Genomic DNA, 72,089 nt, shown 5'->3' on the forward strand with positions numbered 1-72,089 from the left:
TTTCCCTTCCCTCCCTAAACCAAGAAGGCAGGCAATCTCATATGTGTTAAGCATGTTAAAGTATATCCTAGATACAATGTATGTGTGCAGATCCTTACAGTTCTCTTGTTGCACGAGAAAAATCGGATTCAGAAGGTAAAAATAACCTGGGAAGAAAAACAAAAGTGCAAGCAATCCACATTCATTTCTCAGTGTTCTTTCTCTGGGTGTAGCTGATTCTGTTCATTATTGATCAATTGGAACTGAATCAGATCTACTCATTGTCGAAGATAGCCATTTCCATCAGAATGGATCCTCATATAATATTATTGTTGAAGTGTATAATGATCTCCTTGTTCTGCTCATTTCACTCAGCATCAGTTCATGTAAGGTTCTCCAAATTTCTCTGCATTCATCCTGCTGGTCATTTCTTACAGAACAACAATATTCCATAACATTCATATACCATGATCTACTCAGTCATTCTCCAATTGATGGGCATCCATTCAATTTCCAGTTTCTAGCCACTACAAAAAGGGCTGCCACAAACATTTTGGCACATACATGTCCCTTTTCCTTCTTTAATATCTCTTTGAGATATAAGTCCAGTAGTAACACTGCTGGATCAAAGGGTATGCACAATAAGATAATTTTTTTTAATTTATATTTTATTTTATAATTATAACATTTTTTTGACAGTACATATGCATGGGTAATTTTTTACAACATTATCCCTTGCACTTACTTCTATTCAGATTTTTTCCCTTCCTCCCCCAACCCCCTCCCCCAGATGGCAAGCAGTCTTATATATGTTAAATATATTACAGTATATTCTAGATACAATATATGTGTGTAGAACCGAATTTTTTGTTGCACAGGAAGAATTGTATTCAGAAGGTAAAAATACCAGTTTACATTCATTTCCCAGTGTTCCTTTTCTGGATGTAGCTGGTTCTGTCCATCATTAATGAATTGGAATTGGATTAGCTCTTCTCTATGTTGAAGAAATCCACTTCCATCAGCATACATCCTCGTACAGTATCATTGTTGAAGTGTATAATGATCTTCTGGTTCTGCTCGTTTCACTCAGCATCAGTTGATGTAAGTCTCTCCAAGCCTCTCTGTATTTCTCCTGTTGGTCATTTCTTATAGAACAATAATATTCCATAACATTCATATACCATAGTTTACCCAACCATTCTCCAATTGATGGACATCCATTCATCTTCCAGCTTCTAGCCACTATGAAAAGGGCTGCCACAAACAAGATAATTTTTTGAGCATAGTTCCAGATTGTTCTCCAGAATGGTTGGATCCATTCATAACTTCACCAACAATGCATTAATGTCCCAGTTTTCCCACATCCCCTCCAATATTCATCATTATTTTTTCCTGTCATCTTAGCCAATCTGAAGGTGTATAGTGATATCTCAGTTGTCTTAATTTGCATTTCTCTGATCAATAGTGATTTGGAACACTCTTTCATATGAGTGGAAATAGTTTCAATTTCATCATCTGAAAATTGTCTGTTCATTTCCTTTGACCATTTGTCAATTGGAGAATGACTTGATTTCTCATAAATTAGAGTCAATTCTCTATATATTTTGAAAATGAGGCCTTTATCAGAATCTTTAACTGTAAAAATGTTTTCCCAGTTTATTGCTTCCCTTCTTGTTTGCATTAGTTTTGTTTGTTCAAGAGCTTTTTAACTTGATATAATTAAAATTTTCTATTTTGTGATTGATAATGATCTCTAGTACTTCCACAGGTTTTAGAGGTAAACTATCCTATGATCCTCTAATTTATTTATAATCTTGTTGTTTATGCCTATATCATGAACCCATTTTTTCCAGTATTTTATTTTTTAATAGTTTTTTAATAGTTTTTTTCAGTATTTTATTTTTTAATAGTTTTTATTTATCAGATATATGCATAGATAATTTTACATTGTCAATTGCCAAACTTTTGTTCTAATTTTTCCTCCTCCTTCTCCCCCACCCAGATGGCAGGTTGACCAATACATGTTAAATATGTTAAAGTATAAATTAAATACAATATATGTATACATGTCCAAACAGTTGTTTTGCTGTACAAAAAGAATCAGACTTTGAAATAGTGTACAATTAGCCTGTGAAGGAAATCAAAAATGCAGGCGGACAAAAATAGGGGTGTTGGGAATTCTATGTAGTGGTTCATAGTCATCTCCCAGAGTTCTTTCCCGGGTGTAGCTGGTTCAGTTCATTACTGCTCAATTGGAACTGATTTGGTTCATCTCATTGTTGAAGATGGCCATATCCATCAGAATTGATCATCATATAGTATTGTTGTTGAAGTATATAATGATCTCTTGGTCCTGATCAGTTCACTCAGCATCAGTTCATGTAAGTCTCTCCAGGTCTTTCTGACATCATCCTGTTGGTCATTTCTTACAGAACAATAATATTACATAATATTACCACAATTTATTTAGCCATTTTCCAATTGACAGGCATCCACTTAAGTTTCCAATTTCTGGCCCCTACAAAGAGGGCTGCCACAAACATTCTTGCACATACAAATCCCTTTCCCTTCTTTAAGATCTCTTTGGGATATAAGCCCAGTAGTAACACTGCTGGATCAAAAGGTATGCACAGTTTGATAACTTTTTGAGTATTGTTCATGAATCCATTTTGATCTTATCTTGGTGTATGGTGTTAAGTGTGGGTCCATGCCTAGTTTCTTCCATACTAATTTCCAGTTTCCCCAGTAGTTTTTGTCAAATAGTGAATTCTTATCCCCAAACTTGGGATCTTTGGGTTTGTCAAACACTAGATTACTATAGTTATTGACTATCTTTGTTAGGATTACTAAGTGAGAACTGAGGTTGTCTGGACAGTGACAAGGTGAGAATTCAGGTTTTCTGGACAATTACAAGGTGAGAACTCAGGTTGACTTGATAGAGGGGGCAAGCTCATTGGCTGGGGTGGTTCTTCCCAGAAGCCCTTGCATTATCCCACGCCCATTCTCTGGGAGAATAAAAGAGAGGACTCTCAGAGAAAGAAGAAGACTCTCTGAATTGCATCAGGCTTGACGGGGCTCTCTGCAGGAAGGGAAGTCACTTCTTTGGACAAGAGTTAACAGCAACTGCCTGGAGACAACGGTTCGTTACAGGAAGAAGAATCTGTCGGAGAGATTTGAGTAGAAGACACAGCAGATCTCTTCCCAGAGAGAGATCCAGCAGCTTCTGGAGACGACAGCTCACTACACTTGGCGCCCAACGTGGGGCATGATGGCAGCCGAGGTTACATCCAGAGAATTTTAAGACACGATCAATCAGCCAAAAGGCAATCAGATGGAAGAAAGGGATTGAAATTAGGAAAAATAGAGTTGTGTGCAGTAGAGACTACCGAGATACTCCCTGGAGAAGTGAAATCTGTTCCTGTTGAGCCTATGGATCCTTTGCCTCCAGGCACAGTAGGCTTGACCATTTCACCTTCTGAGAGTGCCTACAAAACAGTGTCCATCCATACACTGATGTGGGAGACTGGAGAACGTGTATCTAATATCCCAGTCACTAACACAGGCAGACAACGTGTGATTTATCAACCAGGAGAAGTAGTAGCATCAGGCTTATTGTTACGGACCCCTAATAAGCAACCTAGTGATAGTCGCCTAGATTTTGACTCCAATGAACAAAATCCAGGAATATATTGGACAGCAGCTGTGACAGCTGACCGACCTATGCTTACTATTTATATAAACGGAATACCATTTGAAGGATTGGTAGACACGGGTGCAGATCGTACAGTTATTAGAGGTGCCAATTGGCCCGTTCACTGGCCAAAGATTAAAGCAGACACCTATATGTCTGGGGTGGGAGGATCAATAGCAGCAGAAGTTAGTGCTAGACCTTTGAGATGGGTATTTGAAGGAGAAACAGGAGCTTTTACTCCTTTTGTGGTTGAAAAAATCCCCATCAATCTGTGGGGAAGAGACATTTTACAGCAGATAGGATTACAAATAAGCACTTCGGCTTTTTAGGCAGGGCTGCTGTTGAAGGCCTACCTGCACTTTCACCAGTTCCTATTCAGTGGAAGACTGATTCACCAGTGTGGGTAGAACAGTGGCCCTTAAGAAGTGATAAAATTCAGGCCTTATTAGACATAGTGCAAGAACAACTTGACCAAGGACACTTGCGGCCTTCTCTAAGTCCTTGGAATTCCCCAGTATTTGTGGTGAAAAAGAAATCTGGAAAATGGAGGATGATAACTGATCTAAGAAGAGTAAATGAACAGATGGAAACTATGGGAACTCTTCAGCCTGGACTTCCATCTCCTACTCAGTTGCCAAGAGAATGGCCTCTATGGGTTATAGACATTAAGGATTGTTTCTATTCTATTCCTCTAGATAAGGAGGATATGAAAAGATTTGCTTTTTCAGTGCCTAGTGTTAATTTGGCTGAGCCTTATAAAAGATATGAATGGACAGTTTTGCCACAGGGAATGAAAAACAGCCCTACTATGTGCCAAATGTATGTTGCAGCTGCTCTTGCTCCAGTAAGAAAAGCCTTTCCAAAAGTAATATTGTTACATTATATGGATGATATTTTGGGATGTGCACCTGAGGAACAAATGTTAGAGGCATGTCTACAAAGGACCATGGAAACATTAAAGTACTACAAACTGCATATAGCTACAGAAAAAATTCAAAGACATGCTCCTTTTCAATATTTAGGATATGAAGTATATCCTAAGACACTCACAGTACAAAAGCTTTCTTTAAGAACAGAGAAGTTGAACACCTTAAATGACTTTCAAAAATTAATAGGAGATATCCAATGGATGCGTCCAGTGTTAGGCTTAACTACCAATCAACTACAACCACTATATGACATTTTAAGGGGAGACAGTGCTTTAAATTCACCACGCCAGCTTACAAAAGAAGCACAAAAGGCTTTGAGAGAAGTTGAACTGGCTTTATCCAATGTGGTTGAAAGAGTCACTCAAAAACCTTTGGAAATATCAGTTTTTGCTACAAAAGAGGCACCCACAGCAGTCCTTCACCAAGGAGATAGAGTGATTGAGTGGGTGAACCTCCCAGCACAACCAGAACAAAGCCTTACACCTTACCCAGTGCTTGTGGCTAGGATTTTATTAAAGGCTATTAAGAGAGTAACACAATTATCTGGGATAAGTCCTGAAAAAATATACACATTCTATACTAACGCACAGATTAATGTATGCTGTGAGACCATCCCAGAATGGCAAATTTTATTAGCCACCGCTCCAAATTTTGCACATGGATCTCCATTAAAGATTACCCGGCTACTACATAATTGGCGATGGATTTTTGAAGAAAAGGTTTCTAAGGTTCCTCTTAAAGGACCAACAATCTTTACAGATGCCTCCAAAGAAAATATTTGTGCCATATACTCTCATGATTTAACCATAAAGAGAGTAATCAGGACTCCTTTTCAATCCACTCAACAGAATGAATTATTTGCTATCATGCTAGCTCTCACTTATTACCCAGGAGACGTAAATATAATTACTGATTCAGCCTATTCAGTAGGTGTAGTACAAAGAATTGCCACAGCCCAAATAAAATTTGCAGCCTCCAATATTTATCAGCTCTTTAAGGAACTTCAAGAGCAAGTGAGAAAACATCCAGGCAAGATTTATATCTTGCATGTCCACTCACATAGTGGACTCCCAGGTCCTATTTTTGATGGAAATTCAATGGCAGATAGCCTTCTAACCATGTTAGCCAGTAGTCCTTTATTTCAGGAAGCGCAAGAATCTCATTCTAAATATCATCAGGCTGCTCGAGCTTTACGTTTACAATTTGGAATCACAAGAGAGGAAGCTAGGAGCATAGTAAAAAGCTGTACAGCTTGTCTTCCTTTCCATGCTCCTACACTCCCTCCAGGGAAGAATCCTCGTGGTTTGAGACCCAATGAAATCTGGCAAATGGATGTGACCCATTATAAATCTTTTGGTCGTCTATCTTTTATTCATGTCGTGGTAGACACCTTTTCAGGATTCACATTTGCAATGCCAGCAGCAAAAGAGACAGCCCGAGTGGTCACTGAATTCCTTATACAGGCTTTTGCAATTATGGGTGTGCCACAAGCAATAAAAACAGACAATGGACCTGCATATACGTCCAAACATTTTACACACTTTTGTGCACAGTATAAGATTTTACATACCACGGGCATACCCTTTAATCCTCAAGGGCAGGCAATAGTAGAGAGAAGAAACAGAGATATTAAGACACTCCTCCAAAAACAAAAGAAAGGGGGAGCCACAGGTAGCCCTAGGGAACTTCTAAATTTAGTTCTCTATACCATTAATTTTCTAATTTTTGACAAAGATGCACTGGCTCCAGCAGACAGGTTTTATAACCCACCAGAAGGGCAGTGTCCAGTGAGAGCATCTCCACTGTCCTTAGATAATCGCCAGGTGATGTGGAGAGATCCAGAAAGTGGTGAATGGAAGGGACCAGATAGGTTAACTGCCTGGGGGAGAGGGTTTGCTTGTATTTCTTCAGCAGGAGAAGGAATCAGATGGGTGCCAACGAGTCATATTCGCCTTGTCCATCAGAGAGAGACAGAAAAAGAGAAAGACCTCAAAATAAAGGAGAAGATCTAAGAAACATCTGACACTGAAAGAGCATGGATAATAAGAAGACTGTTAAAGAACTTTAAAACCAGCAGGAATCATTGGACTTCCTCACACAAGATGAGACTAATGGACAATGGACTTATGGACATTTATAAATTTTCAATTTATGATTATGTTATATACTTCTAGCATGTGTTATGTTACTATGTTACTATATGCTTATGTAATTTATGTAATTATCTGTAATACTTCCCATATTGATGGATTTATGTTTCAAGGTCATTTATGTAATTATCTGTAATACTTCCCATATTGATGGATTTATGTTTCAAGGTCATGACTGTCCTATGTTCTAAATCAAAAGAAAGGGGGAGATGTTAGGATTACTAAGTGAGAACTGAGGTTGTCTGGACAGTGACAAGGTGAGAATTCAGGTTTTCTGGACAATTACAAGGTGAGAACTCAGGTTGACTTGATAGAGGGGGCAAGCTCATTGGCTGGGGTGGTTCTTCCCAGAAGCCCTTGCATTATCCCACGCCCATTCTCTGGGAGAATAAAAGAGAGGACTCTCAGAGAAAGAAGAAGACTCTCTGAATTGCATCAGGCTTGACGGGGCTCTCTGCAGGAAGGGAAGTCACTTCTTTGGACAAGAGTTAACAGCAACTGCCTGGAGACAACGGTTCGTTACAGGAAGAAGAATCTGTCGGAGAGATTTGAGTAGAAGACACAGCAGATCTCTTCCCAGAGAGAGATCCAGCAGCTTCTGGAGACGACAGCTCACTACATATCTTGTCCTGTGAACCTAACTTGTTCTACTGATCAACTAGTCTACTTCTTAACCAATACCAAATGGTTTTGGTGACAGCTGCTTTGCTGCCATCATTTGATCTTTTTTTTTTTGTTAGTTCCCTTGAAATTCTTGACCTTTTGTTCTTCCATAAAAATTTTGCTGTTATTTTTTCTAGGTCATTAAAATAGTTTCTTGGGAGTCTGATTGGTATAGCACTAAATAAATAGATTAGTTTAGGTAGCATTGTCATCTTTATTATATTTACTTGACCTATTCAAGAGCACTTAATATTTTTCCAGTTGTTTAGATCTGATTTTATTTGCGTGGAAAGTGTTTTGTAATTTTGCTCATATAGTTCCTGACTTTCCTTTGGCAGATAGATTGCCAAATATTTTATGCTATTGACAGTTATTTTAAATGAAATTTCTCTTTGTATCTCTTGATGTTGGATTTTGTTGGTGATGTATAAAAATACTGAGGATTTATGTGGATTTATTTTGTATCTTGCTACTTTGCTAAAGTTGTGGATTATTTCTAATAGCTTTTTAGTAGAATCTTTTGAGTTCTCTAAGTATACCATCATATCATCTGCAAAGAGTGATTACTTGGTTTCCTCATTACCTACTCTATAATTCCTTTAATCTCTTTTTCTTTTCTTATTGCCAAAGCTAGCATTTCTAATACAATATTGAATAGTAATGCTGATAGTTGGCAACCTTGTTTCACTCCTGATCTTATTGGGAATGGTTCCAGTTTATTCCCATTGCATTGATGCTTACTGCCGGTTTTAAATAGATGCTCCTGATTATTTTAAGAAAAAGTCCATTTATTCCTATATTCTCAAGTGTTTTTAATAGGAATGGATGTGGGATTTTATCAAATGCTTTTTCTGCATCTATTGAGATGATCATATGGTTTTTGTTAATTTGGTTATTTATATAGTCAATTATGCTAATAGTTTTCCTAATATTGAACCAGTCCTGCATTCCTGGTATAAATCCCACTTGGTCATGGTATATTATCCTGGGGATGATTTTCTGTAATCTTTTTGCTAATATTTTATTTAAGATTTTTGCAGCAATATTCATTAGGGAGATTGGTCTATAATTTTCTTTCTCTGTTTGTAACCTACCTGGTTTAGGTATCAGTACCATGTCTGTGTCATAAAAGGAACTTGATAGGACTCCTTCAATCCCTATTTTTTCAAATAGTTTATATAGCATTGGAGTTAATTGTTCTTTAAATGTTTGGTAGAATTCATGTGTAAATTCATCTAGTCTTGGGGATTTTTTCTTAGGGAGTTGATTAATAGCTTGTTCTATTTCTTTTTCTAAGATTGGATTGTTTAACCAATTTACTTCTTCCTCTGTTAATCTGGGCAAGCTATATTTTTGGAGGTATTCCTCCATTTCATTTAAGTTATAGAATTTGTTGGCATAAAGTTGGGCAAAGTAATTCCTAATTATTGCTCTAATTTCCTCTTCAATTGTGGCAAGTTAGGAGTTTACAATCTAATGGAGAAAGGTAACACATAAAAGAAGTTGAATGGCATAGAGGAAAAAATGTCTTATAAAGGCATAATAAGTTCCAAGGGCAGGAAATGAGGGAAAGAGTGTATTGAATCTTTAAATGGAAACCCTGCAGACCATGGCTCTGCCCTTTAGTCAAAAGATCCAATACAGAGAAGCAGAGTACTGATGAAATATGAGTATCATCCATGTTCAATCTCTCAAGATAAGAGCTTCCCTCAGAATTTCCTGGGGGTGGAAGGCATGATGGAGACATTCAAAACAGAATAAAGATACTATGACTATATTTCACTAAGAAAAAAGGTAGGATCAGCAACTGACAGTGGGATTTAAAAGGAGCCACTGTTTAGAATGGTGTAGGTTAATAAGAATGTAAGATTGGGGGTGACAGCAACTTGGTTATCTTGACAAATTTTTTAGGAGTATCAAGGATAGAATCTGGAGGCAGCAGAACATAATACCTGGCCCAATATAAAGACAAAGAAGACGACCCAGAAAATCTGACTCCTCAGTATCAAGATCAGGATAGCAGGAAGGGGACTTAGATATGCCCTTGAGTCAATGCTCAAGGACCTTCAGGCCTACTCCAACTCTGAAGTAGATGAAGCCTTATTCAATTTTCACAACTGTCCTGAGAGATCTCATTTCATCTTGTTCAATTATGACTTAAAACAATCTTAAATCCTGTAAAGTTATTTTGTTGTCTGTCTCTTTGTGACTCCATTTTTATGTAGTTTCCTTGGAAAAGATACTGGAGTGATTTGCTATTTCCTTCTCCAGGATCCCCATTTGACATTTGAGGAAATTGTGTGTCCAGTCACACAGCTAGTTACTGTCTGATATATTTCTAGAAGTAAATCTTTACATCACTCCCAATTTCTAGCTCCAATCTCACTGAGAATAAAAGGAGAATTTTAAACAACCCACAACTTTATTTATACTTTTGTTGGGGTGTCAGTCAGCTAATTCCAATTTCAACTCGAGAAAAAAAAGGAAAGAAAAGAAAAAAAGGATTAAGGTAGAAAAGAGGAAAGGTCTTTTTATTTATATTGCATTTATATCAAAATATTCTAATCTTACATAGTTCCCTTTGTCCATCAGTAATTAGATGTAACGATGAATTATATATGGAATAGATCTCTGAGAGGCAACAGAGGAGAGAAATTTTAGTGATGTAAAAAGGAAAAAAAAAAACCTAATCTCCCAAAAACATCAATAAAATCAGTTGAAAAAACAATTGTAGTGTTCCAAAAGTCTCAGTGCAGTTTTAAGCTTTAATAACTTTCTTAAATCCTCATTAAAATACAGCTCTGTAGAAGAGATTGCTTTGAATTATGCTTTCTCTATGCTGTTTATTTTCAATTTATCCTGTTTATAGTTTATGTAGCGTAGTTTGCCCAATATCTCCCCCATTTGATCATAAGATACTCAAAGACAGGATTTTTCTTTTGCCTCTTTAGTATTTCTGATGAGAATTAGGTAAGGGGTAACCACTTTTGGTTCGGTGCAAGGATACATAGTTAAATGCAGTCTATTGATGGCGCAGAGTCCCCTGTAAAGGAATTTACAGGCCTGAAAACCTAGATTGATTAAAAAAGGTTTATTGTAGGGGTTTGGAAGTAAGGGTAAAGGTAGAAAGTCACCAGGGCCAGAGCTGGTCGCTGGGAGGACAGGAACCCTTGGCATGGCTGGCATAAGAATGCCACGTTTGGGCTCCTGCAAAAGAATTGGGCTCCAGTGTTCCCCCTTTTTATAATGGAGGCTCTTAGTGATCTTAAAGGTGGGTGGAGTTCCAGGCTCCTGGCTGCTTTCAGCCAGGATTAGCATTGAATAGAATTCAATGGGTTTTTAGATAAGAAGCTGTTTGTGGGGGTTAGGGAAACCTGAGCAGATAGTGGGGGATGGGAAAGCCCAAGTTAGCTCAGATCCAGTGGGGGCTAGGAAAGCTCACATTGGAATTCAAAGGGTGCTTTTTGATCAGGATTTGTGAATCAAAGATCCTAGTTTCTTCAGCCATGGGGGGGGGGGGAGGGCTGGGAATCATAAAGGAATCTTAAAGGGACCTCAACCCTCATCATTTCCAACTCTAATAACTTTGCCCTGCCATAGTGATTGATAAATAAATGTTTATTGGTTGATTGGTGTTGTCATGCCCATTAATTAAACTAAGTTTTCCCTTTCTCTATTATTCCTAGTTCTTAGCAGTGGGTCTTCATGTAGAGCCCCAAGATCTTTATAATAAAAATGCACAAAATCCTAAGAGTACAAAGAATTTTGGGGACATGTTGGGCCCCAAATATTTATCATGTTTTCTTTGCTGCTCCAGTCTTTACATTTTGAGTCAAATTTTATTTTTTGAGTTAAAAATAACTATTTTCAACATTCTTAAACATTTTGAGTTCTAAATTCCTTGTCTTCTTTCAGCCCCTCCCACACCCACTGAGAAGGCTAGCGATATATCAACTATATTTGTGAATTCATTTCAGTCAAAACTTAAAACCGCCAAAAAGTAGACTTAATACAATAGATATACCAATTTCATTTGTTTTGGAGACAGCTATTTTTTGAGTAGTGATTATATTATTAGTTCATTTATCATTGTGACTTGTAGTCTTTGACCAAAGTCTAATAGTGTTGATGGGGGTTGAGGTTCCTTTAAGTTTCCTTTCTAATTGCCCAACCCATGGCTGACCTTGATTCATAAATCCTGGTCAAAGGCACCCTTTGAATATCCAGGCCCAGCCACACCATCAGCTCAGCTTCCCCCAGCCCTCACCTGATCTGAGCTAACTGAAAAGCCCTCCAAGAACTTAAGGGTACCGGCCATCATCTTCTAGGTATAAAAGAAATGAGCCGGAACGCCCTCTTGGCAGGCACCCTCCCAGCCAACACATGGTATATTTCCAGCCATGTAAGGGTTCCTGCCCACCCAGCGGCCACCTCTGGCCCTGGCATCTTTCTAACTTAACTTTACTTCCAAATTCCTACAATAAACCTTTTATCAATCTAGGTTTTTGGGCCTGTAAATTCATTTTACAGGGGACGCTGTGCCTCATGGGATTATCTATGCACCGAGAAATGGGATTCCCCTTTTCCTTTCCCTCATTAGTTGGTGGCCCTCATGGGGACCCAGAAAATTGTTACCCCGAAAACAAACCTTAACCTTTTCATGTCTCTCAGAACCAATTTTTGTCCTTAGCAGTTCCGAGCAGCTTCTGGGAAGAAAATTCGTGTTCCTACCCTCGTCTCACTATCTCTAAAACATAGGGTACCCAGACCAGGTTTGGGGTGCGAGTCAAAAGTTTCCCGTGGAGACTACCTTTTCCAAGGCATTTCTAATCCCTTTATCTCGCCAGAAAAGCCTTCCCTCAGGCTGCAACTCCTACACATGGGAGAGTGTCTCTTCACCCCTCTCCCCCACCATGTGGCCATCCCTCCCGGGTCCCAGGCCGGCAGTCTCCTTGATCTCTTCTGGGGGAGAAATCTGTGTCTGAGCCCTCTTGAATTCCACTGAAGTGGTCAGGCTGTAGCCACGAGGAGACGGTTAATGGATCGGGGTGAACTTGGAGATGTGTATCTATCCAACTATGTGAGCCTTCACCTTTGCCATCTGAGAAGCACTGGGTAAGATAACATCTCTCCCTTGCCCCATCCTCTCTCTTTCCCAACCTCTCCCATGTGGCTTAACCTGATATCTAAATGCTCCCATCCTGTCCCCTTCTCAGGGTACAGTGGGGAGATTTGGGGACTCTTTTCAAGATCTCTAGAAAAGTCTCCTATTCACTTTTAAAAAGGTACTCTGCAGCAATTCTGAACCCCCTCCCATAGCTTTTACCTGGTTCTTAAAGAATCCAAGACTTCCAGCACTCTCAGAGAACTAGCTTGTCCCATACTTTTTAAAACAGGACTCGATTTCTCTGATTTAGTCATCCTGCATTAGACCATGCTCTCTAGCCTGGATATAGGATTTTAAAACTGCCCATTTTCTTTCTAAGCCATAGGGAATACTTAACTGCTCTCTAAAGCCTAGACAGAGAATTTAAACTGTTCAAGCCTTTTTCTGTCTCAGGAGCTCCTAGCCCACTCTCTATTTCTCTCAATTGGTATACTATGCCACCTCCCAACAATTAAAAGATGCCCTTTCCAAGTTCTGGTCCTGGCCAGTCTAGAACTTCAGAAAGGACATCTTTGTAATTTGGGCTGGGGAACAAAATTCTGAATTCAGTCAAATTAATTGTTGAGAGTGAAAATAGTTTCTTTTGATTTCTCCTTTTTTTTTCCCCCATCCTGACTGCAGGCAGGCAGGGGTGAATTAAAGTAATTGAAACTAATTAAAAAGCACTCCTTAACTACTTTTAATTTGGCGCCTCATTAGAATCTTTCTCTGTTCTGGTGCAACAGTTCTTTTTTTACAGCCTCAGTTTCCTTAAACTATCTCTTTCTTGCCTGAATTTCTCTGGCTTCAGTCCAGGAAGCCAGGGATATAGAATAGGAATAGACTCTCCCTCAAGCTGCCTTTTAGAGAATGGCTAAATTAACACCTGAATTTTATGTAAAGTTCCAATCTCTCTCTACTTGCCCAACCCCCTGGAGTCGCTTATCTCCAATTAGGGTCTGACCTTTCTAAATGCCCCAAATGTCCCCACACCCTAATCACTAGAAGATGGGTGGGGGTAGGGTATTTTGTCTTCGACTCACTATTCTCTGCATTAAGTACCTAGTAGCCTGACATAAATGCTAGCTGCCTTCCCCTCCCTCTGCCTCCTCTAACAGAGTAGGGAGGGGCCATGTGGAATTTCTTCACACCCACCTTCTGCAGAGAAGGTTCTGAGTGAGATAAGCTGGCTTTCAAATTATTCTTTTTTTTTTTTTTTTTTTTTTTAAAGACTCGTTAAAACTGGGGGACTCGGTAAACTGTTTGACTATTATTCTGTATGAGAAAAACTTTTTAACTATTGCTGTATAAACCTGTTTAACTATTGCTGCATAAAACTGACGATTGTTCTGTATGAGAAAAACTTTTTAACTATTGCTGTATAAACCTGTTTAACTATTGCTGCATAAAACTGTTTACTATTGCTGTTTCAGTAAATTTACTAGTCTGTTATTTATAATCTAATAATTTCTTTAAACAGGGGAGGAAGGAAACTGAGATTTCAGCTGGCCAGGAAATTGGGAAAAACTGACGTCTTATTTCAGTTCAGGCTGAATTGGAAACTATTTTACTCTTTGCTTAAATTTGCTAGACTATGATTTGCCGAGTTATGTTTTATTGTTGAAATCCCTTATTCAGTCTTTGGGATTATTCTTTAGAAACAACCAAAAATCAGACACCTGTCCTAGGACTGGCAGCCTCTCTGATCTGTTTCTCCACCCCTGTCACCCCAATTCCTTAATTATTATTTAGCATTTCGACATCAGGACTCTAATGGTTTGGTGTGGCCTATCTTGGTCTAATTGCATAATTTACTCAGAAATCTGTCTTGCCCCAGAAAGAGAGAATGAAGCTCTCAACTTCATTTTCTCTCTCTTGGAGCCGCAGACTTGGGGTGCCTTCTTAGGAGAGCAGGACTGCCTTGAGCACTGCTACACAGCAGAGGTTGAGTAAATGCACAAATGACCACAGATCTAAAGACTGTTCATCTCTGCCTGAGATGCCACCCAACTGAAGAGATTCAAACAGGGAGGCTTTTGTCTCTCTGAATAAGGAGTGCTGTTCTATGCTAATAATTCTGGGGTTATTGGGGAGAAACTGGTCCTTGCCATAAGTCCTTGCATTTTCTAGTTTTAGTCTGGTTTATTATTGTCCTGACTCAGTTTTCCTAATTATCCTGACTCAGTCCTGCCTCAGTTTCCCTGCCTCTTTATCAGAATACTTGTTTAGATCTTATGTTTTCAGAATAGCAGAATGTCTCTCCCATCCCAAGCTATGGGAATCTCTTATCAAGATGCTGTCTCCACTGATTGTCATCTCTCTAGAGACCTACTCCAATATTGCTCTTGCCTCTATTTCAGTCTTCCCTTCATGAAGTAACACCCCCCCACACACACACTCTATCAGCGAGGTGGGACAGCTCTTTTTCCAAGGACTTGATTGACGCTGTCTGGAGCTCTACGCTCAAGCCAACCATTGCTCATTGAGACGTCATGGCACAACTCTGGCAAAATAAAAGTTTTTGTCGTATTTCTCTCTCTCTCTTAGGGACGCCTAAAGGGAATGAAGAACATAGAGTTGGGGTCCGGTTACTGCCTCTCAATAAACTCCACTGAACAGATTAACTAATCTATCTCCACCCACCTTGACAGGGCCTCCCTGCCATTAGGACATACCCAACAAAGCTAGCTCCTTTGAAGTGAAAAGGTTGGGAAAGAGCAATATTCAAACTTAGCCTGAATTTCTGTGAATGTCATCCATACTTTATGGATTTATATTTATTTCTAAAAGTTTAACTGCTAACTTCTTGAATTCTCTTATGTGGAATTAGACATTCTGTATATGATTATATTTGCATTGGGTATTTTAAAAACTGATTTGTATGAGTAATGTTCACTTATGAAAGATCTATTTGGATATAAACTCATTGGGACAAATTCCTTATTGTTATCAACATAAGGTTATGATAAATATTTGTTTAGAATTTATGTTCTTGCATTTTTTCCCTCATGTAACTGATTTTAACATCAGAGCAATAGTCAATAGAAATTGTTAATGCAATTCAATTATGTCATACCTTGCTGTTTCTAGCCTGATTATATGTAATCATTGTATCCTAAATTCTTGGCCAAATAAGCATTTAGCCTGGTCATCTGTCTGCTACTGGACCAACTAATAGAGATCTATAAGACCAAAACTGACTTTTAACACCTGTTTCCTCTACTCATTAACCTGAGACTCTCAGTTCTCTCCTCGGGGCAACTCCTGCCTCCAGACACTCAGAAAGAAGCAGAGATGCTCTTTCAATGTAAATCTCTTCTAGACTTAAGCCTTAGAAGACCCCAGTTTCTGCCCTGAATTTGAGCAGGAGGAGCTGCCCTCTCACCACCACAGAACACCATAGACCTGGCTCCCCCAGCATCCTGCTCACTGGTAGGAATTTGAGGTCGGGCCCTGTTTCCCTTTTATCTCAGGACAGCCTGAACACCTCAGGGGCCGGTAAGCTGGGCTATGCTGATATTTTTCACCCCTCCTCCATAAAGAGTGGGGAAACTAGGAAGGAAAAGATTCAGGATCTTTGCTCATTAAAAAACCAACTCTCTTCAAGAACAGCACAGTTTTCCCAACATTTCCAAGAGCTTAAAGCGCATTCTTATCTTGATCTGCAGCTCTGACAACTGGGGATACATACCCATCCCTAGACCCTGCCTTACAGAAGAGCAGTGGTTCATTAAATCTACTAGATATCAAGGCCTCTTGTCTCCTCTGACTTCTGAGTCCACACCCGTTAATCCCAGTCCCAGGAGAAATTAGCTTTCCTGGAAATTAAGGGTGAAAGAGCTAGGCTACAAATAATCTTTTCTCAGCATTTTCTCCTATTTCTCTTTGATAGTTCGATGGGCTATCAAACAAGCAGCCCACAGAAGGGACCAGATGCATTTCTTGCTAAAGGCCCCATTCTCCTGAGTGTCACCATCTCCACCCTGGATGACACCCCACTTTTAATCTGTTCCCGAGATCTGTTTTCTCTAGGCTTCCCACTTTGGATTCTCAGCTGGCCTTTCAGCCTGGAGAACATTGACTGGGGACAACTGACCGGGACACCTCCTAGAAGCCCTGCTGCCATCCCCCACACCTCACGCCTCACCTCCTGGCATGGAACCCCAAATCTCTACGACCCTTGTCAGCTCAAAGCAGTTAAAGAGGAGATCGACATCCCTTTTCCCACATGCATCTGGAGGCGATGGTTTGAGGGGGGAACAAGATGAGGGGACCCCGCTACTCTGAAGATCTTTGGAGAAAATCTTCAACCTTTCCTTAAATGAAGGACACTGCCCCAAATTTTCTTTTTTTCTTAAATGAATTTAAGTCTCAACTGTTTAAGGGGGAAACTGATGGGGGTTGAGATTTCTTTCTAATTGCCCAACCCATGGCTGACCTTGATTCACAAATCCTGGTCAAAGGCACCCTTTGAATATCCAGGCCCAGCCCCACCATCAGCTCAGCTTCTCCCAGCCCTCACCTGATCTGAGCTAACTGAAAAGCCCGCCAAGAACTTAGGGGTACTGCCCATCATCTTCTAGGTATAAAAGAAACAAACTGGAGTGCTCTCTTTTCAGGAGCCCTTCCCCCAACACGTGGTATCCTTCCAGCCATGTAAGGGTTCCTGCCCGCCCAGCGGCCACCTCTGGCCCTGGCGTCTTTCTAACTGAACTTTACTTCCAAATCCCTACAATAAACCTTTTATTTATCAATCTAGGTTTTCGGGCCTGTAAATTCATTTACAAGGGACATTACGCCTCATGGGATTATCTATGCACCGAGAAATAGGGTTCCCCCTTTCCTTTCCTCATTAGTGTAAGCAGGAATAATGAATGGACTGACAAGTGGGAAGCATATTTGAATAAAAAAAAAATAGCTCATTTTAAGGGCAAAGGTGAAGGAAGCTTTTTCTACAGGCAGCTTGGTGCATTTTTCCCCTCAGTGGAGAGGAGAGCATCAGATGCCACAGAAAAAACTGCAATTCCCGTCACACCCCTGGGTTCATGGTGGCGGACCTGAGCCGCCCTAGGAAGCAAGCAGCGAGTTCTCGGGGATTCGCGGACTACAACTTCCAGCAGCCTCTGCGCTGTCGGTGGAGCCTCCTGGGAAAGGGGAAGGACTATATTTTTGTGGAAGCCCCAGCAATTCAGTTGGCGGTGGTTGTGGCGCTCCCTGGATCGCGTCATCAGCCTGCGCTTCTCACTTGAGGAAGAGGTTTCGGTTGGAGCATGATGGCCGCCTGCAAGGCGGTGGCAGTCTCGGCAGCAGTGGCGACAGCGACAGAAAGGGCCGAAGAAGCAGCAAAAGCAGCCACCACGGGGACTGCTGCGTCGGCGGCCGCTTCCGCCAAGGCCGCGGTACAGTCCGCCGTGAGGAAGACGGAGACGGAGGCCTCCACAATGGCTACGGCGGGAGCGGCGGGGGCCGTCCGCTCGGCTGCGGCCGCCAAGCTGCTGTCCCTGAGCGGCGTGTTCGCCGTGTACAAGCCTAAAGGCCCCACTTCGGCCGAGCTGCTGAACCAGCTGAAGGAGAAACTCCTGGCAGGTAGCGCAAGCCGGGGTTCGGGCGCGGGGAGGTAGCGGCGGCGGCGTGTGCGCAAGGCGGAGGGGGGAATCGGGCTTTTCCTACGCTGACCTTTTCTGCAAGCGCGCCTCGGGGCGCCGCTGTCGTGGCCAACCCCTTGGCGGCCCTGGCACGAGACAAAGGAGAAAAATGCCGTGAAGGGAGGAGGACCTTGCAATGAATGGAAAGGGAAGACGAGGGCCTTTTTGTAGCCTAGACTACGCGCTGAGCCCGACCACCTGTACACCACTCGTTCTCGCTTTTCCTTTAAATAATTAGCTCTGCGGAGCCCGAGGCCTTCGGTGCTTGGAAAAAACGAACCCAAAGCAAATAGACGTCGTCCCGGTTACGCTTGCTTTCTTACCTTAGATTGTAGATATTTCTAACTGATAGAGGACCGAGTCTTGTGCAGCTGTATTGTTCGCAGAACTTTTTTCTTTTCCTGGCCTTATACATGCTATAGAAATTTATCATAGTGGTCAAACTTAGGGACCCGGATTGTGCAATGTAAAAATAGCGTATGTAGGTCTGTGCATCTGCCGTATTTTTCATAGAATCTTTTTTTTTTTTTTCTTAAATGCACAAACACCCAAAAAAAAAAAAAGGTTCAGAAGAAGAGGCTTTGTTTGGGTAAAAGGATCAGGAAAAACTTTGTGGAAGAGAAGCTCCTTCTTAAGATCATAACTTTATGTAATTGGAAAGGATCTTAAAGATCGCCTAGTCTTAACCCTTTGATTCTACAGATAAAGAAGCTGAGGAACAAAGATCAAGTGGCTTATCTTAGGTCTGACAGACTGTAAGTAGAACAACTAGAGTGAACTAGTTCATCTTGAAGGATGGATATGATTATGATTAATAGAAAGGGAGAATAGAGCATTCCAGACCTGGGAAATAATGTGAAGAAGTTGGGAAAGAATTTGGAAAGCATTTGGTTTGAACTAGAGAATGTAGTGGGTTAGATGTAGGAGGATGCGCCGTGGAAAGAGTTAGAAAATCTGATGTGGTAGTCTGACTCCAACCTTTATAAGTATGTATTTTTTAATTTTTCCTGAGACATTTGGGGTTAAGTGACTTGCCCAGGGTCACACAGCCAGGAAGTGTTAAATGTCTGAGGCCACCTTTGAACTCAAGTCCTCCTGAATTCAGGGCTGGTGCTCTATCCATTGCGCCACCTAGCTGTCTGTCCCTGGTATGTATGATTTTAGGCAAATTATTAGACTTCATTGATCCTTAGCTTCCTCCTCTTAAAAATGGGAGTAAATACTTGTGCTACTTATGTAGCATCACTATCTTATGTGCTGAGGAAAGTAATTTGTAAACTTTTTAAAGACTATATAACTGTTCTTAATAAGGTAAGGGAAATGATAAAAAGGTTGAACTGATGGTAGTCATTTCAGTTGTGTCCAGCTCTTCATAGCTCCACTTGAGGTTTTCTTGACAGATGTTAGTGTGGTCTGTCATTTTCTTCTCTGTCTCATTGTACAGATGATGTAATTAAGGTAGACAAGGTTAAGTGATTATGTGGTGGCACACAGGGTCACAGAATCTGAGGTCAGATTTGAACTCAGGAGAATTAATTTTCCTGATTCCACCTTCTGCACTTTTTTCTTAGGCGGTTCTGAGTGGTGTCCACTTGCTATTTACTTGCCCCATGGCCACCTGAGGTTCTAAAGTGCCAGGGGGAGAACTTCAGACTTGATTGTTTAGGCAGTGAGAAAACAGTTCAAGGATTTGGAGCAGTAAAAAATGAATTCAGAGGACTAGAAAGATCCCAGGTATTCTGATTCCAAGGCTAGTGTTTATTCTCCCCCTGCACTTTCTCCATCCTCTTTTTATATCCTCTTATACCCCTAAACTTTTCAGAATACTAAATTCTTCTTGGAAATTACTTCCTTAAGAGTCTCAATCAGTAGTGTCAGAGGTGGAACTGAACTCGTCGTCTTCCTGATTTTAAGCCTTATTTGCTATCCACTCTGCAACGCTTCTGCTTTAATTTTATGAAGTTAAAATTGTTACCTCTGTCCCGAGGAACTCATCTAGTTATGTTTGGTTAAGAGTTCTCCCACCAATGATTTTTTTTTTTTAAGTTCTTAAAGATATTTATTAGCTTTAGATTATCTATATTTACCAATATGTTTATTCTCCTGGGTCCAATTAATAAGGTTATTGATCTAGAGCAGGAAGGAACTTTAGAAGTCTTTTAAAAAATCACCAATCTGTTCACGTACTTTAATCTAGATGTCTCACTCCAGCATTTATACCTTTTGGAGGCAGAAAGCAGAAAGATCCCATATATGCCAAAAATATTTGTAGCAGGACTTTGAGAAACAAAATAGATGCTTCTCAGTTGGGGAATGGTGGAACAGTCAGTATTAATGAAGCTATATGCCTGGCACTTTGCTAAGCATTGTGAATACAAAGGCAAGATATATTACTTGCCCTCAACATTATGTTTTACCTTGAAGTCAACATATCTGAAGACACACATTTAAGAAAACATGGTGTTAGAAAGGTTATTCATATGTTAATGTGATTTAGACCAGTCAAATTTTTATTCTAACTTGTAGATGAATCCTTTGTACTGAGATTAATTTATTTATTACTTGGGGAAGGTTGCAGATACTATAAGAGTCTGAAATATTTGGGGCTTAGAGGAGAAATAGATTGAGGATTTAAGTCTGCATGAAAAAATACTAGGCACTTGGAAGTTTGTGTAAGTATACTAAGTAGTTGGAGGCTATTAAAGACAAACTTACATTTTCTCCTAGAACTGGCAAAAACTTTTCCCTTTGGGTTATGAAGAGACTACTCTCAGAATTCCAAGCTCAGCTAGTTCTAGTAGAACTTGTCAAACTTGTCAGACTCAGTCTGTCATTGTTAATTGGTAATGTAATAGGCAATTCACTTAAGAGGGGCACTTATAAATTGGCTATTGCCCCAGTGATATGTCTTTTGGGCCTTATGTTGTGATATATTAACCATGTTATTTCAGAAATCAACAAAATTCAACTTGTAGTTGTATATTCTGTAAAATGAACTTATAATCTGTAAAACTCTTTACAATTTTTAGAAAAAAATGTGTTCCCAGCTCAACCAACTGATTTTACAGGTGAACTTTTGGGATGTAATTCATTTCTAATTCAGTAGGCTTCCTATTGCATTTGTCAAAATCTTTTGCTAGCAGCATTAATTATATTCTTGTTATAAGTTAGGATTGTGTGTGTGGTGTGTGTATGTTTGTGTTTTAAATAAATTGTTGGACTGTCTGACTTCATTTGAAGGTACACTGGTTGAATACTTTTATTAATTCATTTTTCTTTGATAGAAGCTGGTATGCCTCCTCAAGATGGCAACAAAAGGAAGAAACAGGCATTAAAAATTGGTCATGGAGGAACTTTGGACAGTGCTGCCACAGGAGTTCTGGGTAATAGATATAAGCAGAAATTTCATTTTTACAATGGCTTTCCTAGGTTGGAAAGAAAGGAAGTTGTTTAGTTTCATTTTAGATATATAGATTAATTTTATTTTAGAATCTTTCTCAACTTTTTTGTTACATAGGACACATGTTGCCATCTTAGCTTAAAAACAGGAAATAAAATAGAATAAAAAAATAAAAACTAGCCATTTGTTTGCACAAATAGGCCTTTAAAGAATAATATGATCTTTTTTTCTTACCTATGTCCAGTTTTTAAAAAAAAAAAAAATTATTTTCTTCAATTAGTTCTCATTCTAGCAAGAACTACTTGAGTTTTTAAGGAAAAAGTTTCTTTTACAGATAAGCTCCCATAGAGGACATTATTGTTTAAAGAAGTTAATAGAATTGATTGTAGTTTATTGGCATTAATAAACTGTGTTTATTGGCATTTGTTAGGCTTTGCAGTGCATACCTGGGTTTGAAAAAAATGTGTGTATGTGTACTATAGCAGTTAAAGCTAAAAGAAATCCCAACTCTTTAATTTCATTGCAAAATGAAGGTAATATAAGAAATAAAGCACATGTATACTTCTCAGTAAAAATCAGTGATAAAAACCCACTTTTTAAAGTTTTAAAACAAAACTCTAGATATAGTAGAAAAAACTTTTTATTGAAATAGAGAATTTTTAGGGGCAATTACATGGTACAGTAGATAGAGCACCAGCTCTGAAATCAGGAGGACCTGAGTTCAAATTTGGCCTCAGCCACTTAACATTTCTTCTCTGTGTGACCCTGGGCAAGTCACTTAACCCCAGTTGCCTCAGCAAAAAAAAAAAAAAAAAAAAGAAATAGAAAATTTTGTTCTCATTTTAAACAATTTAACCTTTCCACATTAGTCAGTTATTTTCAATTTTCCTCCTACTTCAAAGTTTACTTTTCAGATTATATATGTATTTCAAATGTAATTCTCTTTATTAAAATAATTTATTAATCAGTCACATGAGAGGGTTAGAATGGCAATTAAAAAGGGAAGTGAAGTAGAGTCATACTTTTGGGATCTTTACAAATCTTATGAAAAATAATTTTAGGAAAGGTGAAAATTTTAATTAGGAAGTCTTGATATTTTCACAAGTTAAAAAAATCATTTTTAAAAAAATCATACTATTATGCCATACTATCCAAGTTAAGTCAGTGGATAAATACACCTGTTTCAGCTTAGATAAATTAATTCTGCTTATAGTACCTTCTCTCATATAGGAAAATGTGATTAAATTTATTTCAGCATTTATTTAAAAAGCATTTATTAAGCTTTTACTATGTTACAGGATCTGTTCTTAGTGTTAGGGGTACAGACAGAATCAGTCCCAAAGCATATAAAGAATGAAAGCTGAGAAATTAATCTTGTAACAGTAGGAATACTGGAATACATCTGGCAAAGATTAATAGATGTGATAGGAAATTTTAAAAAAAATAATTGTTCTTTATAAACCTTGAGCTATAGAATCTTAGAAGAGTTGGAAGTTCAAATATCATATAGTCTAACTCATTCCTGAGGAGAAATTTTCTTTATTACATTCCCAACAAGTTATCTTTGTTCACTAGAGCCTAATTTTTTATGATCCATTTGGGGTTTTTTTGGCAAAGGTACTGAAATGATTTGTCATTTTCTTCTCCAAAACAAAACACAAGCTTTTAATTTTTTTTCTTCAATTTATAAGATTTTTTCCTACTCCTATTCCCACCTCTATTGACAGAAGAAAAAGGGAAAAAGCCCATGTAACGAATGTGCATAGTTAAGCAAATAAAATTTCCATATTAGCTCTGTTAAAAATGTGTCTGTGTTGTTATCACTTCATCTCCTAACTCTGTCAGGATGTGGATAGCATTCATCCTTGATCCTTTGGAATGCTAGTTTATTCTGTGTTGATCAGAATTCTTAAGAATTTTAAAATTACTAATTATTGCAGTATTGTTATAGTATAAATGAATCTTTATTTTTGTTCATTTGTCTCTGCATTAGTTTATCAAGTATTCCTAAATTCCCCTTGAACTGTTTCCTTTGTCTTTTAGCAACATGTAGCTGTTGCATTCACATATCATAATTTGTTCAGCCATTCCTCAATTGTTAGGAATCTGGTACTTTGCAACCATAAAAAGACTTGCAGTAAATATTTTTGTACATATGGGTTATTTTCTTCTTTCATCTTGTAAGTTATAAACCTCATAGGAGGTCAAAGATTATGTACAGTTTAGTAATTTTTTGAGCCTTGGTAAAAATTGCTTTCCAGAATGACTATTAATTTACAGCTTTAGTAGCTGCATTATTGATTCTATTTTTCCAAAGTCCTAACGTTTATTATTTTCATTTTTTTGGTCAGCATTGCCAATCTAAAGTGCATAAGATAGAATCTCAGAGTTGCTTCTCTTTCCATTTCTCTATTCACAATTCTGTGCTTTAAAAAAAAAAAATCATAAATATCTTTATTTCTTCCCTTGGGAACTGCCTATTTATTTATATTCTTTGACCAAAACTTATCAATTGAGGGTGGTTCATATTTTTATACATTTTTGAGTCAGTTCCCTTAATATTTTGGAAATAACACTTTTATCAGAAAAACTTGGTGCAGAGATTTGTTTTTTTCGTCATGTAACAGTTTCCTTTCTAATTTTAGCTGCATTGGATTTGTTTGTTGTAAGAATTTAAAAATTTTATGTAATGAAAATTGTTCCAGTGATTCCTTCTGACCTTTATTTTATTATGAACTCTTTCCCTATCCATAAAGTTGATTTCTTCCATGTTCCTTTAATTTGTTTATGATGTGACCTTTCAAATGTAGGTCATATATCTTTTTGGAATGATCAACAAAACTCTTGCTTGCTGAGTTTCTGCTGCTTATTCCTGATCTGATCTTTCTGGACCTCCCTTGCATTTTTACACTACCAGCTACCCTCTCCTTCTGGAGACTTTCTCATCTGATTTGTGGCACTGCTCTTCCTGGATTTTCCTCCCATCTAATTACTTCTCCATCTCCTTACTTGGTCCATTATCTTTCTTTGGATGTCCCTAAAATTGCATTCTGGGCTCTTTTCTTTCTCCTCACTTTGTTGGTATTCTCATGGGTTAAACAATCATTTCTATACAGATTACTCCTAGATCTGTATATATGCCTCTAGTTTCTTCTGAACTTCTTTCTGCTGCATATTGTCAACTACTATGTATATATGTGGTATATTCCTAGCTATTTATGTTAACATGAAAGACATTTCGAATACGTGTGTGTATGTATGTATATAAAACAAATAGAATAGTAAGCTTCTAAAGGGTAGAGACTTTTTATCTTTTTTGCATAGATGCCCAAAAATTTATCATCTGATGGCCAACCTATTAGATATAAACTCCTTTGCATTTGATTAGACAGCTTACTTGAAGCCTTTCAACTTCATAGAACCTTGATGATAAATAATCAAAGTAAGGTTTCTGTGAAACTTGTTAGTGTTTCCCACAAAACTAAATATGGTTTCCAGAAAGGAGTACTGTAAGTCTGATGTAGCTTGATTCAATAAGTTTAATTAGTACCTGTTCTTTGTGAAACAATATCGTGTTTAACTATAAAAGGTCTGTTCTGATGGATTTTACAGCCTAGTGACTAAATGGGTTTAGTATAGCATGACTAATCTTTTTTGTTCTAGATTTTTGTATTTGTTGTTTTAAGATGGCATTGACATTTTTGGCCACATCATTTTTTTTTTTTTTTTTTTTTTTTTTATACTGAGCATTGCAAAGTTCCCTTAAATACCTAATTTTTTTCCCTAAATTTTTAAAACTTGATCTTTTTCCTAGATTTCCTAGATTTCTCCTCTGATATCCATTTCCCTTCCCCCTTCTATGATCATAATTTTTTTTTTTTTTTTTTTGACTAAATGTTTTTATCTTGTCCAACTGGAAGTGGCCATTAGACTGATCCCAGCAGAGGACCTTTGATATACTCCATTTTCTGCCCGAGTTGGTTTGAATTTTTTTATGTAGACAAGTGGCCTTATTATTGTTCCTGTTTTGGGAGACACCTCTTCATTTTAGGACACCATACCTTCCTAGCAGCTGAGATTAAGGGGATGCACCATCACACCTAGCAGCAAAAATTAAAAAATAAAAGTTGAAGAAAAGAAAAATCAATTCTGAAAATGGATCACGATTTGAAAATATTTGGCATTATATGCAGTGTTTCACTCCTGTAGACTCTGATCTTAAAGGTCCAAGGGGAGGCAAGGAGGTAATGGAGCTCAGCTTATTCTTTATATTTTATTGGTTTGTGACTATTGTTGGTTTTTGCTTTTACGTTGTTGCAGTCATCTTGTACATTGTTTTAATGGTTCTGCTAACTTGGCCTTAGTTTGTGTAAATCCTTTGTTTCTTTGTATTCATCATATGCAGCATATGTTACTGCATAGTTATATTTCATTTCATTTATGTACAATAATTTGGTTAGCCATCAACAGGTATCTTTGTTGACATGATAAAGAGATTGGAGAATTTGGATTCAGAAAGATCTTAATTCAAATTTTGTGAGCTTGGGTATATCATAGAACCTTTATTATGTCTCAGTTTTCTCAGAAAACAAGCAAAGACCTTCAGGCAACAGGGAGGATTGCTACTGATTCCTCTCTTTTGCAGGACGGAGTTTCTGAAACTGGAAGAAAATGTGAAGACCACTAAAATAATAGCTGCTTACTATTGCTATGATTAAAAATTGGAAAAGATTGCAAAAAGGTGAATTTTTACTGATGATTTTTTTTTTTTCCAAATTTGTGCCAAAACCATTGTCAGAAGAAATTTAGCTAAATCTGTGAGTTTTGGATAGCTATATCAAATTCTAAAATATCCACCCCATCCCCATTCCTCCAACTGGGAGCCTTGGTAGTCTTGTACCCCAGGAGAGAATGAACTCTGGTAAAGATATTGCTAATCAGAGAATTAATTTGAAATTACAGGATTTTCTTCATACTTGGATATTGGAGTAGCCTTTTGGTTGGCCTCTGCCTCAAGTTTCTTCCTGTTCCAGTCTACCCTCATTTATCAAATTAATTTTATTACTAAATAGCAGATCTGATTATGTCAACCTCCCACTCCCACCTTAAGTCATCTCTAGTGGTTCCCAATCCTCACCAGAATGAAATATAGAATTATCTGATGTTTAAAACCCTTCTTGACCAAGTCTTTTACCTCTCCATCTTCTTTAACTTAACCCCCCCCCCCCAAGTTTGGGTTCCATGATCCAGTGACACTAGCCTCCTTGCTTGCTGTTCCTCCCATAAAACACTTCATTACCTAATTCGGGATTTTTTTCTGACTGATCCTCTGTCTGGAATTCTTTCCCTCCTCTTATCTCTTGATTTCCTTGGCTTTTTTCATGTACTAGCTAAAACCCAAGCTTCAAGAAATCTTTCTTAAATCTTTTTAATGCTAATGTTTTCTCTTTATTATCTCTTAATTCATCCTTTGTATAGCTTTTTCATACATACTTTGCTTGTTTTCTCCCCCATTAGACTGAGTTCCTTGATCAAAGACTGCTTTTTTGATTTATTTTTTTGTTGGTTTTGATTTTTTTTTTTTTTTTTTTTTTTTTTTTTGCACAGTTTCTGGGACAGAATAGGTGCTTAATAAATGCTTAAGTCCAATAGACTGCAATACAGAGAAGCAAGTAATGTCAAAAAAAGTTTTAAGAATTTATCTAAGAGATAGAAACAAACATGCTTCAGTGGCCTGGGAGCTTGTCTGATTTAAACCTGATAGAAAACTTATGAACTATATTCAAGAGTTGATTAAGAAAAATAGACTGTGAAAGATTTCATATCCAATATGATAAAAATTAGGTCTCATGATGAACAATTAAAGCATATTGTCAAGATCTTGTGAATTCAGTGCCAAATATGTAAAAAACTAGCGATTGCTGCAAAGAGAATACATCTTACATATTGAATTTTTTAAAGTAAATAAAGTTGTAAGATTTATTCTGTTAAATTCAATTATTTACTTTGCCTTAGTTGATTTGCACAGCACTGGAGATGCTTAATATTTGTATTTGATTAAGCCTTGTCTTTGACAAAATTTAAGTGTCTTTAGGGAAAGGCTATATCTAATGTCAACACACCGCTATTAAATCTTTTTTTAATCCTTTACGATCTAGTGTGAAAAGCATTTACACTTGATAGAGAAAATAAAAATTGATTTGTAAATGAGATCAGTTATTTTTATGGTGATTTAGTATGCTAACATTAGTATGCTAACAATCATTTTTTCTAGTGCCTATTACAATTGAAGGTTAGTCATTAAACTAAGGTGATGGTATTCACTATAAACATAACTATTGATTTTTAAGTTTGGTATTTTATAGTTCAGGAGGGAGTATTACAACAAGTGGAAGAGTGTGTGTTGAATATGTATTTAGGGCAACAGAAATTTCATGTTAACATTTATGGATTGCTTTTGCTGACCTTTTTTAATAGGTTTAAAAACAAAGATACTATTAAAATTGAGAAGTATGATGGTGATGATTCTGAATCCTGATTTAATTATGAAGTCTCATCACAAAAAAAAATTCTCATTTTCAAAGAAACAAAATTAATCTTAATTAAATTTTAAAAGAAATACATTTCCTATTTAATTTTTTTCCCCCAGTGGTAATAGTAGTGACCACAAAATAACCAATAAGATACTGAAACTACTTGCTAGTCTTCAGTTGACACTTCATTAATCAATTTATTTTTTTAAACATATAACTTTGGAATAGAAAAATGGAAAAGACAATGAAAGGTTTTTGAATGTAAAGGACCACATTTGGAAATTCTGTGTAATTAAATTGATTAAAGAGAGGGAGAAGTAGTTGTTATATTTGATGTTGGGTAAGGTTGAAATGAACACTTTTACCCTCAAAATTATCTCCTAGATTGGAGAGAATATAAACTGGCCACAGTTGTGGATTCTCTTTTATACACTGTGATCAGATTTATTTTCTTTCAATACCATTTAAACATTGTGTCTTACTCAGAAATCTTTAGTGACTATCCATTGATGATATGATAAAATTTCTAGCAACAGGGAAAAAGAGTTGAACAACATTATTGGAAAAAGCTCCTGTTTGATGCCACTTAGTGCCAGAGATGCCACTTAAAACCTAGCATGTACCTAGTGCTAGGGAAAACATCTCATGACCAGGTTGAGAACAGGACCAGGTTGTAGCTTATAAAATGAGGGAACCTAAACTCTTAAAAGCTCTGCTATTGAAACCTGCACAATTAAATTAAAATCTGATCCATAGTTGTTAGTTTCAGTGATTAACCAAAATTCTTACAGATCAATTAATAAACAGCAATCTAAATTTTCACAATGAAGTGAAAGAAGAATGGAGGAATCATTGATTATTCTAAGGTTTCAGATTTAGGGTGATAGATGTTGCTGACAAAGTGGCTAGAGTGATTATATTTTTTTCTCTGTCAGGCAAATTGGTATTGCAAGCTCTAGATGTCTTTGCTTTTAAACCTAACAATAACAACAATAATATATACATATAATTGAATCTTACATGTAAAAAAATTGCAATACTCTTTTCTCTTGGCACTTTTTTCTCCTTATGCTTCTCATAATTCTGTTGTATACTGCTTGTCTATATTCCCTTCTTCTCTTTTTCATTCTTACATAAGTCATACCCATTCCCAAAACGTTAATTTTGTTCAGTTAATTAAAAAACAAAACAAAACAAAAAAAATTTTGGTTATTAACTGTAGAAATTACCAGAGTTTCTTTTCTAATTTTACCTAATGATTAGCGAAATGTGCTGGCATAAAATGAACTGTTGCTTCAAATTGAGGAGCCAAGTGAACTCTAGCATAATTTTATATGTGGTTTATTTACTAGATGATGCAATGAATAGTGTGCCAGTCCTGGAATCAGGAAGACCTGAGTTTAAATTTGGCTTCAGAGGCTTACTAGCATTATATATAAGCATGATCAAATGAAATAATATTTGAAAAGGACTTTGCAAACTTTAAAATGCTGCATAAATGCTAGAAATCCTTATTATTGCTATTTAGCACAGTAGTTCTCAAAATGTAGCCTGTGAATTCAGAGCTTTCATTCCTAAGACCTCTTACAGGGAGTGTCCAAGAGGTCAGAACCCTTCATAATAATACTAAGATTTTTTTTTTTTTTTTTTGGTTAAAATATTCTTCACTTTTCCAACTATGTATCAGCATGAGGACAGATTTTCTTCAGATACATACCTGAATCAAAAGAATATATTGTAATAGATTGAATACAGAAGCAAATATTACAATTAAGCTATACATTTAAGAAATTTGGAAAAATATTGCTACTCTTACATAAAATTTTTTTGTTTTGGAAAACAGCTATTTTCATAAAACTATTTTCATATATGGGTTTATTTTTGTTATTTCCAAGTGAATTTTTTTTTTTTTTTTTGCTGAAGCAATTGGGGTTAAGTGATTTGCCCAGGATCACACAGCTAGGAAATGAGGCCAGGTTTGAACTCAGGTTCTTCTGACTTCAGGGCTGGTGCTCTATTCACTGCACTACCTAGCTGCCCCAAGTGAATTTTAAAACATTTATCTGTTTTAATGTCAAATAAAATAAATGTTGATAAGATATACATCATATTTTAGAATGTAAAAAGATTCTGAGGCAAAAAAAGTTTGACAGATGATGATTTACCATAGAGCTTCTGATGTAATTTTCTCTGTGTAATGTTGATTCCTCAGAATGTTGTTTTTTTTCTTTATGAAGTACTTCTGGACCTTAACAATTTTTAAATGGTCCATTAACCATGATGATGGTTTTACATGCTTAATAATGAATGTAAAAGACATCATCAAGCTAGACCACAGGCTATTATTTAGTTTATGTATTTTTCTTTGATATTCATAAGAAATTCTAGCAAATCTTAGAGTATTTTCATTAAAGTTTTTATTTTTGTAAAATGTAATTGTCAAAATTTAAGCCTCCTGCATTTTAACATACATAAAGATGAAAAAAAGTTGCATACATTTTCTGAAAATAGTCCTTTTCTCTTTTTTTGTTGAATGACAAATTTAACTGATAAAAGAAGTTATACCAAAAATTGTGCTGAAATAGTGTTTTTATTTTTTATTTTTTGTTTAGCTTAGTTTAGTAAATGGAAAAAAGACAATAACAAATGTGCAGATTTTTAAATCAAATCATCATAAGAGAATATCATATCTTTTTTTGATTTGCAGTGGTTGGAATTGGAAAAGGAACAAAAATGTTGACCAGTATGTTATCAGGTTCCAAGGTAAGAATGATGAATTTTATTAGTTTTTAACTACCCTTTCCTGATTTGTGTTGGTAATTTTTGACTAAGAATATGCCAAGATTCTTGGACCATATTGAAGGATAATAATAGAAAAGTGCAGAAAAAACCTTGCTGTTTTCCAAAAAAGTTTTTACATGTTAAAAAAAAAAAAAAAAAAAAAAACCACTGGCTTTTAAAAAAAGTTGGTTTGCCATGTTTCTCTCATACCTCCTCCCCAAACCTTGCTCTTAAAAAGTTCTCATTCTAATAATAGAAGACAATTTAAGAGGGTTTACTGCAAGGAAAAGTCTTGTACTTAAGCTGCTATGCAAGATAGTTACAAGGAGGAAGTTCTTAAGAGTATAGTGTACAGGGCAGGTGGTCTTGAGGGTGGTGTGGGAGGACAGATGGTAAGGTACTGTTTCACACATATGAATAGTATATATAGAAAAGCACAACCATAACCAGTTAAAGAAATCTATATAGTTCAAAAATAGCTAATATTTCAAATTAGTATTATAAAATAAAACTTTATCTCTGATAATTAAATTGTTTTACTAGAATTTGGTGAAATGTTTTTTGAAACTTGTTTTTATGTTAAAAAATAGATTTCATCAGTAGTTAAAACTATTTTGTTAGAACTTGGTTGGATAATAAAGTTTCATTTTTTAATCTGTTATTGTGTCTGTTTTAAATTCTTTAGTTGTTATGATTAACCTGGAGTCTGAATTTAAAAAAGTTTCAGTATAATGATTTTCTTTTTTAATCCTTTATGTTTTATACATTTAAAAATATTATTCAAAAAAGGGGGTCCATGGAAACTGTCAAAGGATTAGTCACAAAGAGAAAAAAAGTTAGGAACCTCCTATGGTCCAGCCATCTAATTTTATAGAATAATATATATGACATATAAATTAAAATAGGCTAGTAGAACAGCATCCATGAATACTTGGCTTTCATCTTGAGTTCTTTGTTGGTCATTGGTAGTTGGTAGTTGGTAGTTGGAGGGGCATGGAAAAGGATGAGAAGGTTCAAGGACAGAGGGAAAGGAGAATGGGACCTAAAGTTTGGAAGTTCAGGACCAATGGAATTCTTAATAGTGTTAATGCTAACAGGTGATTAACATTTTCAAAGAATAAACATAATAGGTGATAATACTTTTAAGCCAACTAAATGAACAATAAGATATCGCTAAAAGCTCACAATCCATTGATTTATTCTCTTTCTACTTTTGTATATGTAGCATTTTCTTTTCTTCCTTGTGGGGTTATATTATTTGTCTCTTCTTTCCCTTTCTTCCATGTCCTCTCTCTTTAATTTGCCATACTATTCAATTTATATATTTAAAAATATTAGTTGTATTTATTAAATATAATTTTATCTTCAACAATTTACACTTTTTGATATTTTCTTTTTTTTCTTCTTAATACTTCTCTCAATGTACTTCTTAACCAAGCTTTGCATCTGTGTTTTCATACCTTACCACCTCCTTTGTTCATTCTTTCTTATATTTGAAATATACTCCCTTTCCATTTTAGGCTGTTGAATTTCTCTCCATCCTTTAAAGTCTACCTCACATGCCAACTTGTCCAGGAAACTTAGCCTCATCCTTCTGATCAGTAAGGATCCTTATTACACATTGTTTCCTCCTCAACTCAGATCTTATATAACACTTGTATTGCAATTGTCTGGGCACTTTTCATATAATGTTGTCTACTTATGTGTTTACTATAATATTTACTTTTAAACTTTAAAGCAATATGTAGATTTGAACTTTTGTTATTTTATTGTATTTGGAAACTATAATCTCCAAGAAGGTAAAAATTGGCTTTGTGTCTCACTCCACAAAGTAGATGTTCATTAAGTATTTGCCATTGTTTTTATTAAATTAAAAATCAGTCAAGTTTAATCTTTTACATGTCTCTTTCTCCAAAGAAATTTTTAAAAAGTTGGTTTTGTTGTTGGTGGTGGTTTTTTTTTTTTTTTTTTTTTTAAACTTTTTGCTTGGATATCACTTTTTTTTTGGTCAGTAGTTATACACATATAATATACACCTCCTGAATTTACTTAACTTCATAAATGCAGATTTCCCAAAATAAATATCCTTATATCTTGATCTAGTCTAAGAATGACTTGAAATAATTAGAAATAAGCCTCAAATGTACAAAACCTCTAGGTTTTGCCAGAAGTATATGTAAAATACACTTGTAATATATGCAGCCAAATAGAGTAAAGGACAATTTATCTATACTGTGAACTCAAAGTATTAATATTTTCTCCCAAGTTTGTATTTCTTGGATACAGATGAAATTTTTGAAAGGAGCCTTATTTACTTCAATTCAATAAGCATTTATAAAGCATCTGTCATAAAACTTCAACAAACTTACATTATATTAGAGAGAGATTTATAGTTTTCTACTATGAGAGAGTTCTAATTTGTTGAGGGTTCCTAGGAATTCAGAACATTACTTTAAATTCTGTTTAATAACACATAGTAAAGGTAAATGAAAAGTTGCTGATTGGGTCATCCCTAGTCTGCCTCAATAAATGGACATGAATCATTTGGATTAATAAAGTCATTTTTCTGGCAATCAACAAACAGCAAGAACTATGATTTAAATATTTCTGGGTAATTTTGTGTTTGCTTAGTAAATACAATTTTTAAAAAACTTCTAGGTAAAATTGACATGATTAGTTAATGAAGTCGAGTAGTAGATTTTTTGGAGTAGTAGTTTTTTTGTTTTTTTTTTTAATCTAAATCTTGTTTACATAATATAGATGTTAAATCATTTGGTATTGTTAATGGTGCTAAAACATTACACTGAATTTAGGTGTGGATCGACCTGGGACAGGATTCTTATAGATTTACTTCATAAGTCTTAGGATTGAAGATAGGTTTCTGTAGGTTTTGGGATTAAGAGCCATAAAGAAGAGTTATATAGTATATAATACTGGTGTAAGGCCTCCACCCTTCTCTTCATGTGGAGTTACTTTTCATGTCACAAAAAGTTCTATTAAAGACTTAGTGGCATAGTGACTAGAAGATCAGCATTGGGGGTCAGGAAACTTTAGTTCAAGACCTGCCCTTGAAGGGTACTAACTGTATGACTATGGTCTTTAATCTCTCAGTTCCCGGGTAGTTCTGAGATTGAAAAGTACTGATTATCACTGCTTTGGAGGGAGATTTTGCTCCCCATTGGGAATTCTCCATCTAAATAAAATCATAGATGATAACAAAAAAAAAAACCCATAAAAACATGCATGACATTAAGGAGTGCCAATCCTAGAGAAGGTGAGAAAAATTTGCTGCCCTTTGTTGTCCCTTCTCTATTAGCTTCAGGAAATGGAAATTGTAAGAGTAGCAGAACAACCTGAAGCTAATAGACAGTGAGAAATAGCTGTATAAAAGTTAGCCATTTATACTATATTTATACTTTATAGCCATACTATAAACTATCATTAACAACAATTAGCTCTCTTTGTAATACTTTTTATTTGTCTCAGTTTAAGCTTTTCTTTCTCTATGAAATATTTTCTTTTTATTTTCAAAACATATGCATGTATAATTTGACATTAACCCTTGCATAGCTTTGTGTTTCAGATTGAAATATGCCTGCCTTCTTGGCTTATAGTCTCATTTAGCACTTTGAATTTCTTGGCCATTACCCTTCCTTGAAATATTTTTGTGAGGATCATAATCATTTGCCTGCTTTTTACATTCCTTCAGCTCCCATTCAGTTTTCAGGGCAAGAGAAGGTGCCATTTTTCTTTGTATTCCTAATACAAAGAGATAATAATAGAGCGGGGGGGGAAAATACATACATACATACGTATATATTTATGGAACAGCAGCTTGTATGTTCAAGAGCAAACTTTCAAAAAATATGAGTCATGTATTTGGCATCATTAATAGTAGCCATTTTAAAATTATTTAAAACTTTTCCTGGAAAGATTTTTTTAAGATAATAGTACTTCCTCATTGGTCACCACCTTCCCTATCCCCAGTCCCTCAGCTTGGGTTTTGCACAAGTAGTCTTTCCTGTATGTAGTATACCTCCACGCTCCCCCTTCTCCCCCCTCCCCCCCTCCTCCCCTGGTCTAAAATATAGTCCAGCTGCCATCTACATGACTTCACTGATTTTCTCTTTTCCTCCAAATGTTGAGGCCTCATTCACTCTTAATTTCTTTTTATGTATGTATGTATGTATGTATTTTATTGCCTATATGCCCACCATCTCTACCCTCCTATCATAATATACTCTCCTTGAGGTCATGGATTGCTGTGTATTCCCAGTTCCTAGCATAGTATCTTGTATATAGTAGGTGCTGAATGATTATTGAAATTTTGAGTTTTTCTGCTGATCTAAGAAATTCTACAAATATATCTTAAATAGCAAAAGTCCTTTAAAAACTAGTTTTTTTTTCAAAGGGAACCATTATCCCCCAGATGTAGTATATTGTTAGTGCATTAGTTAATTTGATTGTTTATATATATATATATATATATACATACATACATACATACATACTATTACTTGCTGGTTCTAGAAAATTAGCATTGATTTATACAAGTCTTCTCTAAAACTCTCTTTCTTATGGTATGATAATATTGCATTATAGTCATTTATCATAATTTGTACAGCCATTTCCTAATTGTTGACCATCCCTTAATGTTTATCTTTTTGATTCTATAAAAAGCTGCTATAAATTTCTGCATAAGAATTCTTTTCTTTAATCTCAGACCTAGTGCTAAAAAGACTGGGTCAAAGAGAATGCAGAGTTTAATGACTTTGGCACTTTTTAATTCCAAATTGCTTTTCCAAATGGCCAGATCAATGTTGGACCAAGAGTTTCAACATACTACGTCAATCAAAGTCTCACTAACATTTATCATTTCCTTTTTTGGTCGTCTTTGACAATGTTGAATCTCAGCGTTGTTTAATATGTAGATAATAAATAAATGCTACCAATTAATTTAGTTATATTTTAATTAATTAAAATTTAAATGGCTCCTATCAGTTCTTCATGATTGGGAGGATTTTTTCACATGGCTGTTGGTAGTTTGAATACCTTTCTTTTAAAACTACCTGTTCATATCCTTTGACTATTTATCAGTTGGGAATTTTCCACATTTTCTTTGTTTGGATAGAATGGCCATGGGGTGGGGGGAATGATTGTACCTCCTTTCTGTAATATATTTAATTTCTTTTTTTTTTTTTTTCCCCCACTGAAGACATGAGGATAATTTTTGACAATTCTGTTTTCTTAATATTTGCAGTGGGATTCAGAGAACATTTGAATGGTTCAAGAGGAGGTTCTCACTGTCGACCAAAGGGAAAAGGAATGATTGTGCCTCTTTTCTGTAATATATTTCACTTTTTTTTTTTTCTGTTGAAAATATGAGGATATTTTTTGACAATTCTGTTTTCTTAATATTTGCTGTGGAATTAAGAGAACATTTGAATGATTCAAGAGAAGGTTCTTATTGCCATAAGTGTCAAAGTAGAAAGTTTCAACATTGAATCAGTTAAAAATTCTGTTATAACAAATTCTGCAGATTAGGTTATTAGGGTGGTTTTTTGTTATAATTAAAACAATAAATTCATATTCCCATATTTAAGACCTGGAGAATGAACATTTTCTCTGCATAAATTGTCAAATTGGGAAGCAATTGGATAATCAGGATGATCAAGTGTTTTGGTTGAAGGAACAGATTGTTTAGTTTTGAGAAGAAAAAACTTATGGGGATATGATAACTGAATTCAAATATTTGAAAGGTTGTCATGTGAAAGAGAAGTTGGAATTGTTCTAATTCCTGAAGGAAGAACTGGGTTCAGTAAGTAGAAGTTGCCAAGAGGCAGATTTAAGGTAGATGTAGAGGGAAATGACTTAATGATATGAATTATCCTTAAAATTGGACTTAGTTTTGAGAGTTAATAAAGATCTCATTAGCTTGTCTGTCTAGGTATTGTGCTCAGTTCTGGGTATTAGTTTAAGAAAGTCATTATTGAGATGAAGTGCCTCCAGAGGAAGGTAACCAGAATGCCAAAAGGGTTTGTAGTCATATGAGAAGTAATTGAAGTAACTAGGAATGTTTAGCTTGAGAAGAAAAGACTTGGGAACTAAGGAGAGAGCAGGATGGAACTTGATAACTCTTCAAGTATTGTTAAAGAGAGCTATCTTGTCAAAACAGAATTACTCTTTTGATGGAGGGGGCAGAGGGAGTGCTCTGCAGGGCAGAAGTAGCAGAAATGAGTAGACATTATAAAAAAATTTTTAATAAAGATTTAATGTCAGAATATTTTCCTGAGAGTTAAAAGTATTCAAAAGTGGAATGGACTGCCTTTGAAGGTAGTCGTGTCACCACAATTCAGATAGAGTGACTGATTAATTACTGGGTATGGTACAGTACCTATTCTTTTTCATTATGGGTTGGATTATATGGGCACTGAAGTTTCTTGTAGGACTCATTTCTTATCTCCACATTCAATAAATATAAAACAAAATTAAATTTGATGTCTGATTAACTGATGATCAGTTGTGATTTAAATATGGAGAGGTAGAACAAAAATAGCTAGTATTGGGCTTAGAAGCAGGAAAACTACCTTATTTAGATTTTTAATTTTTTATTTAATTCAATATCTCATTTATTTATTTATTTATTTATTTTGCTCCTGAGGCTGGGGTTAAGTGACTTGCCCTGGGTCACACAGCTAGGAAGTGTTAAGTGTCTGAGACCATATTTGAACTTGGGTCCTCCTGAATTCAGGGCTGGTACTCTATCCACTGCCCCACCTAGCTACCCCCTTAATTTAATATGTAGATATTTAATTGTGTGAATCCCACACAAATTACTTAAGCCTCAGTTTCTTCACCTATAATTTGGGTTTATTAATAGTGTACTTTGTAAGATTATCATGAAGATCAAACGAGAATATGTATGTATGTATATATATGTGTGTATATATATATATATATATATATACATGTTACATATATCTATACATGTATACATGCAATTCTTGCAAACGTCAAAGTCTATATAAATATCAACTATTGTATAGAAATATAGCTAGTCTAGAAAATTGTTTTTGTAACTTTCTCCTTTATCTCAGGAGGCTGAATTTTCATTAAAAATTAGAACCTTTTCAGCATGCCCGTAGTTTTATGGTAGACTATTTAAACACCTTGTATCTAATTTGAATTCATCCCCTTCATCTTGCATATTAAGAAACTTAAGGTTAGATTAGTTGACTTGCTTAAGGTTACACAGATAGTAAATAATAGGCTTTGAATCCAGGTTTTCTTATTCCAAAGGTAGTGCTAGTACAACTAAAATAGATAGTAATAAATGATACTATATAATTGTCAAATAGATGATGGGCAACAGGGAAAATGAAATGAAAGTCTACAGTAAGTCAGATGCTGATGAATTTTTTCCCTCTAAAAAGAATTGAGATTTGCTAAGTAAAATGTCTTGGGCTAATTACGGGGAGAATAAAAGAAGTCATATTGTATTTATCTTACACACTTAAAGAAATTGTTACAAAATTAGGACCTACTCAGCATGGACTTATTTTTGCATTTGTCCATTCATTGTTTACCATATGTGAGACTGTTTAACATTAAGTAGGGGAAAGATAGATGAATCAGACATGCTCCTTGTCTTCATGTAGCTCTAGTCTAGTAAGGAAAGATAAGATATGGAAGCTTTTGTTCTTAGCTATTCATTCTAATCAAAGCAACTGTTCTGATAATTTAACTTGAAACATACATAATATGGAAATAATTTTGTTGCACATGTTCTTTGTACTTGAAGTCTACATAATAGATAATATAACAGAATCATAGCAGAAAATGGACATGAGTAAGGAAAGTTACCCACAGCTTACTTTTGTTACTGGTATTGCCTTTTAAAAATTACAACATTAATCAAATCTTTCTGCATGGTGTGCACAAAAGAAAATCTTGAGCTATTCTGTAATGTGTACTCTGCAAACAAAGTGCCTTGCATATGTAGTATTATTTGATGAATTTTAATTAAATGAAGTTAGTGACACTGTCAAAAGGGGCATAGGCTTTCTTATATAAAAAGGTAGACATTTTTATCCAACAGAATAATTAATGAACTTGGAGACAGAATACCAGGGCTCAAATCTCAGCTTGTATATTTACTACATGAGTGACTTTGGGAAAAAATTTTCAGGAAACTTGTTTTCCTTATCTCAAAGATTTGGATGAAGTTATATCTGAGGATCAAGGGCATATGCGTGCATACACACACACACACACACACACACACACACACACACACAGAAATTTTCATTTTTCCATTATTTCTTACATTGGTATACATTTGCTATCATAGTGATATTAATGAGGTATGTCTGAGAAATACAATTCCCCCTTTTAAAAATAAAAATATTTTCATTAGGCTTTTTTTTTTTTTTTAAATTGTGCCTCCGGTGAACTAAACAAAACCTGTTTCAGATAGAGGCAAGTAAAAGAATGAATGAAATTATAGTTACTCTGGAATGATAAGCAGTGTCTTTGGTTAGTAATGGACTGAGGACAAGCTAATTTTTTACTGACAGTAACATAGTTATTCTGATAAAAATGAAATTTAGGTAGAGTTGGAGCACAGACTCAGCTCTTTAGAATCTGAAAATATGCTCTTTTTTTAAAGAGTATATATAGTAGTGGATAGAGTACTAGGTCTGGAATTAGGAAGACTCACCTTCCTAAATTCATATCTGACTCAAAACTTATATTACCAGCTGTGTGATGTTGGACAAGTCATTTAATCCCATTTGCCTCAATTTCCTCATCTGTCAAATGAACTGGAGAAGGAAAATGCAAACCATTCCATATCTCTTTAAGAAAAATTCATATGGAGTCACAAAGAGTCAGAAATGACTGAAAATGACTGAACAACCACATCTATAAAGTTCATGAATTAAAATTGCTTTTCTATGTAGTTTTAGTTTTTTATTCATGTTTTCAACTAAGTCTTTTCAATACCTCCCACTAGGATTAGTGAATCAGTTTTTGTTATATTTTTAAAAAATCCTACAATACTGCAAATTATCCATGATGATGTCACTGTGGGCATTTCCTCATTAATGAAGATGCTAACTCTTTCACACACTGTAAATACTTTAATATATTATCATTGTAAAGCTGTGTCACATGATAGACATCACTCTCTAGTCCCTGTTAAGATAACTAGATTTTCATATGAAAGCTGTATATTAGTTCATCATTAGAACTATAGCCATAATTAGACATCAGAAAATGATTTTAAAAGTTGTCCCTTATTATATTATTTTTGCATTCTACATTTCTTTGTGCATTTTTAGGCCTTAATTTTTAAAGTACTCAGCTTTTAAGTGTTAAGGATCAGAAAATTTTCAGAAATATTTCTGGATACTGTTATTTTTTATTTTTTCCCCTTCTACTTTATTTTTAATTTATTTTTTTATTGTAACTTTTTATTGACAATACTGTTATTAAAAAAAAAAAAAAGAAACAAAACCAATTATGTAGCCATTATTCCCCTGACTTTGTACGAGGTCAGTTGACTGCTATTAGTTTAAACTGAAATAAAATTTTGTATGAACCTTGACATATGTTCATCAGTACTTTTATGGTTTCCTTATTTCTTCTTTCTCTAGAAGTATATTGCTACTGGAGAATTGGGGAAAGCTACTGATACATTGGATTCAACAGGGAAAATTACAGAAGAAAAACCTTATGGTAAGAAGTAAACTTTATATTTTGCTTAGTTAAAGTCTAAATTGTTTTAGTTTTAACATAGAAGACAAAGGGAACTAAGCTCTGTTTTAAATTTAAAATCAGTCTTAACAAGTGATTTCAGTTTTCCAATTTACATAAAGTAAAAAAGTTAAAAATTTTGTAGATTTGTGGATGTTACATATTAGATTGCTAGTTTCTTGAGAATCGAGAAACATGTATTTTTATTTCTTTCAGTGCTTAACTCGATGCCTTGTATTCAATAATTAAACGAAATAACACCTAAAGATCTTTGTAAACCTTGTACTAATGTAAACTTCAGCTATTCTTAGCAATAAATTTAGGCCTTTAATATTTTATGAATGGACATAGGGATTGGATTACATTCATTAACATTTTTCATTATAATTGCTTCATTTGAAACAAATCCTGAGGGAGATCATTTCCAAATTGCTCCCCTAATTTTCTTTCTTCCTTCTTTCCAACTTCCTGCCCAAATCCTTTTGTAGTTACAATTTTGAACTTTTAAGAATTTTTTTGCCACTCTCTTTTGCAGATCACTTTTTACTACTTAAATAAGAGGACTCATTAATTTTTGTACGTAAGGTCATTGTTTTAAAACTAATTCATATCTCTGTTTTTGGAACATGTAAACATGGCAGAGAAAGAATAATTTCATTTGGAAGTAAAACAGAACTAATTGGGGCTCATCTTAATTTATCTACCATCCCTTTTTTTCATTATTCTTTAAAAAAGATAAATGAAATGGTTTCCTAGCAACCTTCACAGTGCTCATTCTATTTATAACAACAGTAGGTTTATACAGTAAGTTCACCCCCATTATCCTGTCACAAAGTGTGAATTATTTGTAGGGTTTCGGATTTTTTTAACTCTTGCTTGTGGTTGATATTTTTCCCAGTTGACTCAATTGCAGGAGGTGAATGCTTATCTAGTTTTATTTTGTTCTTGTGTTGAGTTATACCATTGTCTCAGTAGGAGAGAATTTAGGTAACTGCTTAAACTCATTTGCCTTTTTAGCTATTAGAACTTAAGCTCTGTAGTTTTCTTTTGTACCTTGTTTGATCAGTCAGCACAATTTAAAATGCACTTATATTTTCTTAGACTTTGTTTTAAAGCAAAGCTTTTGAATTATATTGCAATTCAAGTGTTTACAAATTTATTTTTATACATATATTTTGAAAATATGGTAATGTTCCAATTAATTGAAATCCAATTAAAAATCTTTTTTTTTTTTAAGTAGGAGGAATAAATGCCGGGTAAATATATTTATCTCAACTCTTTCATATACATTTGTAGTACTGTAGTGAGAATTTATGTGCAGATATTCATTAATATGATCCTAAAGCACTATAGCAACTATGCTTTTCTTTGGCTGTAATAACACTAATATTTATTCAAAAGATTTTCACAAGGATTCAGCCTGAAAAGATTTTGTTTTAAAATTAACTCTTGGTTAACTAGAATTTTTAATTCACCTGTCCCTATCTGCAAAATTATTTTTTTCTTTACTGTAACTTGCATTTATATAACATAGTCTCTATTAAATAGTAGTGGGTCATATATTAGTATAATTAAAGAATGGCCAGATTATGCAAGACTTTGAATACAAGGCCAATAATATGGCGATCAATGCAACATTGAAGATTTCTGAACTTATCAAAACATTTCTGATATAATAAGGTACTTCAGAGTTCCCTTTAATTGGATTATTTTACAATTTTATGTTTCACATGTAAAGGTTTTGCCATAACAACCTCCAACATTCATTTTTTTCTTGTGGTCTTGATTGCTTTATGAATCATTGCAGCATTATCATATTAATGATACTACTTTAAACAGGTGCTGGACATTATGGTAAATATTTGTTATCTGTTTTAGAAATATTTACTTGGTGTAACTAAGATATCAATAGTAATTATGCTTTGATGTTGCAATGGAAATAAAATTTCTTCATGGAATAAATTCTCATGAGAGTAAGAGAAGAATTGGAATGAAGAGAAAACACTTTAAAAATTCAGAATAAAGGCTGCTAAATAAAAGTTTATTCTGAGTAAAACTTGTCATTTTAGCATAATAAGCTTCCCTTTTTTGGTAATTTTAAAAATAGCCTTTTATTTTCAAAATATATGCAAAAATATTTTTAAACATTCACCCTTGCAAAACCCAGTGTCCCAAATTTTTCTCTCCCTCCTTCTTCTTACCCCCTTTACTTAAGACAGCATATAATCCAATATAGAGTAAATATATGTAGTTCTAATAAACATATTTCCACATTTATCATGCTGCCTGCACAAGAAAAAACAGATCAGCAAACAACAAAAAAGGTGAACATCCTATGTTACATTACACATTCAGTACCCATAGTCCTGGGTGTAGATGGGTCTCTCCATCACAAGCCTATTGGAATTGTCCTGTATCACCTCATTCTTGAATCACAGTTGATCATCATAAAATCTTCCTGTTGCTGTTACAATGTTCTCTTTTTCTAGTCATTTCACTTAGCAATAGTTCATGTAAGACTCTTCAGACTTTTCTGAAATCACCCTGCTGATCATTTTTTATAGTACAGTAATATTCCCTTATATTCATACACCATAACTTATTGAGCCATTTCCCAAGTGATAGGCTTCCACTCAAAAATATTTCCTATTAAAAAATTTAATTATTTAGAGATTGGGTCACCCTATCTTGCTTAGGCTGGAAGTACAGTGACCACTTATGAGTTCAATGCAGATTCTGATCAATATGGAAGATTTAACCTGTTTCACTTTTAGAAGTTTGCTTGGTTTGCCCAGCTTACGCAGCCTGATGGCATTATTCTCCATGGGCTAATCATATTGGTTTAGACTTAGTGTGGATACCCAATTGGTTTTACGTCTTCTACAATTCAGAACTCCCAAATTCAAATGATCTACCATTCTTGGTCTTCTCTACTAGTAGGGATTATAGGCATAGAACTTTTCTGAAGCATTTTAAGTACTTGATCTTCATAGATCCTGTATTTTGCATTTTTCTTGTTCCTATTTGAATTCAGTAGACTTTAACTACCCAGTCTTATCAAGTTTTCAAGGATAAGGTCAAATTATGATCAATCTTTTTCTTGCTATGTTAATTTTTTTTCATATTTTTTTAACATTTTATTTTTCAGTATTTTGTTTTCAAATATGTGTAAAGATAGTTTTCTTCCTCTCTCCCTTACCACCTTTCCCTCTTAAAGACTTATGTTAATGTTAAAAGTTTGAGCATGGGATATCTTGTTTTTCTTTTTTTCTTTTTAAATTTTATCAGTCTGGCAAGTCCTTGATATGATAAAAGGTTATGTACGACTTAAATAGAAATAAGTCATAGGACTTTTCTTTGTTATTTGCCACATAACATCTCTTAACACAAATAAAAATTATTTCCCAAAAGGTAGAAGAAAAAGTAGGTAGGGAGACTAGTGGAAGTATTATAAACATATAATGGTACTGATTGTGCCTACAAATTACATAGTCTTTCTATGATTTAGATTGCTAATCGATATTTGGGAACAAATTCAAAATCCTCTAATCCTAGCAGTTTTAAAATCTCAATTTTTGAAGCTGTTTAATTATGGAAATATGTGTGTACTATTTATTTGAAAAAGAATAGAACTTAAAAGAACTAAAAGCAAATATATCAAAGATTTTAGAAATTATATATTCTTTTTCTCAGTGTCAAAAACATTCCTCTTCTTGGTTCCCTACCAGATAGATATTTTTTGTTTGTTTTAAGTTAGTTGGAGATGGTGAGGTAAAAATCAGAATGGAGGAAGAACAAAGCTACTTGTTCTACATTTAAAGAAAACTAAATCTAACAAAAAGTTTGTGCCATTTTAATAATTTTCTGAATCTGACAGGTAACAAATAAGGTAGGATAGAGCATAATCCTTAACGAGACATATTTGACCCCTAACAGTTTTTGATGCCACATTTTCTGAAGGACAAATTGTAGGATTTTTTAAAAAAAAAGTTGTACCTTTCTCTTCCTGTTTCTCACAGCAGGATTTATTTTGCTGTTTTATGTTTATAGAATTAAGATATTAGTAATGTGTACATCATGTGTAGCTTTAATTTTAAAGTGAATGCATTTTTAGAGTTGTATCAGTGTTATTAAAATGACATTTCTTTTTGTCATGTATAGAATAAATAATGTTTTCTTTCACATTTGGCAGATCAGATAAAACAAGAAGATATTGAAGGTATTCTCCAGAAATTTACAGGAAATATAATGCAAGTACCCCCTCTGTAAGTTAATATTAATAATAGTAAACTTTTCAACTTTACATAATAAAAAAAATCACTTGTTCGTTTTATACTGTAATATAGTATCAGCAAAGTATACATTAAATATGACAGTGAATGATCCGGATACGTGCTATATTAATTTAGATGGGATACTGTGAACATTCTGATAATCTCTAAGAAATGCTATCATGTCATAGAGAACACAGGAACTTACTTGTCTGTTATCCAGGCACAGGTATCTACAGTAATATGTTATGTGAATGAATATTAAGCTTTGAAATTATATTTATATTATTTACTATCACCTAAGCCTCTTTTCTAATATTAGATCATTTAGCAACAACTGCCCTAGAAGTTGCTATCTTGTCTCATCTGGACTGATGCAGGACTATGTATCAGAGGCATTTGAGAACCTGATACATACTAGAGTGGCTGAATATCAGATTATGGACTCTGCTTTCTAGATCTAGCAGCTTGCATTCCCACATATTGCTAAAACAAAAAAGACTAGGAATGTTTTTCCTGGCTCGCACAGATATATTTCCATATTTGTTAAATTAGCCTCTAAGTATGTGGACAAGGAATTGGTTAATTATGTTTACGAACATTTCTGTTTGTATTACTCATTGTTGTATTGGCTAGATTTCAGAATGACAATTGAATTTTAAATGATTTTTAAATACTAAATTCACTATAACTTAAAGTATTTTATTTCATTTGGTCCATTAAAAGATGTTCATAAATAAAATAAAAATATACCCAAACATCTGCCTGAAATAGGCAGAAATTAAATTAATTTCTCTTAATTAAAGGGAAAGAAAACTGTAACATGTTATAATATTTGGAGCCACTATTTGACTTAAAACATAGTTAAAATTGACTGAAATATAAATGGCTTAGACAGCATAAATTGTACTTTGGGCCCTAATATGTAAATTTTTTTTACATAAAAAATATTTATTTTTAAAAAATTTACATAAGGCTGCCTTTAAAATTTTCTTTATAGTAGTTGGTTCAAGACTTTCCTGTTCTGATCACACAAAGATTTCTCAAATGGACCATTTATTGTTTTTTTTTTAGTAACATTCAGCCAGCGCTCTTAAAACATGAAAACATCTTTCATACAAAAATGAAAATGAGAAATCATAAATAATCACATCACTATTTTAGAAGCATTTGGTCATGGTTCCCTGAAAACTTTACCTCATTCTTAAACTCTAGTCCACCCCTTTCTCCTTCATTTCATTCTGCAGAATTCTGAAGTTTGGGGTAGTGGATTCCAGGGACTGTAGAGAACTGAACCCAATCCACCAGAGAATTGACTGAAGATTGGAAGTGGCACCATTGCTCAGTAAATGCCAGTATAAGATATATTAGATTCAAAGATGTTCAAGGAAATCTCATTGATCTTCGAATACCATCGTGACGTAAAAAATATTAATCCATTTTATCAAAAGTGAAATCTTTAAGTTTGGCAGAGTAGAATGATTTGCTTCAATTAATGATAGATTTAATTCAGGGCAATAGTTATTTGTGTACTACATTAATATTTGATGAGATTTTTTTCAACTTTGCTAGCTATTCTGCTTTAAAGAAAGATGGACAGAGACTTTCAACTTTGATGAAGAAAGGTGAAGTAGTAGAGGCAAAACCTGCCAGACCAGTCACAGTGTATAGCCTCTCCCTTCAAAAATTCCAGCCACCTTTATTTACATTAGGTAAGGAAGGAAGTTTAAAATGCTAGTGATTCAGTTTTCATGCATTTTATTATATTGTTTAGATGCAATTCAGAATGACCCATGGAATACAATGAAGATCTCTATGATTAGACAGGTTTTTACTAGGTAGAAATTCTCTAATTTCTTTGTTCTCTTGATAACAGTTTAAGAGGGAGCTACAATTACATGGAAACTTACAAGTACTTTTTAAAATAGTTTGTGATGCTTATGTACCTAAATGTATAAAGTTGGAATTATTGATCGTGATCATCTTGTTTTTAAATAATAAATAGTATTTTTTGTTTTATAACCTTTTCTTTCTGTTGGTACCTATTTAACTCTACACTGGTATTAGAATTAATTAGTATGACATTTCTCTTGGTGAAAAGGGCTTTCTGAAAACGGTGTAGTTTTTTGCTGATTTTGGAGTCTGAAAAACTGTATTTAAATCCTGACTGCCATATTCTGCCCATGTGACTATGGCCACCTCTCTAGGCTGAATTTTCTCATCAGGGAAATAAGGGGATTGGATTAATTGACCTTAAACATCTTTTTACTTTTCTGAATATATGATTCAATCATCAGAATGAAGATAATTTCTTTTTCTGTTGTGTCCCATAATAATTGAAGATTCTTGGTAGTCTGAAAATAGAAAGGAGTATGTCTACTTACATAAACAGATTTGTATTTATCATAATTTTTTTTTTTTAGCTTTTCCTTACCATGTTTGCCTCTCCCTGAAAAATAATAATTTATAAATTTATATTATAATTATTATAATTATAAATTGTAATTTATAAAATTCACATAATCTAAACCTTAGATTTTGTGGGGAGAGGATTGATGTTTATCTTTTTCAGAGAAATTAATGTACATTTCAGAATCTTCCTGTTTACTGTGAGATTGATATATGAAACTTGAAACACATTTGATTTTTAAAGAGAGGGATTTAGTTAGTTTCTAGGACCTCGTTAATTTTATTAAGTTGGTTCACGAGGCATATTAGAAAAGGTGCCTTAAAAAATATTCTCCCAATTGACTTTTGTTTCTAAATGCTGTTTTCTTTCCTCGTTAGCATTATTATATAACTTGTGGGCCTACATACAGGGTACTGTATTTAACAATTAGAAATTTTTTATCTTTAAGAAGCTTGTATCCTAGGGGCAGCTAGATGGTACAGTGGATAGAGCACCAACCTTGGTGTCAAGAGGATCTTAACCTATTTAAGAAATACATAAGAAACACAAAAATGAACCATTTAAAAATAAAAAATTGTTCCATAGAAAAGTAATAGCTATTTGGCTGAAGTAAGAGATGTTATCTTTACAAAATCACATTTGAACATAAGAAAACTTGTAATTAGATTTTAAAGATTTTTATAGAATAAAGGATATAACCATATTGAGTACAAATGTGATTTTAGAATTCTATTTCCTTTCTTTGGTCTTGAGAATCATTTCTGATTCTAGGACTAATAAAGGTAATGATTATATGGAAATAAATGACCCTTTATGTCTTCAGGACATACTATCAACTTGTTATAAAATAAAAATATTAACATCTTGTTTTGATTTACTTCCATGTAACTAAAATATTGTAAGGTAAAACTAGAGGGGGAAAAAAAACCTTTTCTATTTGAAATGTAAGGACTACTTAACAAGATTTATTCTTTTGATAGAGGAAGTTTGTAAGAATAATTTGTGAACTCTGTATTGAGATACAGATTAACCTATAACCTTCTTTTCAACTTAAGAAGCTTTTGGTGTTAAGGAAAAAAAAGTTTTGGAATGTGCTTGATTTGCATGGTCTCTCTGGTTATTTTATGATTACTTGTTAAATAGTTATCAACCAATCACCAAAGAAACTTAAAATGTCATGTCTTTAGATATAGTATATTGTGCAGAATACAACTGTGTTCGTTTGGAAAAAGATCTTGACCTTTTTGGAGTCTATAAGCCTGAAAATATTTACATTAAAAAATGTCTACTTTTCAGCATTGCAAAGTGAGATATTTAACCTTTGAAACCCTTGAAATGAATTAGGCTGCAATATTTATTGAAATGCCATGTTTTGCTAGTTAATTTAAAATGTGTTCATTGGGTTGCTACTGTTTGCTTTCTCAGTACTCTGACTTTGCAATCTCTCACACACATATGCTTCAGAATGAATAATTTATCTTGTATCCCATAAATATTTCATCACTTGATTGTTTGCATAGTGCATTTTTACATTTGTTTAGAGGCATCATTTCTATGTAAAGTAGATTTCATGGGGAGTTTGCAATTTACCATGTCACTGTTAACATTCCAGATGTTGAATGTGGAGGAGGTTTTTATATCAGAAGTTTGGTCAGTGATATTGGCAAAGGTAAGGATGGGTGAAAAATTACTACTTGGGCAATTACATATATATATAATTTTTTTTTTTTTAACCATTTTGTTTTTCTACATCTGAGTACCACCTTATGTTCTGAACTCCCTTGCTTGCTTCCTCACAGTACTATTACATTTATGATCTGCAATTTCTGAACATCAGCAGAGGCAGTGAAATGTTTGTGATAAGGAAAAGATAAAAAATGAATGGAAAAGTAAAGAAGGAAATAGAAAACATAAGGGCAGTTTATTTATTTATTTTTTTAAGTATGAAATAAGAGTGCCTGACTACTGTTAAGATTTAGGAGGAAAAAACCTATCCATATATATTTCCTTTAAAATTTGTTCCATTTTAAAAAGGTTGAAAATAAATCTCTTGGACAAGCAGAAATAATATTTATATTCTGGGTTTCTCTAGTGAGGAAGGAAAAAAAAATATTTATTTTTTAATCCCAAGTGATTTTGTTGCAATTTATTCTTCTGGATTATTCCATTTTTTATTTTTAGGTGAGATATGTATATATAAGACTTAAAACTTGATCTTATATAAAACAATATAAAATGTGAAATAAGAAATCTGTCTTACAGATTGTTTTCCCTCTTTTTTTCTGCTGTAGAACTCTCTTCCTGTGCCACTGTGCAAGAACTGACCCGAACTAAACAGGGACCATTTACACTAGAGGAACATGCCCTTCGTGAAGACAAATGGACAATTGATGGAATAGCACAATCCCTAGAGCATTGCATGCCTCTTCTCTCAGTAGAACCTTCTGTTAAAAAATTAAAAACTGAAGATTCCAAAGTACAAGCTGTGAGCTCTGAAGACAAAACAATAAGTCAGGTTAAGGAAAAAGATGGAGTGATTGGAACATCTTAAGATTGGACTGGGATTGTTATGTTTTCCTGGTTGAATTTATAACCTTTTATGTGCAAAATGACAAGCTGCATTGTTTAAAAAAAAAAAATCTCTACACTCTTTCTTTCTCTCTCTCTCTGTCTGTCTCTCTCTCTTTCTCTCTCTGCATGGAGAAAAAATCATCATTTCTTATTTCTACAACATGCTATTCATCTGATACATTGCATTATAAATGGGTTTGTCAGTAATCTAAATTGTTTTCTGTATCTGTTTTTGTGTTACCATATTGGCAATAAAAATTTTAAATCAAAATTTCAGAAAACTTAATTTTCTGAATTTAGTCACTCATCAGTTATCTACGCCAGTAAATAAGTTAAATGCATTTTCTAATCTAATGAGAACAAAATTGGTATTGTACTTTGTTTTCTGAAATTCAGAAATTCAAAACTGTATATAATTTTATTTATTGGACCACCCAGAGAAATTTTGTTGATAATTCGCTGAAGATAATATCATGCCAAGTTATTTTTTAAACAGAGCTTGAAAGTGATCCTTTGTGTAATTCATTTGCTTTATGAAAATAATTTTGGGAAATTAATCATTATAAAGAAATATTGCTTGGATAAGATTTATATCTACCTATAAGCATATTTTTTTTTTTTTGTTTTCAGGCTAGGGACCAATCAGATGCAATAAATATCTATAAATGGGCTCTAATGATAATTACCTCCTGCCCATATTAATAGGATTAAAATCAATAATCTACTTTTTATGTTTATCAACTCGGATGATTATTCCATGAAAATAAAGGATAAAGCAATTAAAGCTTATTAATTGGTAGGAAGCAAAAGAACTTTTGTGTTAGCAGTTGGATCAGTGATACAGTAAACTTAATGTTTTGACTTGATGTTACCTAATATAACATGACTATCATATTTTCCTTTGCATTGGGGGCAAGGAGTAGGGAAGAACTTTATTTATTTATTTATTTATCTGTCTATTTATTGCTATTTGTCTTTCTCTTTTAAAAAACCACTTTATCTTTACCTGTGGCTTTTTTTTTTTTTTAAACTTGTTTACTTCAATGATTGTCTCAAGTAATATTTATTGGTTTTGACCAAAATGCTTCATTACATTTCCAGGTAGACTTCCTACTCTAAATAATAAGCCTTGATTATTTTGTGCTTTTTTTGTTGTTGGGTTTGCTTTGCTTTGTTAGGAGGTTGAAAGTCCCCAACTCTGTACCATTTCAATTGCATAATTTAGAAAGTATAGTCACTAGCAAACATTCAAGTTTATAGGTGCTAGAGGCTTCATGTTTTACTTCATAGAAAAACATAATGTATTATTCTGCCTTTAATATAATCTTTCTTCACATTCTTACAATTCAAAAGACCATTAAAAATTTCTTGAAATAATTATTTTAAGTTGTTTTATCCTTTTTAACATATTATAATTCCACATTGAAAAAATACAAAACAAATTATAGTTAAACTCATATCTACTATAAAATAGACATTAATGTTTTGGTAGGCTGTATCAGCATATATGAGTAAAAAAATGAACACATATTTAATCAGATTTTTAAAAGTTTTTTCAATATAGCATTCTTTTCTCTCCCCATTATCTACTGGGGAAACAAGCAAAAAAATGAACACATGTTTAATGAGGTTTTTAAAAGTTTTTTCAATATAGCATTCTTTTCTCTCCCCATTATCTACTGGGGAAACAAACAAACAAACATTCTTTAAGAGTATGCATATTCAAAGAAAATTCTTAATGTTGTCTGTATTAAAGTCTCATCCTACATATTTTGTCTTACTTCCTTTTTGTCAAGAAGTGGGTACCATTCCTTATTGGTTTTCTGGAATCTTGATTAATCATTTCATGGAACAGAGTTAATGAGAAGTCTTTATAGCTCTTATTGTCACATTCAGGATAAAAAAGAATGGTTTTTAATGATGTTTTAATTGTAATAGCAGAATAATTTTTGAACTTCAAATTAAAAATTTGTAATTTGAATTTAAGTCAAATTTAATAGCCTACAACTTGTGAAAACTAGTAGTATGTATTAACATTATAATATCAATTCATGTAGTGACTAACAGTTCAAATTTTGTTTCCCTAATATTGGGCATTTCTGTTTTACAAATTCCAATTTACAAAGTGACAATTGTTTTATTTTATTTGGCCAGTTTGCAAAAGTGAACAAACTCAGTAGTCCAGAGTCTCATGTATGTATTTCAATTATATTTGTTCAACTACATTCTTTCCCCATCTTCTTTACTTTTAAGAAAAGATTTTAAATTTATACTGAGCAAATATGGTAGAGGAGTCTTTTTTTTTTTTTTTTTTCCTGAGGCAGTTGGGGTCCAGGGACTTGCCTAGGGTTACACAGCTAGCAAGTATTTGAACTTGGGTCCTCCTGACTTAAGGGCTGGTGCTCTATTCACTGCACCACTATTTATCTTAAATCCCTGCCCTCAAAGTTGGAAAAGGGATCAGAAGTTACTTAGTCACCATGTTGTGAGTAAGACTACATCCTGGAAATTGTTGAATGCTATTTACCATTCCATTTTTAGACAACTTTTTACTAAAAAGGTTTTTTTCTAACATTAACTTAATCTCCTTCTGCAACTCTACCCATTCATTATTATATAAACTGAAATCTACTTTAAAATTAAAGTCCTTCAAATACTTGAAGACAACTATTATGTATCTACTTCTATATTTTACCTTTCCTATTACCAATCTTCAGATTGTCACTGTATTCTTAGTTCTTTAAAGCAATGCAGTTTCAAGTCTTAAAAATCTTTTTTATCTTTTTTGTTGTTATTGATATTCTTTTTGATATTCTTAGATAATCTATAGTCCATAGCCACATAGTTAAAGCATCTGGGTTCTCTTGTGTTCATATCTGGAAAATGGTGGTTTTAGCTTTTCTGGCTTCCAAGTTATAGTTGGTTCATATTGAGCTTATAGTCCACCAAAGCATTCCATTCCTTTTTCACAAACTAGGCGATTTTTTTTTTTTAACCAAGTCTTTCTCCCAACTAAATTTCATCTTAGAATAGGTTTGAATTAATGTCCCAGATTGTCAGTGTTTTTGCATCCCAAATTTGAATTCTATTAAATATTCTTCCAGCTTTATGTTAATCCACACATTTGATAAGCTTCCTATGCTTGTCTTTGTCTAAAGGTAATGTTAAAGATGAATACCACTAGAGATCTTCTAAATTTATATAGATCCACTTTTGGGTCCAATTCAACTAGTTACTGAATCTACTTAGCATTTTTATTCCATGTATTTTCATCTTGTCCATAGAAGTGATAGACTTTTTCAAAGGGTTTTTTTCTTTTTTTTCCAACCATTGAGGAGATTCTGAAATTTTAAAGGGACATTGCCTTAGGATCTCTGGCCAACAAAAATATTTCTAATAAAAGGTTTTTCAAAATATGTTCCTAAAGGAAAAATCCTTTATCATTTTATTTTGCATTTTTAGTTTTTGTTCTTCCTAAAGAATTTGTTTCATCTTGTTTTGAAAATTATCAAGAGTGATGCCAAAGAATCTCTACTTAGAATAGTTTCATATTGATTATACAGTAAGACTTTAATAATTTGCACTCCCCTGATTTAAAACTTAATTTAACATTTAATGCCCACTATATGTAAAATGCTGGGGATAGAGAAACAAAAATGTAATTGTCCTTGCCTTTAACCCCCATTAGAGAATACATAAATAAGTCTTAAGTGTATTTGACGACATGCCAAGTTATTTAAGAGAAAGCTAGGTTAAAGTTTTACTGTTACTGGTTATATCCAAACTAGGCAAAGTTTTTACTAAATCTTTTATTCACAAAGCATATGCATGGGTAATTTATAATAGTAATACTGACCCCTGCATAACCTTCTGCGGCAAATTTTCTCCTTCCCCTCATCCTCTCCCCCATGGGGAGGCAGTCCAATACATGCCAAATATGCTGAAATATTGCCAGATCCAATATGTGTATACATATTCACACAGCCATCCAGTTGTGCAAGAAAAGTCAGTTCAAGGAGGAAGAAAAAAAACAGAAAAAACAAAATGCAAGCAAGTAATAGAGCGTGAAAATGCTATGATGTGTTCCCTTGGTTCTCTCTCTGGGTGTAGATGATTCTCTATCATTGTACAAGTGAAACATCTGAATCTTCTCAATGTTGAAGAGAGCCACGTCCTTCAGAATTAATAGATGATTATTTTATATCAAATGGATAATTTTCATCAGTCTTGCCCTTATCTGTTACAAAAACCTAGAAAGGTACCAAGTTCATTAATCCACCTAAACTGCTTCTCTTAAGATGAAGGAAAAGAGAATAAGTACAAAAAGAATAAATACAAAAGTATTTTTTAAAAAAAGAATTATTAAAAAAAAGAGAATAAGTACAAAGTCATTGCCTGTTGAATTCTTCCTCGTTTGTTGTCATTTTGTTTTTACATCTTTGGTACCTACCATAATGCCTTAAACATATGAGATGCTCTATGAATACTTGTTGAATTGAACATAAGGAAAAGTTAAGGAAATTTTGCTTTGGAACTCATAAATTCCAGGTCTAATCAGTAATTCTTATACACATTGCATGAAGTATTTTTCTTTCACCCCACTCCTTTGCATATCTATGTACTTTCCTCATCTGTGGGCAATAGCTTTGTGTTTATTTAGGAAAAAAACTTGCTTAATTTGAATTGCCCTTTTAGTAATTAGCACAGCCCAGCCTTATTTATGATTATATTTTCAGGATTCTACAAAGACATTTAAAATTTTTATAGTCTAAATTTTGACCAAATTCAAACATCTATTGGTTGTTTCTTAGGGAACTAACTCCTTGTTTCACTGGGGCCAAATAATGAAGCTTTTATTTATATACTGTTGATGTCATTGACTGATAATCAATAGTCATTAATTACTAATGTGAAAATTTTTCCTTGATTTATCTGTAGCCATATCTTACTGCATATATTTATAAGAAAGCATTTAAATATAGGTGAAATCAGAATCACATAGAAAAGATCAGAGCATTTAGCCCACACATAAAAAAACTCCAGCCCTCATACAAACTATATAGCCTCTTCATGAAGATTTCATGGACTCACCAACCTTTTTAAAAAAAAAAAAAAAAGTAAATTTTATTTAAACTAATATTAAAGTTAAATATGAATTTAATTTAAAATTTTAAGCTAATATTAAAGTTAAATGTAAATTTAATTAAAATTAAAGTTTTAAAACATTTTTCAGTTATATGTAAAGATAGATAACATTCACTTAAAAAGAAGTTCCAAATTTTTCTTCCTCTCCCATCCATCCCCTTCCCTAAACTAGTAAGCAATTTAATAAAAGATATATGTTCAATCATGCAAGTCATTTCCATATTAGTCATGTTGTAAAAGAAAAAACATTTTAAAAAACCCCAATGTACTATGCTTTGATCTCCAGATTCCATCAGTTCTCTCTCTGGATATGGATAGCATTTTCCATCTTGCATTCTTTGGAAGGGTCTTGGATCTTTGTATTTCTGAAAAGAACTAAGACATTCTTAGTTGGGCACCACACAATGTTGCTGTAACTGTACATGGAGCAGTTATCACCTCTTGAGGCATCCCATTCCACTTTGGGGAAGTGTGAGAAATCTTTTCCTGACAAGCCAAAGTTTGCTTCTTGCAACCTCAGCCCAATGTTCTGCACTTTGAGGCCAAGTCTAATCATTCTCTTGTGATAGTTTTCAAATATTTAAAGACAACTATTCCTCCCTGAGTAATCTCTTTAGATCTATGATCCCAGAATCAAAAGTTTACTTGTGATCATGTATAAGTGTTTGTGCCATGAGACTTGAAGGGAGAATATTTAAAATGCCTAAGGGAGTAACCCTTGTTAAAAACTAAAGAAATACCCATTTATATACTATTTTGCCGATGACAAATCATTCTGACCTATTAGCTAGTTTCTAAGGATTTTGTTCTGGGCAATGAATTGTTCGCCCAGTTTTAGTTAATCTGCATAAATCAATATACTTATTTCTTTAACATTTGTTTTCCAATTTAGATTTTTTTTCACTGATTGATATTACTTCTTTTTGCCTGAATTAGTGAAAATTTAGTGTCTAGTTTTGAATTTTCTATTCAGATAAGCATGCTTTTGAGCCAGAGGGAGCAATAACAAATGAGTAACTGCAATGCAAAAAGTACTTTATTTCAGGCATACTGTGCCTCTTGTTTTGTTTTGTAGTCAAGTTAATAGGGCAGTTAAATGGTGCGGTGGTTCCAGGCTAATCAGGAGGACTTTTCTTTCTGAGTTCAAATCTGGCCTAAGATATTAGCTGTGTAATCCTGGGCAAGTTATTTAACTCAATTTCTTTATTTGTAAAATGTGCTGGGGAAGGAAATGACAAATCATCCCAGTAACTTTGCCAAGAAAATCCCATATGGAATCATGAAGAGTCAGACACAACTGAACAACTATTTCAAAGAACATTACAGCTAGTTAAGGGTTTTATGTGCTGAAATTATTCTTTTCCACTTTTTATTTTATTTTTTCCAGTTGCATGTAAAGATAGTGTATGGAATAGGGAGAGATAGTGAAGAACTTACAGTAATGTATGAATTCTTTTTCTGTATTTTATTTTCATTATTTCTGTGTTTCCCCTATGACCTGTATAATATGTGCAAGTTCATATTTACTTGAGCCTTGGCCAGCTAAAACTATATTTACTTAACCTGAGCTGATGACTTTTATCAGTACTTGGCATTTATCGATATTTAGTCTATTAGCTGGACCACTATCTGTTTGATTAAGTCTGAAGGCCTGATTTTCTGTTTCCTAGAAATCAGGAGATTTTGGGGAAACAAACCTTTCATTCCAATCTCTCCAAATAGCAACAACCAATTAGATGCCTCCCCTTCCCCTTCTCAATGCTCTCTTCCTTGTGATGTAATCTCTTGTATAAAAGCTATGTATCATTACTACTACTTTAGCCCTCCTACCACGAGCTTTCTCTTATCTCATGATGGGACGGTTCATCCTCCGGTTTTCAATAAACAACTTTTCTGCCTTCTACTGAGTGATCTCCGAGTAGTCATTTTGGGTAAGGGTCTTCTACATCCCTCACAATAGTTTTCAACATTTACTTATATAAGATTTTGAGTTCCAAATTTTTTCTTCCCTCCTTTCCTCTCTTCCTCCCTCTCCAAGATGGCAAGCAATCTGATACAGGTTATACATGTACAGTCATATAAACATTTCTACATTAGACATGTTATTAAAGAAGAATCAGAACAAAAGGGAAAAATCACGAAAAAGAAAAAGTGAAAATATGTTTTGATCTGCATTTAGACTCCAAAATTCTTTCTCTTTTCCATTTTTCATAATAAGTTTTTTGTAAATGTCTTAGGTCATTATATATATTAGGTGTAGTCACTATATGTTAGGTATAGCTTAGAAGAACAAAGTCTATCCAAGTTATCACATAATGTATGCATTGATATGATTATAAAGAATATAGTTCAACCCTGAACTGAACTGAAGTTACTTTTTATAAGTGATATTTTTATCAGATTTAGTTTGCCTTGCTAACCACAAAGTTTATTTGGAAAGCCACATTTTTAATTTTCTGAGTTAAATTATTTGAAAACAAATAACTCATAGATACCATTTGAAATAACTGAAATTGACATTTTATTTTTTCTTCAAGTTAAAGATTTTTTAATATACCAAGTTGTGTAATTGGTATGTATTTGTGAGTTGGTTCTGTTCTCTTGGTTCAGTACCCACTTGCTGGAAACTGATTAAATTCAGCTTTTGAAATAATCTTAAATCTCATAACAAAATGACACAGTTTAATTAGATTAGTGAAAGTGTGGTAATATCAAAACAATAATGCTTTCATTTCGATAGAATATGATCTCATGCACCCTTAGGCTAGAATCTGATCTCCTACCTCTTGTTACATGCATCCATGGGAGTGGAGAGTGGGCAATTCAATCACCTCCTTATAAACTTGCTTGTCTGCCACTGCAGCAAGAAAAGGGAATAATAGCCCAGTCTCTCTTGGAAGTGGCTGGGGAAGCTGGCAACAGCTCCTGGGGCATGCTGGCTCCTCATGCTGCACTGATCATTGATTGCTCTGGCTCAGCAGGATGAGAATGAAGTTCTGCCTGAATGTCATACCTTGCAGTACTGGAGAGATCCCTGCCAACTGCACCATGGCCCCAGAAATGGAAAGCACATGTTCATGGCCATGTTCACGGCCATGTTCGACTCTTCCTTTCTGTCTCCCTCTTTGTCTACATTAAGTGCTAAGTATACTGAGAAAAAGTTGTATCAAAAGCATTCCATTGGAAAACACCATTCACAGATATAAAACAAGTATTCATTTGTCAGAATAAGTTACTTTTTTTTTTTTTGCAGGTTTTTTCTTTTTTTGCAAAGAGCTTTATATATATATATTCACTTGATCTACACATTACTGTGAAGTGTGAGTTATCATTATCCAAAATTTTCTAGTGGAAAACTGGGCATTCAATCCCAGGATCACACAGCTAGCAAATGTCTGATGGAAAATTCATTCAGGTCTTCCCAATTCTAATTTCTGAACTCTATTTTCTGCACCATCTAGCCGCCCCTTACTAAAACTAAAACTTTTGTAAAGGGTATTTTATTTAAAAAGCATAGTTATAGTAGATAAGCACAATTGGTACAGTTGAATTATGTTTTTAAGGCTAAGAAAATGCTGCTGCTAAGCTAAGAAATGTAGAACTTATTTTTAAAAATTCAGTTTTTAGATAAGGAAATTCAAGAATAGAAATTTTCTGAGCAAATACTTAGTAAAGATTGGATCCCAGAAAATCTTGAGTTCTAATTCTCATAGCTCATGAGAATAGCACAAATGTTGTTTTCAGATATTCAGATTCAGATTATCATATGGCAATTCAAATTCAGATATTGCAATCAAAGGTTATTAAATACCTACAAAGTACTAATCATTCTAGATCTAGTAAAATTAAATGGGTCCTGATTTCAAATTGCTTCCAAATATAGTTGGGGACTTCTGTATATCTACACACTCTACAATTAGGGGAGCTAGGTGCTGTATTAAATAGTGATGGACCTGGAATCAGGAAGACTTCCCTTCCTGAATTCAGATCTAATCTTAGACACTAGTTGTGTGAGCCTGAGCAAGACATTTAACTCTGTTTGCCTTAGTTCTTCAACTGTGGGTAGGTGAGTGGGAAAGCTGGAGAAGAAAATGTCAAACCACTCCAATATTTTTGCCAAGAAAACCCTACATGAGGACATGAAGAATTGGACATGAATGAAATGACTAAATAACAAAAACCAAAATGATGGATAGTAATCTTTTAGAAAGTATAATCAAAGTTATATGTCAGATAGATTGATGTTAGGGAGTGTCTAAATGCAGGAGATTAATGGAAATAGTCTTTGCATGAGGTGATGAAATCCTAAAATAGAAGAGTATGGCTAGTAATGGAAAGAGAATAAAAGAAACTTTTCTAAAGAAGAATTAACAATGTGACTTACATGACTGAGAGGGACAGGGAAAGGGAAGATTCAGAGTATTGATGATTGTAATTAAAAGTAATGAAGATTGAATCATAATTTTCAATAATCAATTTTTAAAAATTTTAGAGCTAAAGGAAATTTAGGGATTATTTCATTATGTCACCATCAGATTTAAAAAAGTATTTATTAAGCACTTACTAAGTTCTAGGCATTGTGCTAAGTACTGGGGATGCAAATAAAATAAAAATTCCTATCCTCAAGAAACTTACATTCTACTAGATGAAGACAAAACATAAAAAAGAGGGAGAAGGAAAAGATGGCACTTTCTTGCAAGGATAAGGTTCCTGGTGAAAAGGTGGAACAGTCCTGAGAGTGATAACTACAAAATCAGTGTTAGAAAGAACCTTAGAGATCATGTTACCAGTTACTAATATTGATGTCAGGTTAATTGAATAGCCTAGGGTCACATGGATAGTGAGTCAGGCCCTTTGATCATAAATCCAACACTTTTTCTGGCCTACCCCCCTTACAGATTTGAAAAACTGAGATCAAAGGAGCTATATGACTTACCCACATCATGTAGGTAATAAAGAGCAAAATTAGAATTCAAATCCAGTGACTTTAACTCTACATCTATTTCTTTTTTCACTGTTAACATCCAATTATTATTATTTCATCTAGGAAATTGACTTTCAGGGCTGTTTAAAAAGTACTTGTTCAAGTTTTTTCAGGGCTCAAATTTTTTCAGGTCAGGGCTCAAATTTAGGTCTTATTAATATGCCATGAATCAGCCAAGTAGTACTGATACAGCGGTTATATTGTAATTAGCCAATTCCTTGTGGAATGCTAGCTATTAAAGTCTGTTCAGGGTTAGCTTCCCTGAAATGCAAAAAAAAAAAAAAGTGTCAGAAAAGAAGACCACTTGGGTCAGTGTCCCTGGATTGAATGGATGACTTTCTCAAAAAAGCAGAACAGTCTCCTTCTGATCCCTAATGGTTAGATCCCTTAGATGCACTCTATAACACAATACATCAATCAGCATTTATTAGATTCTTATTCTGTTCATGGCACTGCACTAAGCACTAGAAAAAGTTTAGGAAAGACATAATATCCTACCTAGTAAAGGGATAAGACAAGCACAATATCCATTAAAAAGAAATTACATGATAGAAATAGAAAAAAATTCATCAATCACAACCTCAAAGAGATTCTATGTGGAAAAACATAGAGGAATATTATTGGCAAATTTCAAAACCCCCAAATCCAAGAGAAAATTTTGCAAGAAAGAAACAAACAAAACCCAATTCAAATATTCTGGAGTTACAAAATCTTATACATCAGCAGCTACAATAAAATACTGCATATCCTGAAATAATATATATGGGCGATCAAAAGAACTAGGCCTATGGCCAAAAATATATCCTGCAAAACTAACTATAATATTGAATAGAAAAAGTCGATGTTGAATGAAATTGCAGATTTTCATGATTTTGTCTCAACCCAACCTGAACTGAGTAGAAAATTCAACTTAAAAGAGCCAACATCAAAGAGTAATTTCAAGAGTCTCAACATGGACAAATTGTTTATATTTTTTTGCATAGAAATGTATACCATATGTTTAAAATCAGTAATTGGTCTGACTATGGTCTGAGTCTAAAAAACAAAACTGTCTAGGAAAAAGGTAGAAATAGTAATTATGTCATATGAATGAGGTGTAAAGGAAGAATAGACACAGAGGCATTGGGTCTGGTAGTTCTGAAAACCTATTCATACCAGGAATAAATTATATAGGAAATATAATACCATGTGTATATATATATATATATATATATATATATATATATATATATATATATATATATATATATATATATATATATATATATATATATATATATATATATATATATATATATATATACACACAAAACCCAATTCAAATATTCTGGAGTTACAAAATCTTATACATCAGCAGCTACAATAAAATACTGCATATCCTGAAATAATATATATGGGCGATCAAAAGAACTAGGCCTATGGCCAAAAATATATCCTGCAAAACTAACTATAATATTGAATAGAAAAAGTCGATGTTGAATGAAATTGCAGATTTTCATGATTTTGTCTCAACCCAACCTGAACTGAGTAGAAAATTCAACTTAAAAGAGCCAACATCAAAGAGTAATTTCAAGAGTCTCAACATGGACAAATTGTTTATATTTTTTTGCATAGAAATGTATACCATATGTTTAAAATCAGTAATTGGTCTGACTATGGTCTGAGTCTAAAAAACAAAACTGTCTAGGAAAAAGGTAGAAATAGTAATTATGTCATATGAATGAGGTGTAAAGGAAGAATAGACACAGAGGCATTGGGTCTGGTAGTTCTGAAAACCTATTCATACCAGGAATAAATTATATAGGAAATATAATACCATGTGTATATATATATATTATTATATATATATATATATATATAATATATATTATATTATATATATATATATATATGTGTGTATATATATATATTATATATATTATATAAGCACCCACCCACATGCACAGGAAGGGTATAGCACCCTCCAAAATAAGGAAGAAGGGAATATGATAAGATGGGATGTAGATTTATGGCAGTGGGATGATGTGTGTAGATTAATGGGAAAAGAATAAAGGATAAGATGAATATAGAATGGTGTTAGATATATAGAGTGGGATAAAGGGATAGATGAATGAGAATGAGATAAAAAAGGAAGAAAAGGATAGAGAGAGAAGATAAGGGAGGGATCCATGAGTGGGGAGTGGTTAAGTGATAGCAAGGCAAATTAAAGAATAGAATTAAAGTAGAAGAGTCAGGGATAGGAAATAAGAGATAGACATAAACACTGAAACAAGGACCAGGGTATAATTTATCAGAAATTTTAAAAAGCAGGGTGGGTAATAATTGATCTCAGGCAAAGTCAAAGATTCATTCAACAATGAGATGAACCAAATCAGTTCCAATAGAGCAGTAATGAACTTAACCAGCTACACCCAGCAAAAAGAACTCTGGGAGATGACTATGAACCACTACATAGAATTCACAATCCCTCTGTTTTTGTTTGCCTACATTTTGGATTTCCTTCACAGGCTAATTGTATACAATTTCAAAGTCTGATTCTTTTTGTACAGCAAAACAACTGTTTGGGCATGTATACATATATTGTATTTAATTTATACTTTAACATATTTAACATGTATTGCTCAACCTGCCATGGCAGGGGAAAGGAGGGAAAAAATTAGAACAAAAAGTTTGGCAATTGTCAATGTTGTAAAATTATCCATGCATATATCTGGTAAATAAAAACTATTAAAAAAAAAGTCAAAGATTCAATTCAAGAGAGAAATCTTACATTATATATCATCGATATTTTTGTTTTGGATGTTTGTTTACATGTGTACAAATGTCTTTTGTGTATATATGTATGTGTATATGTGTATGTATGCATGTTGGCATGTATATAGATAATATGCATGTGTGTGTGTATGTGTATGTGCTTAATTGTAGCCTATTTGGGGGAGGTGAGGGGAGAAATGAAAGGGGAAAAAAGAATAAAGAGTGCACAGCAGAGAACAAAAGAATAACCTACAAAAAAGCAAAGATAAGCAGTCATGAACATAATTTCTTCTATTATTAAATATGGTTTCTTGAAAGGGAAATTTATTATTACCTATTTTGAATTCTCCCTAATGTTTTGCTAGGTACATGACAATGTTCTGGGTTTTTTTTTCCCCTTTTCTGTCTTTTTCTATTTTGTTTTTTCTTTTTTTCTTATTTTGTTTTTAATTTTAAATAAATTTTTTTTAAAAAGAAAAGGAAAAAAATAACCCAAGAAGTTTACTGGAGAGTAGAAAACAAAGTTCTAGAAGAAATCTGAAGGGAGGGAGAGAAGGCTTTTTCTGAGATGTGTGTAGGAATTCTATCACTGGGGTCAAAGTCAATTAAGTAGGGGAAGAGGAAGGGCCAAGTACCCCAGGGGAGCCTAAAATGTAACTACTACTGGGCTTGACTCATCAGTCATTGTACTTACTGCCTAGATGAGACCATATCCCAGAGTACTGAATGTCTGAACTCTTATTTTCATTGTCCTAACTGGTGAGTGTCTCAGGTGATCTGATATATATCCTTTATCTAGTCTGTTTCTAACCAACTTACACTTTCCTTCCTATCTTTTTGCCAATTGCCTTGGCTCATACTTTCCACCCCAAACTGGTCCCCTTTTCTTTTCTATCTGCCAGCTCCCCTTGTTCCTCAATTCTAGAACCACATTCAAATCAATAATGTCATTGCTCCTTGAAAGGGATTGCCAAGCTCCTTCCTCCCGAGTCAATTTAACTTAATTTCCAAACTGGCTGCTACTTTTCTATTTGTGTTGACTCTTATTCGAATGTAATTTTAGGCTTAAAATGTTTCCAGCACATCCCATTTAAAATGTACAAGAGGCAGCTGGTGATGCAAGATTGGAGTTCAGGAATGAAGTTTGTTCTGGATATGTAGATCTGGGATGCATCTGCATAGAGATGATGACTGAATGCATGGAGCAATGAGGTCAACAAGAAAGATAATATGGAGGGGAAAAAAAGAGAGGATTCAGAAAAAGCCTTTAAAGAATACCCATAGTTAGGAGAAGTGAGCTAGATGAAGATTCAGCAAGGGAACTAGGGAAGGAGCAGACAGGAGGAAAAAGAGGAAGAGGAGAAAAGGATCACAAAATTCCAGAAAGACAAGGTTATTTAGGACTGCCAAAGCCTACAGAGAGGTCAAGAGAATGGGAATTGAGAAAAAATGATTAGATTTGGCAATTATAGGATCAATCACTGGTAACTTTGGAAAGAGCAGTTTTCCAAAATGATAAGGTTAGAGGAGCTAGAATGATAAAGTTAGTTTAAAAGAGAGAAGGGAAAGCATTCATTGTAGATGACGTTCTCAAGAAGTTTAGCCACACAAGGAAAAACAGATATGGGATAAATGGTGGGATCAAGTGAGGGCTTTCTTTTTTTTTCCCCTAAGGATAGGGAAGATATGGACATGTTTATAAATATCAATGATTGAAACAGCCAGCATTTATGGAAACACTGAAGGCTTGTTAGAGACTGGGGATGGTAAAGGGGGTGATTTGAGAAAGAAGATGAAGTACAGATCAAGAATATAGATAGGCCAGTAATATGATTTTGGACAGCATTAAGACAGACATTGCTTCCAGGAATGAAATAATTTCTTTATACTCTGCTCTTATCTGGAGCTCTTTCCTTAAGTTTGGGGTACAAGGACAATGATTTGCTGAAAGATTTCAGAGGAGACAAATAAGGATGGTAAAGGGCTTTGAATTCATACTGAATGATTCAGTAGTTAAACTACAGTATTTGATCTGGAAAGAAGAAGAATGTTTGGGCCATGAAAGCTATGATTAATTACTTGAAAAACTATTATGTGGAAAATGGATTAGATTTAGTTTGTTTGGCCCCAGAGGGCAAAACCATGAATAATGTGTGCAAATTGCAAAGAAGAAAACGTAAGCTTGCAATCAAGAAAAATTCTTAATAATTAGAGATGCCTCAGAATGAATGGATTGTCTTCAGAGTTGGGGGTGGGGTTCCTTCCCTCCCCATTTCCCTACTTTGGAGGTCTTCAAACAGAGGTAGATGACTACTTGTAAGGTATCTTACAGTAAGGATTACTTAGAATTATAATTGGACTAGATGGCTGCTAGAGACCCTTCTCATTCTCTCCTTCCTTCCTTCCTTCCTTCCTTCCTTCCTTCCTTCCTTCCTTCCTTCCTTCCTTCCTTCCTTCCTTCCTTCCTTCCTTCCTTCCTTCCTTCCTTCCTTCCTTCCTTCCTTCCTTCCTTCCTTCCTTCCTTCCTTCCTTCCTTCCTTCCTTCCTTCCTTCCTTCCTTCCTTCCTTCCTTTGAATTCATTTCTGGTGATGGTTTAAGGGTACAAGTTAATGAAAATGAAAAGTACACTCGGGTGACTTCTTTTAGCTCTTTCTAGTCTGGCATTTTTATGAATCTATAACACGATAATATGTTATTGATGAGGGGAAAGCAGATAGCCCAATATGTAAATGACCAACAAAAACCTTACATCCTCTGAAGAAAAATTTCTTTCTTATACAAACTTCAGAGGACTTACAGTCTCTGGAGAAACTCCTTTGTTATATAAACTTCTCGGGAATTATTTTCTCGGAAAGCAGAAAAGTCTTATCAGATACAAATCCTGTTCTATTATCCTGTTTTGTATAAAAATAAAGATCTCAAGCTATGTCTCTTGCAATATGGGAGATATTGCCTGCCAAGACATCTTAGTGTTCTTTTCCTAATCAATAAAGCCTTTCTTGTCACAGCTTTGAGTAGGAGATTTCTTTCCCCACGGACCCGTCCTTAGCAATTTGGAGAGAGGAGAGAGACAGACAGACAGAAAAAGAACCACAGACCCATCTCTGCCCAGTATACCACCCTCTTCAGTATGACAGAAGACACTCTCTTCCCAATTAACACCAATTAGCTTCTTTAAAATGATACTGAGAAAGTATAACAAGACCAGTATAACAACATCTCAAGTACAGTCACCTCTACCATTTTAGTTCCTGGGGAGAATGGATTCCAACTTAAAGTTGTTGCTAGAAAACATTCCCTCCAAGTTCTCTTCTAGTTGGGCATAACCAGTGGTTCCATCAGTCTGTTGCTTGTAAGAAGTACATGGAGTTTCAGCTACAGGGTTGATTCACAGCAGGACTGAGTCAAATTCTCATCACAGTGCTCACCAGCTCAGTTGCTTTCACTATTTGTAAAGTTGTACTTCTGACTCTCTGGACTTACCATCATGTCCCAATACAGATATCTTCTCAGTCTTCTTCCCTCTCCCTGATTTGTAGTTTTCTTTTATGTGTTACCTTCCCCTATTAGAAAGTAAGTTCTCTGAGGACAGGAACTGTTCTTGGTTTTTTTTGTTTTTTTGTTTTTTGTTTTTCATATTTTTTATCCCCAACACTTAGTACAGTGTCTAGCACATAGTAAGTGATCAGCAAATATTGTTTTCTTGATTTATTCAATTGCCAAACATCTGATGGCTTTTCCAGGACTTTGAATCTCATAAAGTTGTAACCTTGTTTGTTTCATTAACAACATTTATTTATGTATGATCAGGAATGAATGAACACAACTGAAAGAAACAGCAGTATCATGTATTCATTCATCTGAGTGGGAAGATAAGGAAGATGGGAAAAGGGAGAGGGAGAAGGAAGAAAAGGAGATTTTATTTTTTCAGATCTTTTAAATGTACACTTAATTCTGTTTTAGCAGCCAATTAAAAAGCATTTCATCACCATACAGTATGTTGAAAGGAAGCAGTTAGAGAATACCTGTTTGCGTTCTGAAAGGGATTCTCCCATATTTCAGGAAGCAAACTCATCAAATTTCTATGTGATGCCAGCAGAATATATTGTGCATGCTCTAAAATGGGATCCTCCTTATCATTACTTTCCCTCCCTACTTCCCTCCCTCTTCCTCCTTTTCTCTCTCTCTCTCTCTCTCTCTCTCTCTCTCTCTCTCTCTCTCTCTCTCTCTCTCTCTCTCTCTCTCTCTCTCTCTCTCTCTCTCTCTCTCTCTCTCTGTCTCCTCTCCCCTTCTCTTTCTTTCTCTGTCACTGTCTCTATCTCTCACTCTTTAATTTTTTTATTTAAAATATTTGGCTAAGAATCCAGCAGGAAGTGGAAAGCTTTGAATGGACTGCAAACAAAGGATTAAGAATGAAAATCATTAATGCATCTAATTGTATGCTTTGTGTACAGAAATCCAAATGGAAGATTGGCTTGATTTCACACTTCCCTTTATTAGTGAATCAAACTATGGATTAATGAGTAAGTTAATGAAATCAGTATAAGAAGCAGAATTGGAATGTACTGCAAATACTTTTTTAAGAACAGCTGAACTATATAAAGAATGCTGGATAATTTAGAAATATAAGCAAGACAGACAAATGAGATGCAATCTTACATCTGGAGAAAAATGATCAGAAGCACAGATGTTCAGTGGGAGGCAGTAACAAAAGTTGAAATGCCTATAAAGAGCTAGGAATGAGAGTGGAAGCAAGATGTTTGTTTTTATTATGACATTGCAGAAAGTAAGGCTCATATGGTTTGGGACATGTAAGATAAAGAAATAGTGACCTTTTCCTGCTCTGTTTCATTTGGGTGAGACTGTACTTGGAAAAATGCAACCAGATTTGGACATCTCTTTTAGGCTTTTAAAAACCAACTGGAGGAAGTTCAAAGAATAGCAACAATGTGATTAAGAGGCTGAAGGAATTGATTTATAAGGGAAGATTAAAAGAATTAAATATGTATAGCTTAGCTAAGCAAAGACCAAGGAGAGACAAGCTAAATGTCTACAAATATCTTGAATGTGTAAACATTAAAGAGGGAGATTAATTATTCAGCATGGTCCAAAGCAGTATAATAAGCTGTAATAGGATGAAAATTTAAGCTGAGTATATAAAAAAACTCAACAACTTCCTGACAAAGAAATCTATTAGATTGTAGTTTAATTTCCTTTCATACTCCTCCCCTTGTTCCAAGCAAGCTATGGAAATCCCATTCCTTATTACATTTCAGACTACTAGACAAAACTAGCAAGTATGTTGTAACAAACCATGTAATGATTTAGGTAAGAAAGACAGTTAAGGCAAAATTGACAGGATCTCCCAATAAAGTGGGATCCTTATCTAAGTTTCTTTGTTTTGCCTTTAAAGAGCAGACTAAAAGATACTTGAACAAAGTATCTTCCTACTATCTGCCAAACATGGAAAATTCCCATTATGACAAGACCATGAGAGGGTTGCTATAGAGAGGGAGGAACTTTTAGAAGCAGGACTGCTAGAAACAATTGCTTTCCAAAATTATGATGTCTTGTTTGATGCTGTTAGAAGGATTCAGTGTTAGTGAAATTTAGCAATTATATAATTCTATTTTCTTGTTTTTCATGGGAAATGTAGGCTGAAGCCACGTATGAGAAAGCTAGCTTGACTACAAGCTGATTGTTAAATTTTCAGTGTGAGCATTCATACCCTAGAAATTGGCAGACTATAAATCAGGTCATGATTTGTTGATTGTCTAGAGTTAAGAAAGTAACAGAGAAAATGATAATAATACACATTAAATTAAAAAATGAATCGTGTGTGTGTGTGTGTGTGTGTGTGTGTGTGTGTGTGTGTGTGTGTAAATGGAGAGCCAGTTGTTAAACTTTCACCAGCATATCCCTGGCTATAGTGCAGATCAGTGAACAAATGTCTACAAGCCCTTTATCTAAAAAAAAAAACAAAAAACAAATTTATCCTTAGTCAATTAATGCTGGGATGAATGACATTTTGTTTGGTTTTCTTTTCTTTCTTTTTTTTTTTTTTTTTTTTTTGGTATGTATTTAAGACCAAGGTGAATATGTTAGGACTCTGAGAACATTTATATAGCTAAGTTGAAAAATAATGTTTACATTTGTAGCATTGAAGAAGACTTTTAAATATCATCTGATCTAAGAAAATAGTATGTACAATGACCACAACAATATAAATTGAAAACCAATGAAACTTAATGCTGTATAATTAGAATGATCAAACTTGATCCCAAAGATAATGAGGTGGCCGGGATTTGTCTACTCTTCCTTCTTTGCAAAGATGAAGGACTATGGGTGTGGAATGTTGTATATACCATTAGGCTTAATTAATGTATTGGCAAATTTTGCTGAAAGGCTTTTTTTTTATTAATAGTTTTTATTTACCGGATATTTGCATGGGTAATTTTACAACATTGACAATTGCCAAACCTTTTATTCCAATTTTTCCCCTCCTTCCCTCCCCCCACCCAGATGGCAGGTTGGCCAATACATGTTAAATATGTTAAAGTACAAATTAAATACAATATATGTGTACATGTCCAAACAGTTATTTTGCTATACAAAAAGAATCGGACTTTGAAATAGTGTGCAATTAGACTATGAAGGAAATCCAAAATGCAGGCGGACAAAATTAGAGGAAATGAGAATTCTATGTAGTGATTCATAATCATCTCCCAGAGTTCTTTTGTTGGGTGTAGCTGGTTCAGTTCATTATTGCTCTATTGGAACTGATTTGGTTCATCTCATTGTTGAAAATGGCCACATCCATCAGAATTGATCGTCATATATTATTGTTGTTGAAGTATACAATGATTTCCTGGTCCTGCTCATTTCACTCAGCATCAGTTCATGTAAGGCTCTCCAGGCCTTTCTGAAATCATCCTGTTAGTCATTTCTTACAGAACAATAATATTCCATAATATTCATATACCACAATTTATTCAGCCATTCTCCAAATGATGGGCATCCCCGTAGTTTCCAGTTTCTGGAGGGCTGTGAAAGGCTTTTTTTAAAAATAATTTTTTATTTTTCCAAATACACGCAAAAATAATTTTCAATATTCACTTTTGTAAAACCTTGTAATCCAAATTTTTCTCCCTTCTCCCTTCTTTTTCTCTCCTCTAGACAGCAAGCAATCCAGTATAACTTAGCCATGTGCAATTCTTCTAAATATATTTCCATATTTGTCATATTGTGCAAGAAAAATCAGATCAAAAGGGGGAAAAAGATGTCTAAAAGAAAAAAAAAACAAAGGTGAAAACACTATGCTTTGATCCACATTCAGTTTCCATAGTTCTCTCTCTGGATACATACATACAGATCACTCTTTCTACCACAAGTCTATTGGAATTGTCCTAAATCATCTCATTGTTGAAAAAAGCCAAGCCCATCACAGTTGATTACCACATAATCTTATTGTTGCTGTATATACAGTGTTCTCTTGGTTCTACCCATTTCACTTAATATCAGTTTATGTAAATCTTTCCAGGCTTGAAAGGCTTTCTTTTTTCTTCCTTCATCTTTGTTATGTTATGAATGGCTCTGTAGGGAAGAGAAAGAAGAGGAACATATCTATACATCAATGTATAATACATATATATATATATATATATATATATATATATATATATATATATATATATATATATATATATATATATATATATATATATATATATATATATATACACACATCTTGAGAAATGGCAAATGGCTCCAGGAAATGCCAAATAGGGTCACAAAGAATTAGACACAATTGAAACAACTAAACAACTACAATACTACAATGATACATGCACTATGTGTGTGGATGTATAGATGTGTAATAATACATGGACGGCCATTATATAGCAACTCACATCTTTCACATGGGCATATGGTCACCTTCTCTCTCTACTCACTCTACACTGGTTCATTCACTTTATTGTACTCTCACTTTGGCAGGTTTACATTCACACAAGGGTTCTGTGATACATGGTTACATTCAAATTCTCTATATATAGATTACACTATCATCAGTGCATTCATTCAGCATTTATTGGGGATTGATTACACTATCATCAGTGCATTCATTCAGCATTTATTGGGGATTGTTAACATACACAGGAAACTTCCAAGAAAGAACATGATTGAGGGGCAGCTAGATGGTGCAGTGGATAGAGTATAAGCCCTGAAGTCAGAAGGACTTAAGTTGTTCAAATTTGGCCTCAGACACTTAACACTTCCTTGCTGTGTGACCTTGGGCAAGTCACTTAACCCCAACTGCCTCAGCAAAACAAACAACAACAACAAAACATGACTGAAAAAAAATCCACAAGCTCAAGGTAGCTCACAATAATTGTACTTAGATATTGTCTTTTTTGGCTCAGTAACTGACCTTGATAAATGCAGTTTGTCTATTGAATAGATGCTTCTATTGCTAAGCTGAGTTGATTTTCACTGTAAACCGTTCTCCTCAGCTAGACTTATTCCTCAAAAGCCAGAATAATATCCATCAAATCTACTTTCTAGTTTAGATGATATTGTTCTGAAATTTGTCCTTTCACCTCATCCTCTTTTATTGGTCCGGGCTCAGTCTGTAATCAGAAAAATTATATTTGTCCCATAACCAAATGATACTTCTGGTGCTTATAAATTTCAAACTCAGTCATAACTATGTCAGAATTCTGTGTTAGATAGTAACTGAGACCAGATTTGAACAACTTCTTTCAAATCTGAGCCAATCTAACTTAGAAACATCTCTAAAGGGAATAATGTATTACATATGGACATGAAGGTGAGACAAAAAATAAGATGTCAATAAAATTTAAAAAATTATTTGAACTATTCTTGATTCTGTAAGTAGACTTCTTTTAAACCATCTTAAAAGATAGGTAACCATTTATTAAACATTTATCTTGTCCTGAATTTCCAAGAAAGGGCATTTGGAGACTAATTGAAACTTTGATGACTATAAATCTTCTTTTTCTTAGGTAGAAATAAACAACCAAGAATAAACATAGGCCAAACTTTGAAAACTTTTTCCATCTGAGACCTGTGGATGAAAAATATGATGAAGCTAATTTTAATTCAATATAAAGGCATGGACCAGAATTTTATAGAAAAAGAAGTAATGGATGATTATGTCATCAATAACTCAATCAACAAGCATTTGCTAAGCAGTTAGTCTGGGTCAGGCCCATCAGAATATCAGAGAAATAACTTTCCCACAATTCTACCTAACAGTAGA

General features: G+C 34.3%; 1 protein-coding gene across 3 annotated transcripts; it reads left to right on the forward strand.

Moving 5' to 3' along the window:
• The first annotated feature begins 17,689 nt into the window (after positions 1-17,689).
• Positions 17,690-51,303, forward strand: TRUB1 (TruB pseudouridine synthase family member 1). 3 transcript variants are annotated; one of them, XM_074295687.1, is made up of 8 exons: positions 17,692-18,144; positions 21,491-21,586; positions 30,844-30,899; positions 40,574-40,655; positions 44,866-44,938; positions 46,517-46,656; positions 48,967-49,023; positions 49,646-51,303. In XM_074295687.1, exons 1-8 carry the CDS (start codon positions 17,829-17,831, stop codon positions 49,903-49,905), a joined length of 1,080 nt encoding a protein of 359 aa, XP_074151788.1. In that variant the 5' UTR covers positions 17,692-17,828; the 3' UTR covers positions 49,906-51,303. The 3 variants fall into 3 exon arrangements, with proteins under 3 accessions (XP_074151789.1, XP_074151788.1, XP_074151787.1); XM_074295686.1 differs by having other exon boundaries at positions 17,717-18,144; positions 21,488-21,586; XM_074295688.1 differs by lacking the exon at positions 21,491-21,586 and having other exon boundaries at positions 17,690-18,144.
• The last annotated feature ends 20,786 nt before the right edge of the window (positions 51,304-72,089 follow it).

This window comes from Sminthopsis crassicaudata, chromosome 2 (genome assembly GCF_048593235.1).
Source record: "Sminthopsis crassicaudata isolate SCR6 chromosome 2, ASM4859323v1, whole genome shotgun sequence".
Taxonomy (NCBI): Eukaryota; Metazoa; Chordata; class Mammalia; order Dasyuromorphia; family Dasyuridae; genus Sminthopsis; species Sminthopsis crassicaudata.

What these genes read in the sequence shown, in the direction of transcription:
- TRUB1 (XM_074295686.1), top strand. Translation starts at nt 17,829, where the DNA reads ATGATGGCCGCCTGCAAGGCGGTGGCAGTCTCGGCAGCAGTGGCGACA. An exon ending in GTATGTTATCAGGTTCCAAG is followed by an intron (nt 30,900 to 40,573) that starts GTAAGAATGATG and finishes TTCTTTCTCTAG; the next exon opens with AAGTATATTGCTACTGGAGA. An exon ending in TACAGAAGAAAAACCTTATG is followed by an intron (nt 40,656 to 44,865) that starts GTAAGAAGTAAA and finishes CACATTTGGCAG; the next exon opens with ATCAGATAAAACAAGAAGAT.